Below are 64,839 nucleotides of genomic sequence, written 5' to 3'. Positions count from 1 at the left end.
TATTTAATTACAGCAAATTGTTTATCTCACGACACTTTTAAACTCGAAAAATAGAACTATACAAGTTAAAAATCAAACTCAAAGTATAAATATTCGCACATAAAATTGCTCCTCCAACATTAATTATCCTCGTCTTTAATTTTGGGGGGGGGAATTCAAACGCCATTCTTCAGCAGGTGCCGCTATCTGGGTAGACCTCCCACCATCATTTCAAAGATGTAACCTTTAGCTTCCTGCATGACGTAAATTCCACTTCGAAAAAATGTTGCACCTCCTACTGTAAGCAGCGCATACAACGACCCGTGTACTTGTTCATATCGTTTTTCCTTTATTAAAACGGAATTGGCAATACCGTTCTTAATTTCCACGTGGTACCATCAAAATAGACGCGGGGGCGCTAGGATGAACCATAACCATAGCGACTGTTAAAAGTGTAATTTTATTTTCTCATTAGCTGGTTATAAGTGCATGCTTTTCTGATTGTTTTAAATACAGCGGGGAGGCATCAACACATGCGGCAATACTATTCAAAAAAGCAATTGATACAACTGCCAACAGTTTGTGCCTTGTCACAGGTCATGGATATTAAATTTCTCGAGAGAATTGGTTGCAAGTGAATTTTCCAACCCAGATCACGAGTGAGTGAGACTGTAGATGCTGGAATCTTGGCCCAAAGGGTCCCGAGCCGAAGCATCGTCTGGCCAGTTTGAAGAAACATAGAAGAATAGAAAAATGGGTGCGGGAGTAGGCCATTCGGCCCTTCGAGCTAGCACCACCATTCAATATGATCATCTAAAATCAGTACCCCGTTCCTGCTTTTTCCCCATATCCCTTGATTCCTTTAGCCCTAAAAGCTAAATCTAATGACCCTGTCCCACTTAGGAAACCTGAACAGAAACCTCTGGAGACTTTGCGCCCCACCCAAGGTTTTCCTGCGGTTCCCGGAGGTTGCAGGTGGTTGCCGAAGGTTGCAGGTAGTGGCAGCAGGTAGGGAGACTGACAAAAACCTCCGGGAGCCTCCGGGAACCGCACGGAAACCTTGGGTGGGGCGCAAAGTCTCCAGAGGTATCCGTTCAGGTTTCCTAAGTGAGACAGGGGCATTTAAACTCTCTCTTGAAAAGAAGGGATCCCGACACGAAAAGTCGCCGATCCATGTTCTCCAGAGGTGCTGCCAGACCTGCTGAGCTGCTCCGGCGCTTTGTGTCTTTTCTACCCCGAACCGAAAGATCATCTTCCAATGGTCGATTCAGCGTGTTTCGCTGCACAGATGCTACCTGGCCTTCTATCTGGGATGAATCTAGAACCAGAGGTCATAGCCTCAGAATTACATGACGTTCCTCTAGGAAGGAGATGAGGAGGAATTTCTTTAGTCAGAGGCTGGTGAATCTGTGGAATTCATTGCCACAGAAGGCTGTGGAGGCCAAGTCAATGGATATTTTTAAGGCAGAAATAGATTCTTGATTAGTAAGGGTGTCAGGGGTTATGGGGAGAAGGCAGGAAAATGGGGTTGAGAGGGAAAGGTAGATCAGCCATGATTGAGTGGAGGGGTAGATTCGATGGGCCGAATGGCCTAATTCTGCTCCTATCACATGAACTTTGTTCTAGCAGCCTGTTAGTGAGTTGGAACCACAGCTTGCTGTTCCTGTAGTTCAGGGTGCTCATACATCCATCCCCCGATGGCCAAGTTGAATGAGGACAATGATACACTGTAAGGTTGATTTGCTTGTGCAGTGAGTCCTGGTAATGACACACCCTGATTAGATTTATTGTGTATTATGACTAAAATATAGTTTTGGGGGGTGGGGTAGGAGGAGAGGGGAAAAGAATAAATACCATCTATGATAATCAAATTGTCATAAAACATTTTTTTTAAAGTAAAAATTGAGAATTAATTGTTCTTACCATTGGGTTGTAAACTGCCAAAGGGCAATATGAGGTGCTGTTTCTCCTGTTTGTGTGTGGCCTCACTCTGGCAATGGTGGAGGCCCAGGACAGAAAGGTCAGTATAGGAATGGGAAGGGGAGCCAATTCCCAGTCAGAGCAGCTTAAAGAAGATGGAAGGTAGACACAAAATGCTGGAGTAACTCAGCAGGACAGGCAGCATCTCTGGAGAGAAGGAAAGGGTGACGTTTCGAGTCGAGACCCTTCTTCAAACTGATGCCAGGGGACTGGGCGGGATAAAGATAGAATGTAATCGGAGACAGTAAGACTGGTGGGAGAACTGGGAAGGAGGAGGAGGTAGGGAAGGAAAGCAAGGGCTATTTGAAGTTAGAGAAGTCAATGTTCATACCGCTAGGGTGTAAGCTACCCAAGCAAAATATGAGGTGCTGTTCCTCCAATTTGCGCTGGGCCTTACTCTGACAATGGAGGAGGCCCAGGTCAGATTGGGAATGGGAGGGGGAGTTGAAGTGCTGAGCAACCGGGAGATCAGGTAGGTTAAGGCGGACTGAGCGGAGGTGTTCAGCGAAACGATTGACGAGCCTGCGCTTGGTCTCACCGATGTACAGAAGTTGACACCTGGAACAGCGGATACAGTAGATGAGGTTGGAGGAGGTGCAAGTGAACCTCTGCCTCACCTGGAAAGACTGTTTGGGTCCTTGTATGGAGTCAGCTAAAGGGACAGGTGTTGCATCTCCTGCAGTTGCAGGGGAAAGTACCTGGGGAGGGGGTGGTTTGGGTGGAAAGGGACGAGTTAACTAGCGAGTTGCTGAGGGAGCAGTCTCTGCAGAAACGAGAAAGGTGTGGAGATGGGAAGATGTGGCCAGTAGTGGGATCACGATGGAGGCAGCGAAAGTGTTGGAGGATTATATGTTGTATGCGATGGCTGATGGGGTGGAAGGTGAGGACAAGGGGGACTCTGTCCTTGTTGCAAATAGGGGGAGGGGGAGCAAGAACAAAGCTGCGGGATATTGAGGAGACCCTAGTGAGAGCCTCATCTATAACGGGGAAACCCCGTTTCCTAAAGAATGAGGACATCTCCGATGCTCTGGTATGGAAAAACCTCATCCTGGGCACAGATGCGGCGTAGACGGAGGAATTGGGAGAAGGGGATAGAGTCCTTACAGGAAGCAGGGTGGGAAGAAGTGTAGTCTAGATAGCTATGGGAGTCAGGAGGTTTGTAGTAGATGTCGGTCAATAATCTGTCTCCTGTGATGGAGACGGTGAGATCTAGAAACGGTAGGGAGATGTCGGAGATGGTCCAAGTGAATTTGAGTGCAGGATAAAGATTGATGGTGAAGTTGATGAAGTCAGTGATTTCTGCATGGGTGCAGGAAGTAGCACCGATGCATTCGTCAATGTAGCAGTGGTAGAGTTTGGGGATAGGGTCAATGTACACCTGGACGTACCCTACAAAGATGCAGGCATAGCTGGGACCCATGCGAGTGCCCATAGCTATGCCTTTGATTTGGAGGATGTGGGAGGAGTCAAATGAGAAGTTTTGAAGGTAAGGACCAGCTCTGCTAGGTGGAGGAGAGTGTTAGTAGATGGTAATTGGCTGGTTCTGAGGTCGAGGAAGAAACGGAGGGCTTTAAAACTTTCCTGGTGGGGGATGGAGGTGTAGAATGACTAGACATCCATAGTAAAGATGAGGGAGTGGGGTCCTGGAAAACGGAAGTCATTGAAGAGATGAAGAGCGTGTGAGGTGTCTTGGACACAGGTAGGGAGGGATTGGACAAGAGAGGATAGGATGGAGTCGAGGTGTGTGGAAATTAATTTAGTGGGACATGAACAAGCAGAAGCAATGGGTCTGCCAAGACAGATCTGTTTGTGGATTTTGGGGGAGAAGATAAAATCGGGCCGTGCAGGGCTGGGGAACAATAGGGTTGTTGGCTTTAGAGGGCAGAGAGCTGGAAGTGATGAAATCGGTAATGGTGTTTGAGACTAAGGCCTGGTGCTCATCTGTGGGGTCATGGTCCAAAGATAAGTAGGAGGAGGTGTCTGATGTTAACTAAAGCCCCACAGCACTTAAATGAATGGCATCAAAAGTGTATGTACGACTGATAAAAAAACAATTACTACAAGTGGAGCAACAAAGGAAACTAGTCCTGCCATTCATCGGAATGAACCTTTATACCTATGTTGGACTTCTGATATTAGTATTAAGGGAGCTTATTTGTATGTCAAGGTGTCTGTAGGTTGTGTGATTGGGAGATGGGCTGTATAGGGTGACAACTGGTAGTGTGCTGCCTCCTTGCTCCAGCAGCTAGGTATTACCCTGACCTCAGGTGCTGTCTGCGTGGAGTTTGCACTCCCCGTGCAACCGCGTGGGTTTCCTCCAGTTTGATCTAATTTCCCACTTCATCCCAAAGATGCGCATGTCGGTAGGTTAATTGGCCACTGTAAATCTCCCCTAGTATGTAGATCAATGGCCGAAACCTTGGCGAGGAGAGGAGATAGTTGAATGGAATGTGGAGAGAATAACATAGGTTCAGAAGGATGAGAGTAAACATGACTATGTTTCAGTGGGTCGAAGGGCCTTTTCCACCCTGTCACCTTCTATGACCTAGTTAGCCTATAAGAGAGTGAAGAGTGTTTTATTGTCATATGTCCCGGACGGGACAATGAAATTCTAACTTGTCAAGTCAAGTCAAGTTTTATTCACATCAAGTGCAAGTGAAATGAATTTGCCAGCAGCAGTACAATAAAAAAAAGAACACATAATACACAATAAAAATTTACACAAACATTCACCACAGCATTCAACACTGGGCACAACAGTCACAAAAATTGGCCAGTCCTCCTCCATTTCCCCCCGTGGTCGGGACCTTTAACCCTGCTGCAGCTCAACAGAATATGTGAATATGTAAACATTGTATATAATATGGGGGGGGAAATGAAAAAGTTAAATAAATAACAAATATAGGACAAATAACATTTAATAATAGTCTTTTGCAGTTCAGAGCTCAGAGCTTATTCGTTGTGTTTAATAGCCTGATGGCTGTGTGGAAGAAGCTGTTCGTGAACCTGGACCTTACAGCTTTCAGGCTCCTGCACCTTCTTCCCGATGGCAATGGTGAGATGAGCGGGATGGTGTGGGTCTTTGATGATTTTGGCTGTCTTTTTGAGGCAGCGACCACGATAGATCCCTTCGACGGTGGGGAGGTCAAAGCCGGTGATGGACTGGGCAGTGGTCACAACTTTTTGTAGCATTTTTTAGTATGGCTGTATGGTAATTCACATATCACTGTATCTTAATTGGTACACGTGACAATAAAAGACCTTTGAAACCTTTGAAAGGTCTGATGAAAGATTTGAGTATAAGAGCAGGGTGGTTCTACTGCAGTTGTACAGGGTCTTGGTGAGACCACACCTGGAGTATTGTGTATAGTTTTGGTCTCCTAATCTGAGGAAAGACATTCGTGCCATAGAGAAGGTTCACCAGACTGATTCCTGGGATGTCAGGACATTCATATGAAGAAAGACTGGATAGACTCGGCTTGTACTCGCTAGAATTTAGAAGATTGAGGGGGGATCTTATAGAAACATACTTAAGGGGTTGGACAGGCTGGATGCAGGAAGATTATTCCTGATGTTGGGGAAGTCCAGAACAAGGGGTCACAGTTTAAGGATAAGGGGGGAATCTTTTAGGACCGAGATGAGAAAATCATTTTTTCTCTGGTAAATCTGTGGAATTCTCTGCCACAGAAGGTAGTTGAGGCCAGTTCATTGGCTATTTTTAAGGGGGAGTTAAATGTGGCCCTTGTGGCTAAAGGGATCAGGGGGTATGGAGAGAAGGCAGGGTACAGGATACTGAGTTGGATGATCAGCCATGATCATATTGAATGGTGGTGCAGGCTCGAAGGGCCGAATGGCCTACTCCTGCACCTATTTTCTATGTTTCTAAGTTTCTATGAAACATTTTGGAATTTCCTGAGAATATATTTTATGCAAACTGGTTTCACTTGGTCTTTCTTAAAAACGGAATGAAAAGTGTGGGAATTGACGTACCAACTAGAGTAGACCCGATTACATCACTTCCCATTCAAGAAGATAGTGGTGTGGGAGGGAAATTCTCTCCCTTCCTAGGCCACTTAAATTATAATTGAAAAAAGTGGGAACAGGGGCATTGTTACACATTTGGGGTCAGTCATTTAAAACCCAGGAGTATAGGAATTTCTTCTCGCAGGAGATGTTGAACCTGTTTGTACCCTGGGAAAAAAGCTCCAGTCTTGCATCGTCTAGAGTGATAGAGCACAAAAACAGGCCATGTGGAAAGGAACTGCAGATGCTGGTTTATAGCGAAGATAGACACAAAGTGCTGGAATAACAGGCAGCAGTCAGGCAGCATCTCTGGAGAAAAAGGATGGGTGATGTTACTGATCGGGACCCTTCTTCAGACGCGAAACAGGCTCTTCGGTCCAACTTGCTGTGCCAACCAAATTGCCCACTGAACCCAGTCCGCTTTGCCTACATTTGGCCCATATCACATTGATCGGTGGAGGTATCTAAAGAGGAGGTTTTTGAAAGACCAGGAAATGGAGGACTAAGTGGAACTGTGCAGAAGAGATGAGACTCAGACAGATGAGATCCAATAGTCTGCGGAATTCTTTGCCTCAGAGGGCAGTGGAGGCAGGTTCTCTGGATGCTTTCTAGAGAGAGCTAGATAGGGCTCTTAAAAATAGCAGAGTCAGGGTATATGGGGAGAAGGCAGGAACGGGGTACTGATTGGGGATGATCAGCCATGATCACATTGAATGGCGGTGCTGGCTCGAATGGCCGAATGGCCTACTCCTGCACCTATTGTCTATTGTCTATTGAGAAATGATCATGTTGATTGGGAAAGTAGGTTTGGGGTCTAGCTAATTCCTTGTTTTCCTGTTCATCAATCCGAAACATTCCAAGTACCTATAGCCGGGGAACAGGTGAATTGAGGGAAGAGGGATCTTTGTTTTATATGTCACAATAATCATTGGAGTGTGTGTGTGTGTGTACGTGTGTGTGTCTGCAGGTGTGAGTGTGTCTGTATGTGTGTGCGCGTGCGTATGTAGGCACTTGGGAATATTGTGCAAGGTGCAGTTCAACTCGTGAAAATCTATAAATAGCAGTGTGGGGAAAGTGAGTTAACGACTGCAAATGCTGGAAACACACGGGTCAGGCAGCATCTGTGGAAGAGAGTCCACACGAAGATAGACACAAAAAGCTGGAGTAACTCAGCGGGACAGGCAGCATATCTGGAGAGAAGGAATGGGCGACGTTTCGGGTCGAGACCCTTCTTCAGACCCTTGTTCTGACTTCTTCAGGGTGATGTTTTGGGTTGAAACGTCACCTATCGATGTTCGCCTGATCTGCTGTTACTCCAGCACTTGGTGTTCTTTTCTGTACCAACAAGCATCTGCAGTTCCTTGTTTCTATCAAATGGCACATTTGACTTGTTCACAGTAATCTAATCATTATAAATCATCGTTCTTAACTTTAAAGTTTTGTGCTTATTGAAGACCCAGGTAACTGATAGTTAACGGAAAGGAAATTTGACCCGGGCAACACAAAACTATGGGGACATAATTACCCATTCATTCAAATCACAGCCTTCTTTCAGTGCACTTCAGGATTAATTTATTCAGAGCATTTCCTCTTCGCTCTCAACCGACTTGTCCATTATATCCCTGGCGTATCTCCAGAGATGCTGCCTGACCTTCCGAGTTACTCCAGCACTTTCTGCGGCATTTTTATTTGAGACGGGTCATTGTTGATGGCGACGCGGAGATTTATTTTAAAGTCGTTTCCCGGACACGGCTCTGAGTGAAATCTCAATTCTGCTTTTGCAAGCTCTGTGAATAAGCGCACTCGTGACCGAGTTCCCCTTTGAAAGGGTCACGGGCTATTTTGATCGCAGGGAGGGGGAGTTTGAAGTTTGTTTTAGGTGGTTTCGCTTGACGGCAAGACCAAGACTAACCAGCGAGCGGCGGCGGCGACGGGACGTCCCGTTTGGGAATAGAAGGAGCAGCGAGCACTCACTCCGACGCCTCCCTCCACAAACGCTGCCTGGCCCGCTGAGTTTCCCCAGCATTTAGCGGTGTACTGTCCGGTGCCCACGCCTGGCTGCCTGGCTGCCCTTTATTCGGCAGAGGTGCAGGAAATTCCACGGGGGCGTGTATCGCAGTCTGGGCGCAGCGAGGAGGTTGGGCCAGTCTGATTTATCAACCAGATCTCAAAGGGACTTTAGACTTTTCCCGAGCTGGGCAGGAGCGCGGCAGCAGCCCGGCGGCATCGGCATGTTTGAGAAGATCGCCGAGGCGGCGAGTCGTAGCCGCTTCCTGGTCGCCAGCAGTCCGGTCGCCACCGTGGTCCCGGGGCGAGATACGCCGAAGTTCTCGAGAGTCCCAGAGGGAGATACGCTGAAGGTCCTGGTGGAGGGGACAGACGCGACGACGGATCTGGGCGCAGATACGGCGAAGGTCCAGAGGGCAGATACGCAGACCGTGCCAGGGACAGATACGCCGAGAATCCTGAGCGAAGTTACGCCGGTGCCGGGCACGGATACGCCGAAGGTTGCGGGGCCAGATGCGCCGAGAGTCGTGGAGGGAGACACGGCGAGAGCCCTGAGCGCAGTTACGCCGAAGGTCCTGTGGACAGATACGCCGATGGCAGCGGCTTGCGACGGGCCGTTGTGGCGGAGCAGAGGTAACAGCAGCAACAACAGCAACAGCGGCAACAACAGTAACAGCAGCGGCAGCAACAGTAACAGCAGCAGCGGCCGTCGCCAGCCCCCGAGCCAAGGGCAGGTGCTGGACGGCATGAACCGCCTGTCACACCTGCTGGGCCGCTTCCTGCAGGCGACCGACACCAGGACGCTGCGCCAGGCCGAGGGGAGACGGGGGCCGGCGGCTCGCCCGAGTTTGCGGCTGGAGAGGCGAGACTCGGGCGCAAGTACCGCGGTGCGGGCCCGGGGCAGGAGGACACTCGGGCCGGGCGAGAGGGAAGGGGAGGGGTTGGAGAGGGAGAGGGTGAGGGAGAGGGAGAGGGAGAGGGTGGGGGTGGGGGAGAGGGTGGGCGGTGGAGATGGGGAGGAGGTGGGCGAGGGGGCAGGGGAGAGGGAGAGGTTGGGGGAGGGGGAAAGGGAGAGTGTGGGCGAGGGGGCAGGGGAGAGGGAGAGGGAGAGTGTAGGTGAGGGGGCAGGGCAGAGGGAGAGTGTAGGTGAGGGTGTAGGGGAGAGGGGACGAGAGTGCGAGGGTTTGGCGGAACACGAGTGGGGGCTGGCGGCGGCGGGGGGTGAGGTGGGTCGGATGGCCGTGCTGCTGGAGCGGGATCCCGGGCTGTTGAACCGGCGGGACCCGGTGAGCGGGCTGACAGCGACTCACTGGCTGGCGAAGCGGGGCGATGTGGAGGCGCTGCTGGAGCTGCGGCGCCTGGCGGGGAGAGCCGGCTTGAGGCTGGACGTGGACTTGCGGGCGGGCGGGGCGGGTTACACGCCCCTACACCTGGCCGCCATGCAGGGCCACCACATGGTGATCAAGCTGCTGGTCGGCGCCTACAACGCTAACGTGGACGCCCGCGACTACGCCGGCAGGAAAGCCTGGCAGTACCTGGGCAGCGGGACTCCCGGGAAACTGCGAGAGCTGGCGGGAGGGCAGGAAGAGGAGTGCCCGCCCCGGACTGAAGCCCGACCCCAGCGGGCGGAGCAAGCCCACGGGCCGCAGAAAAAAACCCAGTCCTTTGCAATCGCCTCTGTGCAGATATTCTTCCAACTCAACTACTGGCGCAAGTGGAGGTCGCAGCGCAGCGCAGACTGAGAGCCAGCGGCGGCTGCTAACACACAAACACTGGCATTGCTATAGCGCCAGACACGTCCCTGGCTATGGGACGTCCCAAAGCACTTTGGCACTTGTTGTGTCGTGTTGTAGTGGAGGCCCCGGGGCAGTCAATGTACTACCAGCAATACCCCACAAACAACGTGTGTAGTAGGAAGGAACTGCCGATGCCATTTGCACCGAAGATAGACAAAAAATGTCAGATTTGTTGAGACCGTTCCTCTCTCCAGTGATGCTGCCTGCCCCGCTGAGTTGCTCCACTATTCTGTCTACCCATAAACAACACGAACATTTTCGTTTGATGCTGACACTTAACTTATTGTTTATTCTTCTAAATTGTGGGCAAAAGCGCTCAACGTTTTTTTCTCGAGAGTTTGGTGTTTTCAAATTCAAATTGTAATTCTAGTTTCCATTTACCAAATGGTAAATGTATTCATAGGAGCTTTTTTTAAACACTAAGAATCTTTGCACAATGAGATGCCTTGTCCATTATTGACGTCTCTACATTTTCCATTAATAATTTTGGGAATCGCACCTTCGTTTTTTACGTGAAATTGATAATTGGTGAATGTGTAACAAATCACTGAACAGGTCAGGGCGATTATTTCGCCTTGTCTTTATTATCTGTTGGGTTTTTTAATCTGTTTAAATGTCACTTTTATACCATAAATCTGTACTTTGCATTTTTTCCCCCAAGTGGGATATTACTGTGTAAAAACCACCCGGGTCGTTAATCTTGTTTTGGGGATTAAATTGTAATTACAAAGATCATCATTAACAATAGTGATAATAAAAATAACTGTAAAGTTAGAGATTTTTTGTGAAATGCTTTATTTAAGGCAGGTTGCAAACTGAGTGCTTGTCAACTTAGTGGTTCGGGCAGCATCTCTGCGGAACATGGATTGGTGACGTTTTGGGTCGGGACCTTTCTTCAGATCTTTCTGCAAACTTGAATGTGTGTTAGTGGGGTCATTTATAACATAGATCTCGCGGGGCAATGTGTAAAGAAGTGTTATCGACACACTGTGACTTTACTTCTTTATTACATTCATACTGTGGCATTACAGAGAGCACTAGCTGTACGTGGTCTGTCACGGAAACGAGAGAGCGATATGTGGGTGGGGAGGTTGTAAATATACTTGTGATATGGGGAGTGGTTAGTAGTGATGAGGTGACTATATTAAGGGACACATGCATATGTCATCTACATCCTTCCCCTTGGAAACGAAAGACAAACAAAGTAGTGACAGGGCGACCACGTCTCATGCGCTGACAATCAAATGAGTAGGAATGGTTAAGCAAAATCGCCATAGCGGACAGGCGGCTTGACAACACGTCCCGACCGCCATCTCCCCTCCCTGCAGGAACAAGAGGAGGCAGTAGGGCGACAGGTGCAGGCGGCTGCACTGGAACATGTGAGCCGGGCGGGGTCGGAGAAGACAAGGGCATGAGGGGATACGGGACTCGCAGTGGACTGCGCTCGGGCAGGTGAGGGAGGGTGAACCGGAGGAGGAGCGGACGGATAGAGCTGTGAGGGTAGAGACCGTGGCATGCGAGGAGCGATGGGCCGAGCATCGCCTGGAGGCTGACATTTCAGCGGGGGAGCAAAAGGATCTGCTGATGGTGGTCGCGGCTCGTTGACAAGCCGCAGATGTTGGCGGGACCGGCGGTAGATGGTTCCTGCATGGTCGACGAGATAGGACCGAGGCGACCCAGCAGTGGCGACTACGGTAGCGAGCCGGGAGTGACCGGTGGGGGTCTGCATGCGGACAACTTGACCGTGACATGTGACCCTTAATATAGTTACCTCATCACTTCTAACCACTCCCCATATCACAAGTATATGTCATCTACACAATGTAGAAAGACATTCTTGCCATAGAGGGAGTACAGAGAAGGTTCACCAGACTGATTCCTGGGATGGCAGGACTTTCATATGAAGAAAGACTGGATAGACTCGGCTTGTACACGCTGGAATTCAGAAGATTGAGGGGGGATCTTATAGAAACTTACAAAATTCTTAAGGGGTTGGACAGGCTAGATGCAGGAAGATTATTCCAGATGTTGGGGAAGTCCAGAACTGGGGCGTCACAGTTTAAGGATAAGAGGGAGGTCTTTTAGGACCGAGATGAGAAAATCATTTTTGACACAGAGAGTGGTGAATCTGTGGAATTCTCTGCCACAGAAGGTAGTTGAGGGCAGTTCATTGGCTATATTTAAGAGGGAGTTAGATGTGGCCCTTGTGGCTAAAGGGATCAGGGGGTAGGGAGAGAAGGCAGGGATGGGATACTGAGTTGGATGATCAGCCATGATCATATCGAATGGCGGTGCAGGCTCGAAGGGCCGAATGGCCTACTCCTGCACCTATTTTCTATGTTTCTATGAACTAGTGTGAATGGGTAATCAATGATCGGCATGGACTTTGTGGGATGACGGACCCGCTTCCACGCTGTATCTTTCAATCAATCCATTTATTTGCTATATTTACAATAATACTTACAATATTGTTGTATTTTCAGAATTCTATGTATTGTGGGGGGGAAATGTAGTTTTGCCTGTATTTCAAATATGGACTATATTTAGAAACAAATTTAAAAGTTTCGTTTTTAGTTTTGAGATACAGCGCGGAAACAGGCCACTCGGCCCTCCGAGTCCGCACCGACCAGCGATCCCCGCACATTAACATCAGTCCACAGACTAGGGACAATTTACACTTACACCAAATATTCAAACCAAGCCAATTAACCCTACAAACCTGTGCGTCATTGGAGTGTGGGAGGAAACCGAAGATCTCGGAGAAAACCCACGCGGTCACGGGGAGAACATATCCGGAATCCGGATCGAACCCATGTCTCTGGGTCGGGTCGGGTTCAGGCTGAAGAAGGGGTTCGACCCGCAACATCACTCATCCCTTCTCTCCAGAGATGCTGTCTGTCCCGCAGAGTTACTCCAGGATTTTATGTCTATCTGCTGGTTTAACTTGTTTAATAGAGGATGCGTTCATACATTATTAACCAGTTGTTGCTCCATTTACATGTTGAAAGGTCTGCTTTGTATTAAATTCCATCTTCCGTTTTAAATTCTAGATCGACCAGTTCTGTTCCATTCTTCACAAGATAGTCTGGAGTGTGAATAATACACGTCCCTGTGTCTCAATGATTCAACAAAAATTCATAAACATAGTGCAATGTATTTGATGGTTCACCAGATATCAAGTGTCAAAATATGATAGACACTAATTGCATGAATCATCTTTGTATGAGAGCATGCAGTGGGTTCATTTTACCATCTATATATCAGTTGCCATTCATGCTGAAAATGTTGTGTTACACAAATACTTCATTCAAATATAGGATGTGGACATCGTTGGCATTGACTGTAAATTTCGTGGTGCCCTTGAGAATGTATGTGGTGGAGAGTCACAGACATATTTGAAGCGTGGCAGTGAAGTTGGATCGAGAGCTTGTTTTTAAAAATCGTGTTCCATGAAGGATGATGGATTATAGAATTGCAATTCAAGATAAGGACTAGGGAAATGTGTAGGTGGTGATGTTATCAAAGAGGTTAAAAATTGGTGGGAAATGTTATTGAAGAATGCTATAAATATGAAAATAATTCAGTCAGTCTATTTACGTTGCAGCTACTCCTGTGAGATTCCAGTCACACTTAATTCTACCTTAAATTCACATTCTTGTGCTTGTGCTTCTCTACAGAGCTCTGTGCACTGTGCAGTACATTTGGCCAATGGTAACAACATTAACTGATTTGTAGCAGTGAGAATCCTTAATCTATAAAGATTTAAACTGAGGTTATATTAACATAATAATAATAATAATAATAATAATAATAATAATAATAATAATAATAATAATAATAATAATAATAATAATAATAATAATAATAATAATAATAATAATAAATACTTTATTGATCCCCTCAGGGAAATTCAAATGTCCAGAAGCCCCCAACCAACAAACCCACAGATTCAAAACGAACGCAGACAGAAAATACATAGAATACAATGTGGACACTACCTGAGAGCAATAAATACTTAAAAAGACCAATAATTAACAATTAAAAATTAGAAATTGCAAAATGCATCCCCCTACAGCCTAGCGGTCCGAATTATAAAATCTAATGGCTGCAGGGGTGAAGGATCTCCTGAACCGCTCCGTTCTACAGGGCAGGGAGAGGAGCCGGTTGTTGTTCCGAGTGCTCTTTTGACTCTCCAGAATTACATGGAGGGGATGCCCGGGGTTTTTCAGGATGACCTGCACCTTGTGCCTCATACGCTTCTCAAGCACATCCATCCCAGAGTCTACTCTCCCCTCCAGCACTGAGCTAGCTCGTTTAACCAGTTTGACCAGCTTCTTGTTGTTTTTTGCACTAATGCTGTTGCCCCAGCAGACAACAGCGTAGAAAATAACACTTGCAACCACAGTGTTGTAAAACATGTGCAGCATATCCTTACACACATTGAAAGATTTGAGCCTTCTGAGGAAAAAGAGTCTGCTCTGGCCTTTTTTGTAGAGGGAGTCAGAGTTGACAGACCAGTCCAGTTTGTTATCAAGGTGCACTCCAAGGTATTTATATGTCTGCACCACCTCAATGTCAGCCCCTGCAGCGTTGACTGGCTGAAGGGGGAGCTTGGACCTGCCAAAGTTAACCACCATCTCTTTAGTCTTAGTTGTGTTCAGGATGAGACAGTTCTCTTCACTCCAGGCACAAAAGGCACTGGTCAAGTTCCTGTATTCCTCCTCAAGGTTTGATATTGCACTGGAAGTGGACACGTTGTGGGAGGGAACTAAGTTAGTGTGATCACCGATCATCCCTCTGTACCAGGGACTCTAAATTGTATTCACAAATATAGCAGTGGGCAAAGGAAATAGTTTTGCATCAGAGCCAGATTTGGAATGTCAATACAGCCTTTAGCGATATCTGTAGTTTGAACCCACACTTAGTTTAGATTGTCCAACACAATAGGACTGAGCTGACTGCAATATTGGTCCTCTGTTAACATTTAAGATGTGTTGACTTTTTTGGCTTGTTCATCGTGTAACTAAATATGTAGGAAGGGACTGCAGATGCTGATTTAAACCAAAGATAGACACAAAATGCTGGAGCAACTCAGCGGGACAGGCAACATCTCTGGAGAGAAGGAATGGGCGACGTTTTGGGTCGAGACCCTTCTTCAGGCTGATGTCATAGATAAAGAGTAAGATGTGAAAACACGACTAAGAGAATGGAGACAAAAATGCTGGAAAAACTCAGCGGGTGCAACAGCATCTATAGTCCCATAGATGTTGTTGCACCCGTTGAGTTTCTCCAGCAATTTTGTATACCTTCGATTTTCCAAGCATCTGCAGTTCCTTCTTAAAGAAAGGGAATGGAGATCAAGTAACATGTAGAATAGATCATTGTTGGCTGGGAGAAGGTAACAACAAAGCAAACAAAGATAAAATGTAGTCAGAGACAGTAAGACTGGTCGGAGAAATGTGAAGTGGGAGGGATGGAGAGAGAGGGAAAGCAAGAGTTACTTGAAGTTAGAGAAGTCAATGTTCATACCGTTGGGGTGTAAGCTACCCAAGTGAAATATGAGGTGCTGTTCCACCAATTTGTACTGGGCCTTGCTCTCAATGGAGGAGGCCTAGGACAGAAAGGTCAGTGTTGGAATGGGAGGGGGAGTTAAAGTGTTTAGCAACCATGAGGTCAGATAGGTTTAGGTGGACTGAGCGAAGGTGTTCAGCGAAACGATCGCCGAGCCTGATATATAGGAGTTCACACCTGGAACAGCGGATACAGTAGATGAGGTTGGAGGAGATGCAAGTGAACCTCTGCCTCATCTGAAAAGACTGTTGGGGTCCTTGGATGGATTCAGGGGGGGGGGGGGGAAGGGGGGGTATAGGGACAGGTATTGCATCTCCTGCGGTTGCAGGGGAAAGTACCTGGGGAGGTGGTGGTTTGGGTGGGAAGGGACCAGTTGGCCAGGGAGTTGCGGAGGGAACGGTCTCTGCAGAAAGCAGAAAGTGGTGGAGATGGGAAGATGTGGCTAGTGGTGGGATCCCGTTGGAGGTGGCAAAAATGTTGGAGGATTATGTGCTGTATGCGACGGCTGATGGGGTGGAAGGTGAGGACTAGGGGGACTCTGTCCCTGTGGCGAAAATGTCACCAATTCCTTTTCTCCAGAGATGCTGCCTAACCCGTTGAGTTACCCCAGCATTGTGTGTCTATCTTCAGTGTAAACCCGCACCTGTAGTTCCTTCCTACACAATCCTATTGTGATGGCAGGGATGATTCAAACAAGCATTGGTCCACACTACAAATATTATTTAAACGTGTTAATATATCACATCTGGCACTTCACGTACTTCTGGTGATCCAGTTTCTACCTCTGTCTGGGGTGGCGAATTTCAAGGATTTGTCACCTCCTGAAAGGAGAGAGGTTACATGACTGGGCAAAGGATCTGGCAACTAGAGTATATGGTGCTAAACTGTGAAAGTGTCCATTTTGCCAGGAAGAACAAGAAAGCATATTATTTAAATGGGGAGAGACTTTGGAACTGTGAGACTCGGAGGGACCCAGGTGTTATCGAGCATGATTCACAACTATGGGAAGATGAATTATTATTGATATTGTTTGGGAAATGCTTACAATAGGAAGGAGGTTGTGTTTCAGTTATACGTATTAATGTGACCAGGAAAGAAGGATGTTAATTTGTTGGCAGCAATTCAGAGCAGGGATGGTAGCGTAATGTATGAAATGCGTGAGTTGTCTTGCACACAAAAGGTTGGACAGTCTAGGCTTGGCTTCACTGGATTTTAGAAGTGTGAGAGGGGACTGGATTGGAACAAATAATATCTTGAGGGAGCTTTTCAGGGTGGATGTGGCATAAGCAGGAACTAAGGGGTTGGGGTTGATTTATGAAAAAAATGTCATTTTTTGATACAAGGTAGCATTTTCCACTCAAGTGGATCATGAGCTTGCAGCCCTTTGCCTCAAGGATTGGTGGAAACAGGTTTTGGATATTTTTAAGCTCGAAATAGAAAAATTCATAAGCAAGGGTGTGAATGGTTACCGAATAATTGGGAATGCAAAATTGAGGTTGAAAACAAATTAGGCATGATCTTACCTAATGGCAAAGCAGGTTCATTTCTGCTTCTCATTCGTATGTTTATGTGGAATAAACAGGTCCCTCTGATGTTTGTAGATTGTGATCAGTGGAGCACTGCAGGAAAGTGGCATTGGTCCAAACAACTGGCCATCTATGTCGATCTACATTCCAGGGGACCAAAGATGTAACGTTACTAAGTTTCCTGATGCCACAAAACTAAGTGGGAATGTGAGTGGTGGAGAGGATGTGATAAAACTTCAACGGGATACAGTCAAGTTAAATGAATGGGTGACAATGTGAAAAATGTGACGGTATCCGCGTTGGTAGAAAAGGCTCCTGCTGCATACTTTGTAAATGGTGAGAGATTAGGAAATACTGAAGTTCAGGAAGTGTCCTTGTACAATGTTCTCTGTAAGGCTGCACCTGAATTATTGTGCACATATTTGGTGTTCTTGTACAGGGTGAAAGTCTGCGTTCTGGTGTTCTGTAGTCTGGTAACACACGTGGTCAGGCATGTTTTGGATCTGGCATCACTAGTCTGCAGAGCAGCCACAAGGGTGGCTCGATTGGCATTTTTGTATTCAGTTTTTTTTTCCACATCAACAAAATTTGAGATTCAGACTTTAGATACAGCGAGGAAACAGGCTCTTCGGTCCACTGAGTCTGCGCCGACCTGTGATCACCCGTAATCTAGCACTATCCTACGCACTAGGATCAAGTCACAATTTTGCCAAAGCCAAATTAACCTACAAACCTGTACGTCTTTGGTGTGTGGGAGGAAACTGGAAACCAACGCGGTCACAGGGAGAATGTACAAACTCCATATAGAAAGCACCTGTAGTCAGGATCGAATCCGGGTTTCTGGCGCTGTGAGGCAGCAACTCTACTGCTGCGTCTTGTGCCACGTCAAATGCAGAATAAAATGTCACTGTTTGAATTTGTATGAAATGAAAACACAAAATACAGAGAACTCAATTAGTTCACCAAGGACTAATTGGGGCAAGGGGCTGGTTCACAGCAGAAGGCCACTGGAGGGATTTGTTTTGGAAACTGATAAGGCATTTTCTTTTATTGATACTTGTTGCAGTGGCCGGCTCTCAGTAGGGAGTCGCTTATGGGGGGCAGAGTGAACTGACAACCCTCGGCAAATGTTTATGTGTGGTTAGGTTCTCATGGCAACTTCTTTGGTCCAGCTCAGTCTGATTTCAGGGGTGCCAGATCAGAGAGTTTGCCCGTACTTGCCTTCGAGCAAGTGCAGTGAAGACACATCAGATTTCTTCCAATTAGGAAGATCTGTCATGAGCAGATACCTTGGCTTCCATTTGCCAGAAAAAATAAATATACAAAATATTGAAGAGGTGCAATGAAAAACTTTGTTTTGCCGACTATCCTTTCAAATCACTTAACATTAAACAATCAAGCTCGACTCAAGTACAATAGATAGGGAAAATGGGATGAAAAAGAGTGCAGAATATAATTATCAGCATTGTAGCGCACCAGTTCCAGAGACAAAGTCCAAAGACTGCAATGGGACAGAGGTGAATCAGACAGTACCTTAGCTTATAGAAGGATCTTTCAGACGCCCTGATAACTGAAGGGAAGAAGAGTTAATGAGAAGACTAAATCAGCCTTGAACCTCAAATGGTTTAGCAGACTTAGTGGACCATGAGGGTTAACTTTGCACCAGCTCCCAAGTCATCTCTTACATTCACTTAAGAGGAAATTCTGCATGAACTTTCTTTAGGAAGAAATGTGTCTTCATTTCGCCTTTAGATCTTTCCTCAAATGTTCTAAATCAATGATGCAGGAAGTAGCTACTTCCATTCTATTTTGTACATAAGCCCTTTCATCTTCCCCGTCTTGCTTCAGGAAGAAACCTAGTTTCTCAAATCCTTCCACAAAACTAAACTCCCTCATTTTCGGTCATCCCAGTAAATCTGAGGCTTGTTCTGTGATTTGTTATGGATTGGGAACAATAAGCAATTTTTAAATTGCTTTGATGAATATTTTTCCATCAGAAAATATCTGCCACATAGGACATGAGAGAGAAAGACCACATGAACAGTATTGATCACCAGCAAGGGAGCCCTGTGTGCTGTCTGTGCAGTGTTTGTATGTTCTCCCTGTGGCCGCTTGGGTTTCATCCCACATCCCACAGACGAGTAGATTAGTAAGGGCGGCACAGTGCGATCCAGACTTCAGGTACTGCCTGTGTGGCGTGTGCATGTTCTCCTTATAACCGCATGGGTTTGCTCCGAATGCTCTGGTTTCATCCCACGTCCCAAAGACGCACGTGTTCTTTGGCTATGTGGCCTCTGCAAATTACCCATCGTATGTAGCGAGTGGATGTGAAAATGGGATATCAAACTAATATGGACGCGTGATGAATGGGCGGCATGGACTTGGTGGGTCGGAGGGCCAGTTTCATGTTGTATCTCTAACAACAGATATATGTAATTACAATAATATCAATGATATAATTGATATATTTTCCTTTGTGGATGATTAAACAGTCCACTAGTTTGCTTTAGGGTCATGGCTGCACCACTCCACAATCTGCAAGTAATGCCATTTCCTCCAAGTACAGTCAGTTTCAAATGGACAACCTTAAACCCTTCAGATGAATGCATAGTTGTACAGCAAACATTATTGTTATTTCAAATCATTTCGTGGCTTTGTCTCGTCACGTTGGAGGTGATTAAAGATTGCTTGCATTTCGGGAAGTATGGTTTTGATTTCAAGAACCACAACATCTGCAATATGTCAAACATAGCACCAGGAAGTGTGTTGTGGCTTGTACATTCTGGTACTTTTAAAAACAAGCCCGTGACAGGAACAGGAGGTCACTGGCATAATCACAGGTGTTTAGGGGCAGGACACAGGTAGGTAGAGTTGCTGCCTTACAGCAACGGACACCCAGGTTTGATCCTGACTAAATGTGCTGTCTGTACTAAGTTTGTACGTTCTCCCTGTGACCGCGTGGGCGTTCTCTTGGATCTCCAGTTTCCTCCCACACTCCAAAGACATACAGGTTGGTAAGTTAAGTGTCTTCGGTAAAATTTTAAGTTGCCCCTAGTGTGCGGATAGTGTTAGTGTAGGGGAATCACTGGCTCAGTGGGCCGAAGGGCCTATTTCCTAAAGTCTAAAGTCCTGTATCGTTAAAATCAAAATAAACAATTATAGTCAACCACACTGGTTGGTCTACGACCTTTTGGAAGGACATTAGGTGGGATTTTAAATGACTTTAAATTGTTGCACAGTCAATAACGGGTCTTTTTCAGAACGGCAGGCAGTGACTAGTGGGGTGCCACAAGGCTCGGTGCAGGGACCCCAGTTATTTACAATGTATATTAACGATTTACGCGAGGGAATTAAATGTGACACCTCCAAGTTTGCGGATGACACAAAGCTGGGTGGCAGTGTGAGTTGCGACAAGGATGTTATGAGGCTGCAGGGTGACTTGGATAGGTTGGGTGAGTGGGCAGATGCATGGCAGATACAGTATAATGTGGATATATGTGAGGCTATCCATTTTGGTGGCAAGAACGGGAAGGCAGATTATTATCTGAATGGTGACAGATTAGGAAAAGGGGAGTTTCAACGAGACCTGGGTGTGCTTGTACATCAGTCACTGAAAGTAAACAGGTAGTGAATAACGCTAATGACATGTTGGCCTTCGTTGCTAGAGGATTTGAGTTTAGGAGCAAAGAGGTCCTACAACAGTTGTACAGGGCCTTAGTGAGACCACCAGGAGTATTGTGTGCAATTTGTCTCCTAACTTGAGGAAGGGCATTATTGCTATTGAGGGAGTGCAGCGTAGATTCACCAGGTTAATTCCCGGGATGGCAGGACTGACATATGATGAAAGAATGGGTCGACTGGGCTTGTATTCACTGGAATTTAGAAGGATGAGAGAGGATCTTATAGAAACATATAAAATTCTTGAAGGATTGGACAGGCTGGATGCAGGAAACATGTTCCCGATGTTGCGGGAGTACAGAACCAGAAGTCAGTTTAAGAATAAGGGGTAGACCATTTAGGACTGAGATGAGAAAAAAACTTCTTCACCCAGAGAGTTGTGAATCTGTGGAGTTCTCTGGGTTAATTCACTGGATGTTTTCGAGAGGCCAATTCACTGGATGTTTGCAAGAGAGAGATTTAGCTCTTAGGGCTAAAGGAATCAAGGGACATGGGGAAAAAGCAGGAACGAGGTACCGATTTTAGATGATCAGCCATGATCATATTGAATGGCTCAAAGGGCCGAATGGCCTACTCATGCACCTATTTTTCAATGTTTCTAATATCAATATAACTGAACGGGACAGGCAGCATATCTGTAGAGAAGGAATCGGTGACGTTTTGGGTCGAGACTCTCCTTCAGACTAATGTCAGGGCGATACAGAGGTAAAATGTAGTCGGAGACAGGAAGACTGGTGGGAGAACTGGAAAGGGGGAGGGGGTGGAAAGAGAGAGGGAAAGTAAGGGCTACTTGAAGTTAGAGAAGTCAGAGTGAGGCCCAGAGCAAATTGGAGGAACAGCACCTCATATTTCACTTGGGTAGTTTTCTTTTTAAATTCCATATTCATTTAACCATGGAACTTCAAAGTTACCAAGGTTAAATTCAAATTCCGTTGATCAGACATCTGGATACTGATCCCATAATTCCATAACAACCACTATGTTCCCAAACTTCCCTGCCCAGTGTGATCTATTATATTCATGTATATTGTTGATGTGTTTATTACTATGGAGTATACACATGATGATGTAAATGAACAGGTCAGTTATAATGTTCCATTTAAGATTTTAACGTCAAGCTGGAGATCAGAAAGATTCTGATATTAAACCGTTAGTATTCATAGTGTCATCGTCATACAGCAGGGAAACATGTCCTTTGGCCCAACTTGCCTATGTTAACGAGATACTGCATCTACGCTAGTCCTACATACCCACTTTTGAGCCAGCACCGCCATTCAATGTGATCATGGCTGATCATCCACATTCAGTAACCTGTTCCTGACTTCTCTTCATATCCCTTGATGCCACTAGCCCCAAGAGCTCTATCTAACTTTCTTTTGAATGCATCTAGTGAATCGGCCTCCACTGCCTTCTGAGGCAGAGAATTCCACAAATTCACAACTTCCTGGGTGAAAAAGGAAATCTACACCCAAAAGACAAAACATCACTTTGATCATAGGTAGACAAAAGTGCTGGAGAAACTCAGCGGGTAACCCCGCTGAGTTTCCCCAGCACTTTTGTCTACCTTCAATTTTCCAGCATCTGCAGTTCCTTCTTAAACACTTTGATCATATGTATTTTGTATAAAATTACTTTTACTAATAATATTAAGTATTTACATTTGATTTTTTTTGGCTTGGTTGCTTTTTTATTTCTTAGAATTGACTGCTGAGAGTATTGGCAGATGAACACAATGGTTGTGGACCGCTAAAAGGTTGAAGCCACGCCTTCTGTCAGGCACTTATGTCCTTAACCAAACTAGCTCAGCACAAAACCTATTCCTGTTTCAAAGTCAGTGTAGCCAATTAATAGATCAAGCTGTGCCAAAACAAACAGTGGTAGTTGTACAAAAGCAGTTGTGAAGCCTACTGAATCAGCTAGAAGAATGTTGCTGGGTTACTAACCCGCAGAAATTCACCCTCTACAGTCAGAGGGTGGTGAATCTGTGGCATTCAATGCCGCAGATAGCTGTGGAGGTCAAGTCCATGGATATTTTTAACGTGGAGATTGACAGATTCTTGATTAGTACGGGTGTCACGGGTTGTGGGGAGAAGAATGGGTTTGAGAGGGAAAGATAGATTAATCATGATTGAATGGCAGAGTAGACTTGATGAGCCAAATGGACTATTTTGCTCCAATAACTTGAGAATGCAGCCCTATGCCTTGAATTTGAAATCTTATGCAGCAAAACTGTTTGAGTTTTATTGGGACTGGGATGTCAGGACTTTCATATGAAGAAAGACTGGATAGTACTCACTAGAATTTAGAAGATTGAGGGGGGATCTTATAGAAACGTACAAAATTCTTAAGGGGTTGGACAGGCTAGATGCAGGAAGATTGTTCCTGATGTTGGGGAAGTCCAGAACAAGGGGTCACAGTTTAAGGATAAGGGGGAAATCTTTTAGGACCGAGATGAGGAAAACATTTTTCACAGAGAGTGGTGAATCTCTGGAATTCTCTGCCACAGAAGGTAGTTGAGGCCAGTTCATTGGCTATATTTAAGAGGGAGTTAGATGTGGCCCTTGTGGCTAAAGGGATCAGGGGGTATGGAGAGAAGACAGGTACAGGATACTGAGTTGGATGATCAGCCATGATCATATTGAATGGCGGTGCAGGCTCGAAGGGCTGAATGGCCTACTCCTGCACCTATTTTCTACGTTTCTATTAAGTATACCCACAGTTCTATTAGTTTGACCACTGGGCAGAAATTCTAGAGCTGGCAGACAGCCTCTGTGCTGAGATGATCACAACCAGTGCACCGTGCACTTTTTCACTTGAGAGCTGTTCTCACCAGACAAAAAGGCAGTATAAGATGGTGCAATGGGTTCTTTATTGTCATGTGTCACAGGTACAGTGAAATCCAATTTTTGCATACCGCTCAGCAAGACTATCCCATGCATAAGCACAATCACCCCCGGCCAGTTCAGAATGTAAAGGACAGCCCACTGAGTCTGTGTGAAGGAGGTGGCATTTTACAGTCCAAACTGCAGCCGTTGCCTTCATTTCGGTTGTCTCATGAACCGTCGTCCCTCTCCACCCCGGCAATCTTCAGCCCTTCAACACAAAATCCAAGTTAGTGCAAGAGGTGGTCTGTAAGGATTAGAATTATGCAGGATTAGAATTATGCAAGACAGTTGAAGAACCTGATGGTTGTAGGGAATTAGCTGTTCCTGAACGCGGTGGTCTTGGATATCAGGCTTCTGTACGTCTTGCCCGACAAAAATACACCACAGTTATTTTTGCATGGTAAGCCCTCAATAACATGGGGAAAATCTGGACGTCTCGGATGTCAAACTGAGATTCTTCCATGCAACTGGAGAGACCATATTATTGTACGGGTGTGAGGCATGGACTCTCACTCGAGCACTGTCCAAGTCTCTCGATGGTACCTACACCCAAATGCTCAGAAAAGTTCAAAATGTCAGTTGGAGGGACTACACCACCAGCGCCCAGCTCTATGGGGAGAATCCACCTCTGACCGAGAAGGTCAGGTGGAGAAGGAAGAGGCTCGCTGGTCACTGCCACCGCCACCCAGAAATGGCAGCAAACAAGGTTGTGCTGTGGGAACCACCCATGGAAGACGTGACTCGGGACGGCCAATGCTGAAGACATTGATGGAAGACAAAATAGGAGCTTGCCAGCTGCATGGACAGAGATGTGGTGCGTCCAGCACCGTGCCCGTGGAAACCAGCACCACTGCGTCGCTAATTTTTCAACAATGATTATGATATTTATCAGTGCAATTTTTTCCCCAAAACACCAATGTCCATCATCTCCATATTATACATCATCCTGACTTGGGAAAATATCACCATTCACACATTGTCGTCGGATCAATATCCTGGAATTTCCTCATCAATAGTTGGATATGGGTTATGTGCAGGTAGATAAGTGATGTTCTTGGCATCATGTTTGGTACAGACATTGGGGGCTGAAGGGCCTGATCTTGTTCTATGTACTAACAATGCTGCAAGAGTAACTGTACTGGGACTGAAAAATTCAGGGAAATAGCTACCCACAAATTCCTCAAGAAGAATTAGCAATGGACGATAAATGCATTGCTGACAAGATGAACACATTCAAAGATTTAGACCAGAGATAGAGAGGAAACAGGCCCTTTGGCCCACCGAGTCCGCACCGACCAGCGACTCCCATACACTAGCCTTATCCTGCACATTGGGGACAATTTTACCAAGCTATGTTTCACCTTCAATTTGCATCAAGAGTATATTTGTATGGAGGAGTTGGATTTTAGTAAAGGTCATTATTTTCTATTTTTTACTTGACTTTCCTCCTCATTTCCTGCATCAGGAGCGGGTTTTAGTTTAGTTTAGATTATAAATACAATGCGGAAACAAGCCCTTCCGCCCTTCGGTACCGACTAACAATCCTCACACACTAATACTATCCTGCACACACTAGGGACAATTTACAATGACAATTATACCGAGCCAGTTAATCTACAAACCTGTACATCTTTGGAGTGTGGGAGGAAACCGGAGATTCCAGAGAAAATCCTGCGCAGGTCACAGGGAGAACATGCAAACTCTGTTCAGACAGCACCCAGTCAGGATTGAGCTTGGGCCCTTAGGCTGTAAGGCAGTAACTCTACCACTGCACCATTGTGCTGCCCACCAATGGGGTTAAAGGGTATTCAAGTCATTTGATTAGGGAAAAGACTTAATACCCTAAGGAACAGAGAACTCTAAATGACCCTGGTCTAACATCTACACGAGTCCAATTCACTTCTGGAAATAAACAGATTATGCGTATAGAAGGCAGCTGGTTACAATAATCGCAGGTTAAATGAATGACTGATGAACTTGGGGAATTTCTAGCCATCATGATAGAGCCTAGCACACTTGCTTTAGTTCTCAATAATTTTCACTTGAACCTGGCATATGAAGCAATGGGTTAACCAACCAAGATCGGCTGCCACACACCAATGAACATGAAAGATGTGCCAAGTACAATTAAAGATTGAAGATAGACACAAAAAGCTGGAGTAACTCAGCGGGACAGGCAGCGACTCTGGAGAGAAGGAATGGGTGACGTTTTGGGTCGAGACCCTTCTTCAGACTGAACTGAACTCTCGTCAGTGAGAGTACCTGTGATTGTCTGAAGAAGGGTCTCGACCCGAAACGTCACCCATTGCTTCTCTCCAGAGTCGCTGCCTGTCCCCGCTGTTACTCCAGCTTTGTGTTTATCTTCAATTTCAGAGTTAAATAAAAAACACAGAGTGCTGGAGGAACTCAGCGGGCTAGGCAGCAGCTGTGGAGGGAATTAGGAGTTGTTTCGGGCCAGGGTTCTTCTTCAGTAGGAAGGAACTGCAGATGCAGTTGTCTTTGCAAAACGCCAAATGATTCCGGAAATGCCGGGGGGAGAGGGAGAGGGGGTGATACAGGGTGAGAAAGTGAGGGAGGGAGAGAGAGAGGGGACAGAGAGAGAGCGAGCGAGAAAGATTCCAGCCTATTAACCCCAAGCACCGCGGTAGATCAACGCTTACAAAAATAATCCAGATCTTGAAATTTAAAATACTAATAGTTTTAATCTGCTATAATTTTTAGAGGTACAGTATGACTTTTTATATCCTTGTATTTTTTAAACAGCAAGATCAAGTCATTTTCACCAGGTTATTACTTTTCCATTGGCGAGTGGAATATTAATGAAACAGGAAGTCGGGCTGATCTCAGTTGTTCCCACCCGCTCGCAGCACCTCGGCCGGTACAGCGGTGACTCGTTGTACGATTATCTATGGTAATTTGTTTTTTTAAATCCGCATTTAACAATGCAAAATCGTATATCAGTATTCTTATCGCATTTCCGTACGAGATACGGAAAATCCGTACTACTTGGCAGCTCTGGTGATGGCTTGGCAACACATTTGGCTTCTATGGGTTTTGAGAAAGCAAGTGTGGAGGAACTATTTCTGCTGGCAAATAGCTGGGAACCAAGAGATGACAGATTTTAAAATAAATGTATTTGCATAGTGGAACTTTACACTAGTTCTGTGTGTGCATGTAGAAAATGTATCTGCATGTAGGACTAAACCACAGTAGAAACAGACTCCCTAGTCAGTTTAAGGAGGCATGCAATGGGATGAGGACTAATTTAAAAGGCTATACGTATAAAGATGGTACATGAAGAGGGCTTTCAAAGACCTGCTACAGGAATAAAAGTTCAAATGCTGTGTTCTTTGCTGCAAGATTGTATAATTATTACACCAGTTTAAAAAAACATTAAACTGGTGACCTTTGGTTAAATTAAGACTGTACACACCTTGTCATGAGTATTTATTGATCGCAAGTGTTCAACACCATTGAAAAATACAAACATTGCACAAGAAACAAAAAGGAAATAATACATTGCCTTGAGAATTAACAAAGTAAAAGTTTCAACTTTCTCTTGGGGTTCTTACAACTGCTCTGATCCTGGAATGTACAAACAGCTTTGCAACATTTGATCTGAAGAAAAGCAAACCAAAAATGTATGTTGATGCAGATTTAGCATTGGTTTTAGTTTTCACCAATTCCGCCGATCCTGAAGATGAGAACATCGACAAGATGTTAAACTTGGAATGACGGAACTGGCAATATTACAAATCAAGGATCAAGAACAGGCTCCATATTTTCTTGCTTATTTTACCACACATGATCCAAAACTATGTGCACTCTTAGTAAATGACCAACATGCTCACGAGATTAGTCACTGTACAGGTTTCTATTTCCGTTTTCTGTAAGGCATTCTGCTCCCCAAGAAAACAACTCAGCATCAACTGTTCTTCCATCGTATGGATCAGATTGCCATTCAACTGTTTAAAAAGCATGCGCACTCACACACCAACAAGTTTCTTCATACAAAACAGACTCCTGGCTACCAAGTAACTGGCGCCCTCTATTGGCTAAACAGGGAGCAATGTTATAGGGACTTCAAGGCACAAGGAAGGGAGGGGGGGGGGGGGAATTGAGCTAAGAGCAGACATATCACTTCATACTCGTTCCTTAATGAATCACATTTCCAACTAGCGTCAGATATGATCTTCATGTTATATGATCTTGTGTTCTTCATGAAGTAAAACTCGAGTCAAATGCACTGGTGCAGCATAGCAATAGGAAAGAACAATTAGATTTTAAGCAAAAAACAAATCACTAGAAACAGTATTAGATCGAGAACTGAAGCAATACATCAGTCAGTTCAATGCAAACTGCAACTGATATGTTTTCCTGTTCTAGGCTTAGACACATTTAATGCTAAAAATGCAGCACCTATGACAAGTATGAAAGAACAATTATTTGTTTTTACTCACTTGGGCCTTTTTATTGATCTTTCTACCACGGAATGCAAGACCACTAAGAATTTGGTCTCTCATGCTCTAACCTGCAATGCCGAACTAAATTTATATTAACATAGCCCAGGTAAGTTATTTGCATCTTCCAGTATAATTCTGCTATAGCTAACAGAACACACCCTTTTGACTTGCCTCTTGCCTACCCTGAAGTAAATAATGGGTTATCATTGGTATCATTAGCTTGTGTCAAAGCTGTTGGCTAGTACATTTTCAGAGCTACTAGCATCTGTCTAGTAAGCACAACATTTAATTTACATCCCAGTTAATCTCCAACAGTTACAATCTTGCACGTCGATGCTCTGCCACAACTGCGATGATAAAATAAACCTTCATTCTTAACATTGGGAATTGACCGGCTTCAAACATTTTATCTGACAAGCAAACTGCACCATTCTCATTCTCCAAGCTCATCACCAATAAGGACACTTTTGGACTTCCCCCACACGCTTGTCATACTGCGATTGCGCGATCACTGAACGAACAGCAGGCTTTTCATTCCTCGCTCTCCTTTTCGGCAATGTTTCCAGAAGCCTCGGATTCCTTCTTCTCCTCGCTGTCCTCGCCTGATTTCACGCTGCTCTCGCTAGACTTTGGGAACGCCACCAGCCGGCTGCGGCTCCGTGCGCCCGGTTGGTACAGCTGCATCGTGGGCCTGTCCTGCAGACAACATGAAAACACATTGACCACTTCCTTTTTTACAGCTGCTGTCTGACTTGAATGTTTTCACCATTATCCCCGATATGCACTAGGGATGTGGCCTGGACAAGTGGGCTGGCTAGGCTGGGACACGAGGCTGGATAGGGTGGGACTACTTTCCCTGGAGTGAAAGAGGACAGGGGGTGTCCATAGAGATGTGTAAATCAAAAGAGGGAAAAGATAAAGGCGAATGGTCAGTCTTTACCCCCAGGTAAGTCTAAAACCAGAGGTACACAGAGTTCTGGAGTAACACCGCAAGTCACAGAACAAGGATCAGTGATGTTTAGGGTCAGGCCTTTCTTCAGGTCTAAACCAAAGAGTATAGATTTGGAGCAAGGGGAAAAACGATTTAAAGGGTATCCGATGGTGATGGACATATAGACCAAGCTGCCAGAGAAAGTTTTAGAGAGAGGTACAATTACAATGTTTAAATGACATTTGGACAGGTGGGCATGGAAGGAATGGTTTTGAGGGATGTGGGACAAAAATAGTCATAGGGCCAAGCTCAACAGAAAACTTAATCAGTATGGACAAGTAGAGCCAAAGGGCTTGTATCCACACGTTATAACAGCATTGTAGATTTTTCTAAGAATTACTTGCAGTTAGTTTATAAATTGTTCACTATGTACATAACTTTGCAAAACAATAAACAATGTATTTTTCTTTAACATGGCTCAAAGTTATTTAAATTAATTTCCTCCAAAAATGCTGGTAGTGTATTAATAATTGGGAACAGCAACAGGACCCTCTGGGCCCAGACTAAATTTAAATGCATTACAGGGCAGCGGGAAGCTGGTTTGCCGAGTTAGTTAAATAGCAGCAATTTAATAATAACTGGATGGCTCAAGGTTAAAACCACACAATAATCCATTAAAAAATGCCATTAAATACATTAGAAAACAATCCATGTATTCAATGTAAGTAGATTGTTAGCTATGATAGTTTTATATAACGTTTTTTTTTTAAATTGTGTTTATTGATGGTTTAGTGCATTTAGAGATACAGCATGGAAACATGCAAAATCAATGAAATCTCAGAAGTTGAGAAATAAATGAAGAACAAGAGGTTAATAAAATATAACCTAATAAGAACAAAGGAAAAGTTTAAATATGAGAATGTGATTAAATAGGAGGCAAGAAAAATGTTTACTTTCTTTAAAAGTGGAAAAACTACCAGGACCAGATAAAATGCATCCCTGGCTGTCAGATCTTTCCACCATTTCCCAGCTACAGTTATGATGCCAAAGGATGGTGTGGTAACTAAATTAAAAATGGGGTTAGGGTTGGAGAGTGGGATTGATCAAACTATTGGAGGCAAGGAATCAAACTATTGCGGTAAAATTATAAAATGACATTTTGAAGGACAGTTCAAATAATTATTCAGAAAGACAGATCAACGGGTATCAATGTAGATTTGTCAAAGGATCGTCACAATTGACTAAATTGATGTAACAAGGCTGACTTGAAGATTACACATTTAATCTTGTTTAATTAGATTTTGGCAAAGTACTTGTCCAAGTGTCACATTGCAAGCAGATCAGAAACGTAAAATTCATGGGATCCAAGTAAAAAGAACAGCAAGTTAAATCCAAAACTATCTCAGAGGTATAAAGCAGAGTTGAATTAGTTGATGGTGTTTTAGTGAAAACAAAACTATTTGCAGTGGCATTCTACAAGGTGCCAGGAATTCAGTCCGGTGAAGTGCTAATGAATAGATTTGGTAGAGCAATCAAGACAAGGTAGGATACCAAGAAACAGAAGGACCCAGGGGTGCAAAGCACGTGGATGAGGTGGCATATGGGATACTTTCCTTTATTTGTTTATATATGGAATATAACAGCAGGAAGGTCTTTCTGGGACTGTATGAAAAGTTAGTTGGCTGTAGCGAGAGTAATACAAACAAGTACTGCCAGAAGGATGCTACATCAGCAGATGAGGCCGAGGATATTTATAAAGATGTTACAAGGGATGTTGAAGTTCAGCTTTGCCTATGCTACAGTTGATTTCTTTAGAATAAAAACCCCAATGAGATATAGTTGAAAAGTACAAAACTATGAAACTTACATAGGATGTGTCAAGAACCCATTTCCCTTGGTAGGGAAGTCTATAACTTGGAGTACAGTTCTAAAGTAATCAGGAACAGGGTTGGAGGAAATAAAATTCAGAGTGATTGGGGTTGGAAGGCTGGCACAGTGGTGCAACGGTAGAGTTACTGCCTTATAACGCCAGAGACCCGGCTTCCATCCTGACTACGGGTTCTGTCTGTAGTTTGTATGTTCTCCCAGTGGCAACGCAAGTTTTCTCCAGATGCTGCGGTTTCCTCCTACACTCCAAAGACATACACGCTTGTAGTTTAATTGGCCTCGGTAAATTGTAAATTGTCCCTAGTGTGTAGGGTAATGCTAGTGCAAGGGGTGATCGCTGGTCGGCACAGACTCAGTGGGCCGAGGGGCCTGTTTCCACATTATATCTCTAAAGTCTAAAGGAAGGTGCTCCCTGACAAGGTGATAAGCGCCTGGATGATCATTGGGGTCTCATAACCAAAAGACAAGCGGGATTAATCAACCGCCCTTTGTCAGGCAGCATGGACGTAGGGCAACAGCTTCCTTTTATGCCAGCAATTCACTTGTTCATAAATTTGCAATCTTTGTTTACAGTACAAGTAGTGTCTCTTTTGACTGTTTATAAGTGAAGCAATCGTGTACCTTATTTCTAATTCGTTCTTTTTTTAATGCACTTTCATCCTTCTTATCTTCTCTTCCCCTTTCCAATTTGTCGTAACTAGGTGCAATCTCCAAGCTTTCCTTTCTACGAGTTTTTTCATTTGATTGATCTTTTTCCTTCTTAATCTCTTCATCTTTTTTTCTGAAAGGCCTGTCAACCTCACACCGCTCCCTCGGCTTCCGTCGCTCTTCCTCTTGCCGTTTCTGCCGCTCTTTCTCCTTCAGCCTTCTTTCGCGCTCCCTTTCCTCTTTCTCCCGGTAATCTCTTCCACCATCGTCTTCAAATCTGTTAGGTCCACACAAAGTTAAACTCATTTAAGGCTCCAGAACAGAAACGCCTAATTAGGAGGACATTTAGTTTGCTTCAAAAAGGCAGCCAGCAAAGACCAACAAAACTCTGGCCACACTCTCATTTCACCCATGCCATTGGAAAGGTTTAGGAAACCATGACCGCCAGGTTCAAGAAAAGCCTCTTCCCAACTCTAAAAAGCACTACCTAAACTACAGTGTCTTCCATGATGTTTGGGACAAAGACCCACGATTTATTTTTTTGCCTCTGTACTCCACATTTGTAATAGAAAAAAAATCACATGTTGTTAGATTTTATTAAAGGCCATTTTTATACATTTTGGTTTCACCATGTAGAAATTACAGCTGTGTTGGTACATAATCCCTCTATTTCAGGGCACCATAATGTTTGGGCTTCACAGGAGTTTGTAATTGCTCCAGTGTTTAATAGCCTTATTGAAGGTATAAGAGAGCTCTCAGGACCTAGTCTTTCCATCAGCGTTGGAAACTTTTATTGCTGTTTATCAACATGAGGACCAAAGTTGTGCCAATGAAGCCATTATGAGACTGAGAATTAAAAAAACTGTTAGAGACATCGGCCAAACCTTAGGCCTACCAAAATCAACTGCTTGGAACATAATTATGAAGAAAGAGAGCACTGGTGAGCTTACTGTTTAAGAAAGAACTGCAGATGCTGGAAAATTCAACGGTAGGCAAAAATGCTGGAGAAACTCAGCGGGTGAGGTAGCATCTATGGAGCGAAGGTATAGGTGACGTTTCGGATCGAGACCCTTCTTCAGACTAATGTTGGGGAGGGGGGGGGGACGCCGGAAAAAATAAAGGAAGTAGGCTGTGGGAGAGCTGGGAAGGGGAGGAGAAAGCAAGGACTACCTGAAATTGGAGAAGTCAATGTTCATACCGCTGGGGTGTAAACTGCCCAAGCGAAATATGATGTGTTGCTCCTCCAATTCGCAGTGGGCCTCACTCTGGCCATGGAGGAGGCCCAGTACTGAAAGATCGGATTTGGAATGTGAGGGGGAGTTGAAGTGCTGAGCCACTGGGAGATCAGGTTGGTTAGTGCAAATTGAGCAGAGGTGTTGGGCGATGCGATCCCCAAACCTACGTTTGGTATCACCGATGTAGAGCAGCTGACACCTAGAACAGCACCTCATATTTCGCTTGGGCAGTTTACACCCCAGCAGTATGAACATTGACTTCTCCAATTCCAGGTAGTCCTTGCTTTTTCCCTCCCCTTCCCAGCTCTACTGTCACTGCCTCTTCCTTCCTTCCTTCCTTCTTCCCCCCCCCCCCCAACCTCCACATCAGCCTGGAGGGTCTCGACCCGAAACATCACCTATTCCTTCTCTCCACAGATGCTGCCTCACCCGCTGAGTTTCTCCAGCATTTTTGTCTACCTGGTGAGCTTACTAATTGCAAAGGGACTGGCAGGCCAAGGAAGACATCCACAGCTGATGACAGAATTCTCTCTATAATAAAGAAAAATCCCCAACCCCCTGTCCAACTGATCAGAAACACTATTCAGGAATCAGGCGTGGATTTGTCAATGACCACTGTCCGGAGAGGACTTCATGATTATAAATACCGAGGCTACACTGCAAGATGCAAACCACCGCAAAAATAGGATGGCCAGGTTACAGTTTGCCAGTTAGAGCAACCACAGTTCTGGAAAAAGATGGACAGATGAGACGAAGATTAACTTATATTAGAGTGAAGGCAATAGCAAAGTATGGAGGAGAGAAGGAACTGCCCAAGATCCAAAGCATAGCACCTCATCTGTGAAACAAGGTGGTGGGGGTGTTATGGCCTGGGCATGTATGGCCGCTGAAGGTACTGGCTCACTTATCTTCATTGATGATACATCTGCTGATGGTAATAGCATTATGAATTCTGAAGTGTATAGACACATCCAATCTGCTCAAGTTCAAACAAATGCCTCAAAACTCATTGGCTGGCAGTTCATTGACAATGATCCCAAACATACTGCTAAAGCAACAAATGAGTTTTTCAAAGCTAAAAAATAGTAAATTCTCGAGTGGCCAAGTCAATCACCCGATCTGAACCCAATTGAGCATGCCTTTTATATGCTGAAGAGAAAACTGAAGAGGATTAGCCCCCAAAACAAACATAAGCTAAAGTTGGCTGCAATACAGGCCTGGCAGAGCATCATCAGAGAAGTTCAAGCAGTCATTGCATGCAAAGGATATGCAACAAAATACTAAACATAACTACTTTCATTTATGACATTGCTGTGCCCCAAACATTATGGTGCCCTGAAATGGGGGACGGGGACGGGGGGGGGGGGGGGGGGGGGGGGGGGACGGACACACTATGTATAAACACAGCAGTAATTTCTTCATGGTGCAAATGTAAACCAAATGGCCTTTATTAAAATCTGACAATATGCATTTTAACCACATATATTTTGTCCTATTACAAATCTCAAATTGTGGAGTACAGAGGCAAATAAATAAATCATGGGTCTGTCCCAAACATTATGGAGGGCACTGTATCTTCTTCTTCTTGCGTATGGCGTGCACAGCCTAAAGTTGTCGGACAACTTGTTCTATTTGATCTTATTTGATTGTGCACGCCGGGTTGATTGCATTTGTCGAAATAGCGCGGATCACGTGAAGGTTGCAATCTCCCACCCCGAGGGCACTGTATGAACTATGGAAAGTCTATGGTTGCACTCAGGACTTCAGGCTTGTTTGTATTAGTATTAGGGTTATTAATTTATTGAATTTGTTTATTAGGTTATGTATGAGTATTGTGTTTACAGGACTGTTATGATGCTGCAAGTAAGGATTTTGTTGTTCCAATTTCAGGACAATTAAACACTCTTGATTCTTGTCTCGACTCGTGATGCAAAGTGGAGGTGGCCGATAAAGGTGTACATTGTTATCAGTTTTCTGTTGCCCTGCAAGGATGGTATACAGCCTCAGCAAAGATTTTAACAACAGAGTTCCATGCCAGAAAATCAGTGCATCTGAAAGGCTACCAATCATTGTACATGTCTAAACAATCTAGAACCAGGGGACTGAGTCAACTGCAATACTATCGGCTAGAGACAAAGGCCAGATCAGGTAGAAACAAATTACCTTTTAGCAAATGATAGTAACGAACCAGATGGGTTTTGACAAATAGGGTAACTTGGTTAGAGACCCCAGTTTTGTATTGGAATTTTGGAATTCTGATTAAACCACATGTAAATTCTGCCAGATTTCTTGGTTGCTAATTATTTTACCTGCCCGTCCCATACTGATCTTCGTCTTTAGCCGCCTCCATTACCAGAATGAAGTCACCCACAAGCTGGAGGGACAGCACCTCATATTCCGCTTGGGAAGCTTACAACCCAATGGTATGAACACAGCATTCTTTAACCATGTAATAAACACCCCTCTTTCTTTCCCATGCCCGCCACTTCTCTCCCATCTCCCCTCGTCATCCCACCTCCTTCCCTTCCTTCATACACTCCCCTCCCCAAGTCCCACAACCAATCCCATTCCACCCACATCCCTCCCTTGGCTTTACATGCCACTCTTCTTATCTGGCACCCTTTTGCCTTCTTTTCAGCTCCAGCCTTTGTCACTTACGCCACCCGTTTCACTAAACCCCTTCATCTGTATCCTCCTATCACTTGCTGGGTTTTGTCCTGCCTCCAGCTCTCTTTTTCCAGCTCCCCCCCCCCCCCCCCCCCCCCCCCATCCATCTCCAATCAGTCTGAAGAAAGGTCCCAATATGACTCATTGCCTATCCATTCTCTGGCCGGGTGCTGCTTGACCCACCAAATTACTCCAGCAATGTGTTTTGCCAGATTAACAGATTCTCAAAGTGCACAGGAAAGTTCCCTCCAGCTCTTTCAAAGCATTTATTTGGGCTACTGTGAATCCAAATGTAGGCGTATCCTTTGTTTTGATTTCTCTGTGGTCTAATGGTGTTACTCTCACCCGATCCGGAAACCATGGGTTAAAGGCGCACTGAAGATTTTTTTTTTCCCATTAAAAGCCGAAGTACTGCTGCATCATTTATATGCGTCGGTAAACGCAAACAATTAAGTGACACTATTTTGATCATTTATTCACTGGGGTAAAGGTGAGAGCAATTTCTAAATATCTGGCCCCTTTTCCCTGCCCTACTGTAGCGATCCCACCATGGACAGTTCCATCAATAGTCACGTTAAATATGTACATACATTACTCCACCATGCAGTCTGTTACATCTTCAGAGAAGCGAGATACAAAACTTTGTCCCAATATTTCAGTAAACAAATACAGACCCATCATTGATTTTCCAAGGTCTTGATGGATTACCCGTTTAGCCGGACCAACAGAAGACACGGTCGTGGCTCACATGTGCCGTCTATGGGAACAGTCCTGCCGGCTCCAACTAGAGCCCTGGTCGTAGGATGCAAATTCAACCCGCCGATCAGTGCGGAAGTCCCGATGAGATAGAGATCGGCCGCCTCATTTACAGCGGAGCAACAGTTGCTGGAAAATTGGTGGTGGACCTGCACTTTCAAAGCAGGGATAGAAGTCCTTCTTCTCAAGCAATTCCTAATAAAGCTGGTTTGGGCTGCTAGTTACTATAGGTCAGATCATGCAACCCAAAGCAAATAGCTCTCTTTGGTCCCATTGGTGACTCAATGGCCTCAATTACAACTGAGCTAGAAGGCTGTGAAGTAATGTTACACTCAAAATAAGGCCGCTTTTCATTTGTCTCATCAGCCAGGAACTAATGATGAACACATTTATATATCAAGGTTTCATCTTCAAAAAAGGTCTAGGGAATGTCATAGGTTAGACTGAATGAAAGACTAAATGATATTCGTTGAAGGTTGACACAGAACAGCAATCAAACTTTTACAGAAAAGCTCATAGTACATAGTTCAAGGTAGCACAAACTCAGAAAGTACATAGAGACCAAAGACTGCAGATGCTGGAATCTTGAGCAAAATACAAAGTGCTAGAAGAAAGCAGGCTACGTTTAGTTTAGAGATACAGTGTGGCAACAGGCTCTTCGGCCCACCAAGTCTGCACTGACCAGAGATCCCCGTACTCTCGCACTATCCTATATAGTAGGGACACTTTAAAAAAAAATTCTGAAGTCAATTACCCAACAAACCAGCATAGTTAGAGTTTGGGAGGAAACCCGAGCACCAAGAAAAAAAAAAACATGTGTCGCAGGGAGAACGTACAAATTCCGTGCAGACAGCAACCATAGTCAGGATTGAACCAGGGTCTCTGGTGCTGTAAGCCGACAACTCTACCGCTGCAGCACCATGGAGGGAATGGAGGCAACATTTTGGGTAGGGACTCCAATGCTGCCCAACCCACCAAGTTCCTCCAGCACTTTGTGTCATGCTCAGAAAATAGTTCAGATTTGTTCCTCCATGTTTGCCCACTATCTGTAAACTACTCAGCACTAATTTATAATCACAGGCAAAAGATTGCACATGTTTAACATGACAACAGGATTCAATTAATTTGCTTTATTCCCACATACTTCTTTCCTTTATCTTCCTTGATTGAACTCTCCAGGCGTTTTCCTTGGCCAGTGAAAGGCCTGTCCTCTTTAACCCTCTCTCTTTCCAGTTTCTTTATTTTGTCCTTCGTTTTTTCCATGCCAGCATCATCTCCTTTTTCTGGCTTCTTCAGGAGCTACAAATCCATTGAGATATATTCCTGTTAGATATTTTGAAATTAATATTACACTTGTAGGAATTATGATGGTATTCTGTACCTTAATCTTTGGTTCATCCTTTGATCGATCCTTATCTTTATCAAATCCTTTCTCTACCATCATCTTCTTTTGCTTCTCTGCTTCTCTTCTTTTTCGCCTCTCATCCTCCCTCCATTTTCTTCTTTCTTCTTCTCGGAGCCTCCTCTTTTCCAGCTCTCGTCTCCTCCTTTCTTCTCTTTTTTCCTCTCTTATTCTCTGGTAAGGGATAAGAGCAGCAAATTAAGAACATATTTAGAAAAAACACAAAACAGATTTTTCAAAAATTAAAGAAAGGTGCAAGTCTTTACCTGCTTAGTTTTTACATAGTCCAGAAGAGGAGTTGTTTTCTTAGCTGTTAATTAAGGAAAGGTATCCATTTACATTAGTACAAAAACATCTGATTTCTATAAAATTGCAATGTAAAACCTGTACATTGACACGACATTGGGGCCAAATTACTGCTAAGATCACAACTGCAACTGGTCACGAGTCGAGAGCATCATTGTAAATACTCCAAGATGCACAAAAAGCTGCCATCTCCACTGCTGTTCATGAGTGTTATGTCTAGTTCAATGAAACATTGAGGAAACAGGCCCTTTGGGCCACAAAGTCCACATTGACCTAGTCACCCATACATTAGTTCTATGTTATCTTAGTTTTGCATCCCACACACTAGAGGGAATTTACAGAAGACAATTAACCTACAAACCTGCACGTCTTTGGAATGTGGGAGGAAACCAGAACATCGGGAGTAAACCCATGCGGGTCACAGGGAGAACGTGCAAACTCTGTACAGACAGCACCCATAGTCAGGATCGAACCTGGATCTCTGACCCTGTAAGGCAGCAACTCTTTGCCACAGTGCCAGCGTATATTTCTTAAGCACAATGAGGACGAGCTTAGAGAGGGTTGGGTGCTGATGATAGACTGCGGCATGTAATCCTTTTACAATCATTCATTGCATTTAGGAAGAGCATATGTGTTTGATGTGCGCTTCTCCAAAAATGATAACATTTAAACCCTTACATCCCTGCGGAGTGGGACTACTGTGGAATAAATAAGTTTATTACCACAATACATCTATCATATGTAATACATCTGGGTGTGGTGGTGGCAGAGTGTTTAAATTACTTGGATTAGAAAACCAGAGGCTCGCACCAACCACCATATGTGTAGTTTCAAATCCTGCTATGGCAGCTATTATTTAAATTTGGATAATAATCTGGATACTAAAGATACTAAAAGCATCCCAAATTTTTTGAACATTACAGTACGGGAAAAGCCCCTTGTGCCCACAATGTCCGTGTCAAACATGTTGGGAAATTAAACACTGCCTGCACCTGGTCCATATTCCCTGCAAATCCGCATGCCTATCTAAAAGCTCCTTAAATGCCACTATTCAAAAGTTATAGGGGCAGCATTAGGCAATTCGGCCCTAAGCCACTGTTGCACCTTCCTCCACCACCATCCCTTGCAACAGGCTCCCGGAACACACCACTCTAACTAAAAAAAATCTGCTCACTCATCTCCTTCAAATTTTGCTCTTATTCCTTAAACCCTGGCATTTTACATTTCAACTCTTGTAAATTTATACGCTTCTATCAGCACTCCCCTCCGCCTCCAACAATTTGCAATAATTCACAGAAGTAACATTTCTGCAACTCTTTTTTAGTATATGACCAAGAAAACATAATTTGGAAACATTTTTGAAACAGTCTCATTTACCTGCCAGCTCTTTTGTTTTAGCTTCAATTTCCTCTAGAAGCGTTTCAGGATTGTTGGAATTTTTCTCATCATCCGTGTTATTATAACTCTCCAAAAACTTTTTATATTCGGGATCTAGGAAATGGATACACGTAAATGCGTAAACTTTAATAAATTCCAAAACCTACTCAACCAAGAATCAATACGGAAAGACATTCAATTAACTTCTTCCCTTTCAAATAAAATTATCTGCCCAATCTCCCTTATCAAAAACAACAGAAACTTTTATTTAGGTCATAAGCTTCAGCTGTTTGGACAATAGGATCATTCAAAACAGTCTGGGAATCATACGCTGAATTTAAATCCCTGAAGCCATAGGTGGTCTCAGTTCTTATCCAAATCCCCACCTGAAACCAAATTTATTGCAAATCAGTTACAAAAAGTAGCCAGATGAGTGTTTAGACAATATGCCCTCCTTCACCTAACGGCAGTACTACGGGATCAACCACAGAATGTTGCCCGTTCTACCCTAATCTCTAAAGCATGGTGCTAAAATACATAATTGAAGTTGCCTGGCTGAAAGAAAACAGAAATAAACTAATTAATAACTGCATGGTAAAATGTCACTAAGTTCCAGGGTTAGAACCAGAAAACCGCACTTGCCACCTAGATAGTTTGCTTCAAAGGTAGATTAAAGAGCAACAAATACATAATTTGCCAAATTGAAAGAACACAAAGATTACCCAAATTAAAATTGCAGATGGTGGAAATCTGAAGTAAAAGGTTGGAATAATTAAAGGGCCAAGTTACATCTCTGGAGAAAGACAGAATTAACATGTCTATGCTTCTTAATCTGTTGAAAATATGTCATGGTTTCATCAGAAATAAACAGCATAGATCTGGAACATTTCTTATCTCTTCCCCCCCCCCCCCTTCTCCTTCATACTTCCCCCGACTTCACAGCTTCCATCTATATCTCACACCACGTGTCTTTTCATCTTTGGTCTTTGCCCAATCATCTGTTAAGAATACCGCCCCCCCCCCCCCTTCCCCAAACCTGTGTCCATCACTTGCCAGGCTTGGTCCTTCTCCCCCTCCCCCCCCCCCCCCCTTGCGATGGATTGAAAGCACAAGCATTATTTGCAATTTTTCTTTAAACCACAAACCGCTTGATAAAACACCTTCCCACTCAGAACCCCCAAAGCCCATCTTCTAGCTGGCAAGGAAACACATGCATTTCTACAGAGCCTTTTAGAATTACTTTCAGCACTCTGGAAACAGTTACATTTTTGACATGTATTCACTTCTATAATGCAATAAATGGAGTAGCTTCATCCACACATCACTATTAAACTGCTGTTTTTGCTCAGATAATCAGTTTTAGACTATATTTGGTGTAATCTGGGTAGTTTAGTTTTAGCTTAATTTGGAAATGCAGCACGTAAATAGGCCCTTCAGCGCACTCCAACCATTGATTACCCATTCACACTAGCTATATGTACTTCCACGTTCTCATTCACTCCCTACATACTAGGGAGAATTCTGAATCAGCAATTGTAGTCACAAAATATTTGATTGGGTTAAAACCAGATGGGTTTAGCATTAATGTCCTCACTTGTCATGGGCTGCTTTAAATTTCAGACCTACACATGGGTGGTCGACTCTTAATTGCTGTCATTATAAAGGGCAACAAGGATGGTCAATAAATGTTGGTCTAGCTAGCAAAGCCCACAGTTTGCAAATTATTGTATCGTTTGGCAATGTGAAGAAATATCAGCTAAGACAGTAGCGGCTGTTCACATTGGCTCCAAGTAACACCTTGAGACTGCCAGCGACAGCAGACGAGTCTATTCTAAAGATTTTACTTCAGTACTGCAATGGAGCTTCATGTAGTATATCAACTTATAACTGGAGTGGGTACAACAGGAATAACCAAGGCTGATTTACACTCAACCACAGCGCTGCAGTAACTCAGTGGATTAGGCAGCACCTCTGGACATGGATAGGCAACTTCAGATAAGAATTCTTCATAGTCTGAAGAAGGACCCCACTCCAAAGCATCGCCAATCCAAGTCCTCCAGAGATGCTGCCTGACCCGCTGAGTTACTGCAGCAGAGTTCTGTGCAAGATTACAGCATATACAGTTCTTGTATCTCTACAATTTACACCTTATACATCTACCAGAAAGCTGTAAATGCCCAAACAAAACAGAAGACGACAAAATTTGTTTATAATATTGACACTATAGAAATAAAGCAGGTGTTCCATACCATCACTAAAGTGCAAACTGTCTGTATTTTCTTCAATAGTTCCTGCTTTTGCATCTTTTTTCTTGCTTTTCTTTTTTGGAATTTTCTGAAATGGAGCAAATTCTACAATAGCAGGGTATTCCTGACCTATTGGCAGGAAAAAGAAAACACATGTAAGATAACTGTAAAAGGTTCAACTATTAAGATATTCAATTTAATATTACATTTTCAGCAAATAATAAATTGAATATGGGTGAAGCATAACAATTAGGATGGAACTGGAACAACTTGTTCAGAAATCAATTTTTGATTTAGATCAAACAAACATTCTTGACAACTAAAATATAAGCATAGCTTAATTTGGAATATTTTGAATTGTTCCCTATTCAAAGCCAGGAAGTATATCAAAAGATTATTATATTTAAAATTTCCCCATGTTTATTTCCAAAAGACCAATTATTTCAATGAAATACAACTTTTCTTAAGGGAGTCTTACAAAGAGAAGCTTTCCAAAGTGAAATAATTATTTCAAAAGCACATTATTATATGATTACACCTAAGAAGGGAGAGGTAAAAATGATATTTACCATATTAATATTGAAAGAGAAATAACCATTCAATAATTTTGAGAATGCACAATGGCAAATGATTTAATGGGTGCTTTCCACAAAAGCTTTTCACTGTGACAATACATGACAATAAACTAAACTGAAACTGGATGCAAATTGCAGAAAACAAATGAGGCGTTTTCAAGAATAGTTAAAAGAACTGTACCTTTGCTATCAATGAAAACATAGCCATCAAATTGATCCCTGAAGAGAACAATATCTTCTTGGTTTTTGAAATTGATGTATGCTCTAGAAAATATGTGAGGAAACAAACTGTAGAGGGAAAAGAGACAAATTTAATGCAAGAAATAATTTGAAACGGTGAATTAGTTCCGAATTGTTTTTGCAGCTTTAACAGTTAATATCTTAATCTGAGTGAGTTCGATTTTTACTCATCCAAAATTGCTAATAATACAAAGCCAAAGAACAGTGTGGGTTTGCGAGGAAGGGACACAGAGGCATCATGAGGTTATAGATAAATTAAGTGAACTAAGTGGGATATATGGTGGGGAGGAAGTAAATCATGCATTTCTTCAAAAAGGCTGGAGTATTATTTTAAATTACAAGTGAATGAAAAGTGCTGATGTTTAGAGGGCTCTGGGCATTCTTGTACACAAATCACAGAAAGCAAGCAATTATGACGACAACTGATACGTTGGCCTTTATTGCAAGAGGATGTGTGTGCAAGTGTAGTGATTCCCTGCTCCAATTATATAGGGCCTGATAGGAACACATCTGCAGTGTTGTGCATTCGTCACCCTACCCAAATATATACCTACAATAGAGGAACAGCAGCACAGCGGCTTCCTCATGGCGCCAGAGACCCGGGTTCGATCTTGACTATGTGTGTTGCCAGTGTGGAGTTTGTACATTCTCCTTGAGATATCATGGGTTTTCTCCGGGTGCTCCGGTTTCCTCCCACATTCCAAAGACATGCATGCTTGCAGATTATTTGGCCTCTGTAAATTACCCCTAGTGCGTAGGATGCAAAAGGGGGAGAACATGGAACTAGTGTGCGGGTGATCAATGGTCGCATGGACTTGGTGGACCAAGGGCCTGCTTCCACACTATCTCTAAACTAGACTAAAAGTACAGTAAAGGTTCATGAGTGATTTCTGGAGGGGGGCTGTAAATTTGAAGTATGGCGAGATATGAAGCAGATTCGGCCTGTAGAGTTGGGAAGAATGCGAGATGATCTCAGTGAAATATATAAAATTTTAATTAGGCTCGACATGGTAGCCGATGTTTTCCCATGTCTAGAACCAGATGTCAGTGTCTCGAAACAAGGTATTGGCCAATCAGAACAGGCAAGATATTTCTTCACTCACAATGCAGTGAATCTGTGAAAATCCATACCAAGGCTGTGGAGACTCAGTCACCAAGTATATCCACAGCAAATCAATTGAATTTTAGATATTAAGATGATCAAAGGTTATGGGAATTAGTGCAGGAAAGTGGTGCATGAATTTATTGATTGATACAGAAGACATTGGGCCAATCAGCCTACTCTTACTTCTTTCATCTTATGTTACAAAGTCATTCATCAACATTTACGACTTCAACAATCTGTACGGCAGAAACATCTCTCTCCTTGTAGCCAGTCTAATTTTAATTTTCATAATTCAGAAATACGTCGTCAGGCTTATTGTCATATGTACAAGCACAATTCAGCTCTGACTCAAGCAGAAATAAGCATTTCAAGATTAAACATAAAAGGCAGTGTTATTCAGATTGCTACTTTGCCATCTAAAAAAAATAGCTGGAATTTCCAAAAAGGGCCAGTCAAATGATTCATATTACACTCCATCGAATAAGTATTTGCATTAACCCCAATCATGGAGACAATCAAAAAGACAACCCTGTAATGGATATTCATAAACCAAGTTGATTATTGTCAAAGTTCTGTATTTCTGTTCAAAGCACTATCCTAATTTAGAAATGCGTGTGCTGTCCACTGAAAGCATAGAAAATAGCGATCACTATTGGTCGGTACGTGATTCAATTATCAGCATGTTTTACTTTCAGATATATTTACATATGATTGCAGTTGGGATCAGTCTGAGATGGATACAGGAATCTGAAATATTTCATTCTAGTTAAATGCAGATTGAACATCAAACTCAGGGTTCGATGACCCCTAAGCTGCTCTGCAGTCCGCCAGGCTTACAATTAATGCAAATTTTAACTGTTCCGTTGCATAGTTAAATTCTCAATGTCTCAAGATTTTACCACAGGTCGTCAGGAAGGAAAAAAAAACTGCAGGTGCTAAAAGTCTAAAATAAGAAAAGGAAATATGGAAGATGCTCAGTAGGTCAGGATAGATGTATGGAAATTGAGAGAGAGTTAGTTGAATGAAAGGCGAGCATTTCTAGTTCTTATCACTCTAGCTGATGAAGCCTGTCAACATATAATATTTTAATGAAAAATAAAGAGCAATGCCAGTGCTAAGGCAGTCTATTTTTTGTAAAGTTTGATACAATTCTGCTATACCAAATACTCACCTTGAATTAGTAGAAAAAAACTCAAAGTAATCATGCTCAGGTAATGGGGAAAGTTGTTCCTCCAATTGGTCTTTCGTCAAACTAGGAGGTAGACGGCGGATCACCACCTAAATAAAGTAAAGAATTAAAATCAGTTATTAACTCACATTAATGTTTGTTAGAACAATTTATAATAGGTTTAAATTGTGGAATAGGCCACAAATCAGATATCCATTGTGCCGATCAATTTTTAAGCAACGGTATCTGTCGATCACAAAACCAAGCATTCCAACTGCGGATTTTACAACGGATGATCTGAAGGCCTTGCTTCAATAGGGGATAGTCAGTGGATCACTCAAATACAATTCTTTGGTGACAGAAAAGTTATTCAGAGTTACCAGTTAAAAATGTAACAACTCCCTTAAAAATTATGTTTTTAGTTTAAACATCAAATACTAACAATATTGTGAGATTACTATAGGTCAGATCTAAAGCAGGTAGATTTCATGATGACAACAAGTAAAGATTAATTCAATTTTAGGAGGCTCTTGTTGACATACAAAATATGTTTCACGTATTAATGAGTTAAAATGAATCCAGGCTTCCTGAAATCAGAGTGTAGAAACAAGGAACTGCAGATAATGGTTAATACACAGAAGGACACAATGTGCTGGAGTAACTCAGCAGGTCAGGTTTAGGCAGCATCTCTGGAGAATGTGGATCTGGAGAACACATATCAGTGTTCAGCATATCATATCACATATCAGCAGCATAACTTCAGTGTTGATAATAGTTTTAATTAACAAAGCTCAATGTGCAATTAATGAATAGTGGGACACAGTGCCACAAAATAAGACACTTACATTTTACTGCATGGGATAAATTCCCAGCCATATAATTATACAATTCAGTGTAACCATGGCTAACAGATGGCTACAAGAGCATAGGGAGCAGTGCAGGTCCCCAGCTGTTCACAAGATATGTCAATGACATATTTAAATTTGCAGATGGCACAAAGCTGGGGTGTTTGGGGAAGGGATAAATGAGTTGAGTGGAGGATGCAAAGAGATTCCAAACTGATTTAGCCAAGTTGGGCAGGTGGACAAATGCATGGCAGGTACAGGTACAGTATAACAGAGGACATCCAGTTTTGTTCAAGAAACAGAAAGACAATTTTTCTGATAAGTGATGTTGGGAAAATGGAAGATTTCATGAGAACAGGATGTCCTCATATACCAGTCGCTAAGAACAAGTATAGTGATAGACACAAAAAGCTGGAGTAATTCAGCGGGACAAACAGCATCTCTGGAGAAAAGGAATGGGTGACGTTTCAGGTCGAGATGCGGTGAACAGTTAGGGTGGCAAATAGGGAGCTAAATTTCATTGTAAGAGGATTGAGTAGAAGAGGAAGAATGTTTTGCTGCATCTGTACAAGAATTGGTGAGACTTAATCTGCAGATGTACATGCATTTTAGGTCGTCTCATCTGGGGGAGCAACAAATCTTTATATGACTGATTTCTCAGATGGCGGTGCTTAACTGGGTAAGTTAGATGTATATTCACTGGAGTGGAGAATAAAAGATAGAGGTTCTCACAGACCTAAAATTTCCAATAGACACGATAGGGAGAACAAGGGGACACAACCTCAGGATAGAGGGTATGCCAAAAGAATCAAGATTAGGAGAATTGTTTTCACTCAAAGATGTGAATCAGTGGAATTCTGCATCCAGGAGTGAAAATCAAGTTATTAAATACAAACTTGATGGAGATAAATATATTTCTTAACACAAAGAGATCAAGAGATATGGTAAGAAAGCAGAATACTGAAGTGGAAGTTTAGTCTTGATCATGTTGAATGGCAGAGCAGCATAAAGTGCTGAAAGGCCTCATCCTGCCCCAGTTATTTACAATATATATTAACGATTTAGATGAGGGAATTAAATGTGACATCTCCATGTTTGCAGATGACAAAGCTGGGTGGCAGTGTGAGCTGCAATGAAGATGCTTTGAGGCTGCAGGGTGACTTGGATAGGTTGGGCGAGTGGGCAGATGCAGTATAATGATGCTGTCAGATTAGGAAAAAGGGAGGTGCAACGAGACCTCGGTGTGCTTATACATCAGTTACTTAAAGTTAGCATGCAGGTACAGCAGGCACTGAAGAAAGCCATTGGCCTTCATTGTTGAGGATTTGAGTTCAGGGGCAAAAGCTCCTACTGCAGTTGTACAGGGCCTTGGTGAAATCACACCTGGAGTACTGTGTGCAATTTTAGTCTTCTAATTTGCAGAAGGACATTCTTGCTATTGAGGGAGTGCAGCATAGGTTCATCAGGTTAATTCCCAGGATGGTGGGACTGGCATATGTTGAAAGAATGGATCAACTGGGCTGGCATTCACTGGAATTTGGAAGGATGAGATGGGATCTTATAGAAACATAAAATTCTTAAAGGACTGAAGAGGTTAGATGCAGTAAAAATGTTTTCAATGCTGGGGGAGACCAGAACCAGGGGGTCACAGTTTAAGAATAAGGGGTAGGCCATTTAGGACTGAGATGAGGAAAAACGTCTTCACCCACAGAGTTGTGAATCGGTGGAATTATCTGCCACAGAAGGCAGTGGAGGGCAATTTAGCTCTTTGATCAGCCATGACTGTCTAAAATCAGACCCCTCCCCACCCTGTCCAGTCTGAAGAAGGGTTTCGGCCCGAAACGTTACCTATCTCCTTCGCTCCATAGCTGCTGCTGCACCCGCTGAGTTTCTCCAGCATTTTTGTGTACCTATGCGTGTGTGGGTGGAGGGTGCCCGTGAAAGTACCCCTCGGCAGTTGAATGTACTTTGCAACCTGAACCCGTCTGTTGCACCGAGGCCTGTTGCTTCACAAACCTTGGTCAAAGCCTCTCTCTTTTCCTTCTTCTCGGTTCTCTCTGCCCGCTCCTCGTACTTGACCTCGGCTTTCTTCTCCCTAGGTTTGGTGTTCTCCTTATCCTCCTTCATGTTGAGTGGCGGCGACGCTACCTGCCGCAGGCCTCTGCCCGACTCTGAGCCCGCGGGGCTGGGCCTCCCGCACGTCGCTCAGCGCTGCCCGCTGCTCTGACGGTGGGCCCGGGGGCGGGACACGGACCACCTGGACAAAGGGCCGTGAGGTTACACCTGGAGCTCCGAGACAACGTTGAGGAAGGAAACCCGCGGTGAGATGATGGCGCTCGCACCAAGGAGCAACTTTCTGTCCGCTTCTAGCAGCTCTGTCGCTTCTATCACTGCGCATGGGCAGCGGGCCGTCTCTGGGAGGCTCCCTACTGCGCATGCTCCGAATGGGCGGCCGTTGGGTGCGCTCGCGCGACCACTACACCGAGCCTGCGCATGCTCAGTGTAGTGGGACCGTGACTGCTGGTGGCGTCCGCGCATGCTCAGAGTAGGGACGGCCGCGGGCCAGGGCGCCCGCGCATGCTCAGTGTGTGGAGGGCGAGTGGGACGAGGGCAGGTCGCGGCGCCGGCGCATGCTCAGTGTGTAGGTGAGCTGGTCCGGCCGCGGAGCTCGAGCAGCGATGTGGTACGAGATCCTCCCCGGCCTCAGCCTCATGGCCGTGTGCCTGACCATCCCCGGCTTTGCCACCCTCTACATCCATAGGTGGACGAACGGCGGCAAGGTGAGTGTGGTCGTGGCAGTGTGTGGGCTCACTGACCCCGCTGCAATAGTGTTGTGCCTCTGGCCCTTTATTCAACACCTGTCGTCTGCCTCTGATGATCCACCTTGGAGGCGATGGCGGGCCGCTGCAACTCTGTGTGGTGAGGTGGTCCCCAACAGTCTCGGAATATGGGCAGTTTAACTATGATAGACCGAGGTTAAGTTTCCAATAGAGATATTGTGCGACTGGGAGTGGAGGCTGCACATTTTCCCACGTAACTGCTGCCCTTGCCTTTCATGGATGGAGAGGTCAAGGATGGAGCTTGGTGAATAACTGCAAATAAGGGTGCAGAAGAGTTTTACTACAATGCTGCCTGGATTAGAGGGTATTAGCTACAGGAAGAGATCAATTTACCACACTGTCCGGTGGATGCAAGTGTACCTTTACTGGAAGGGGCAGCTGGTTCTGAGGCAGAAGGTCAGTGCTGCAAAAAAGGAGATACCGCGCTTTACCATTTATATCTAGCGCTCCCGGTTCGTGGATCAAATTTAACTTTATATAAATACACTTTTAAGTTATTGGCTGCAATCTTTCTTTGCCGAAGCTATTATAATGTATGGCAGATGCAGTATAATGTGGATAAATGTAACGTTATCCGCTTTGGTGGCAAGAGCAGGAAGACAGATTATCATCTGAATGGTGTCAAGTTGGGAAAAGGGGAAGTACAACGAGACCTGGGTGAGCTTGTACATCAGTCACTGAAAGTAAGCATGCAGGTTCAACAGGCAGTGAAGAAAGCTAATGGCATGTTGGCCTTCATAACGAGTGGAGTTGAGTATAGGAGCAAATAGGTCTTTCTGCAGTTGTACAGGGCCCTGGTGAGACCACACCTGGAGTATTGTGTGCATTTTTGGTGTCCTAATTTGAGGAAGGACATTCTTGCTATTGAGGGAGTGCAGTGTAGGTTCATGAGGTTAATTCCCAGGATAGCAGGACTGTCATAATATGAAAGAATGGAGTGACTGGGCTTGGAATTTAGAAGGATGAGAGGGAATCTTATAGAAACATATAATATTATTGTACACACTAGATGCAGGAGACATGTTCCCGATGTTGGGGGAGTCCAGAAGCAGGGGGCACAGTTTAAGAATAAGGGGTAGACCATTTAGAACTGAGGTGAGGAAAAACGTTTTCACTCAGAGAGTTGTGAATTTGTGGAATTCTCTGCCTCAGAAGGCAGTGGTGGCCGATTCACTGGATGCATTTAAAAGAGAGTTAGATATAACTCTTAGGGTTAGCGGAATCAAGGGATATGGGGAGAAGGCAGGAACGGGGAACTGATTGTCAATGATCAGCCATGATCACATTGAATGGCTGGCTCGAAGGACAGAATGGCCTACTCCTGCACCTATTGTCTGTGTATCTATGTGTGTATCAATGCAAAGCAAAAGGCAGTCAAGGAGAAAATATCAAGATGACATTGATTTCTTAAGAAGGTATCATTACTAACGATGTAAAAAGGTTGTCAAATAATACAACATTATGCCGTCAAAGCAAAGAGATAACACAAACTCAAGGAGAATGAATAAAATAGATTAGATATATGTATCTTGCATGAATAAAGCAATAAAGACTTGAATTGTTATGGACTAGGTTTTCTTCAGGCTGTGTGCATTCATGTGTTGAGTTAAGAGGATGACTACGATAAAACAAACTGTTAAATGAGTGAGTAAGGAAATAATTAGGAGGACTGAATATTGATGGGTGAACTGGATGTATTTTCTCTGGCCAATCCATCTTTCTTGCATCAGCTTCTGAAGAGCAATCCATCTGGGCTCAGCTCTTGCCTAGAAGTTAGTTGGTTTTCCTTCTTGAAAGCTATTTATCGATAGCTTTCAAGAAGTCCACCACCACCCCCCCCTCCCCCGCACCCTCCTCTATCTTTCAGTCCGAAGAAGGGTTCTGACTCAAAATGTCACATTCCTTTTCTCCAGAGATACTGCCTGACCCGCTGAGTTACTCCAGCATTTTGTGTCTGTCTTCAGTGTACGCTTTGGTATTTCCTTCCTACTACATAAAATGAAGCTTGGTTAACATTAGTTTTCATGAATAACACATTGCTACTCCCTTTCTCTCTGTGGTAAAACATTAGCACAATATCTTTCCATGAGTAAACTGGGATTGGGAATGTCACACTTGGTTAGTCTTGAATTAAATCCTTAGAATGAGTGCTATATGAAGTGCAACTTTTATTTTATTTTTTAAATCATAAGAAATAGGATTTAATGCACATGATTCCCTGAGCAAGTTTCATCATTCAGAAGTACCATGGTTTATTTTCCTACCTGACCCCCCAATTCCTTTCCAAAAAATAGTAGTTGTCCATTTTGTATATACTAATGACTGGATGTCCACAGCCCTCTGGGTTAGAGTAATTTTTCCTCAATTGCATGCTGATTGGCTGGTCTCTTATTGGGTCATTTTTGACCCCCCAAATATAAAACTACTGGTTACTATTATTTGAGAAATAAAAGCCTTTTAAATCAGGGAAAGACAATATGCTGGAGTAACTCAGCAGGTCAAGCAACATCGCTGGAGAACATGGATATGTGATGTTTCAGCAAGGAATCATTCTTCAGACTTTAATAAATTTGATAAATTTGTATTGTGATTGCCGGAGAGTGGGAAAGAAAGATGGTTAAGAGAGGCAAAGTGGTCGCTGAGTCTATGCGATGTAACACCATTTCCCTTTACCTTCTCCATCCAGGAACCCCAGCCAGTCCTTCCAGGTGAAACAGAGCTTCACATGTACCTCCTCTAGCCTCATCTACTACATCTGGTGTTCTCCTACATAAGCGCAACCAAACGTAGACTCGGCGACTGCTTTGCCGAACACTTACACTCAGTCTGCTAAAGCATACTGGATCTCCTGGTTGCTAATCCCATTTCCATACTGACCTTCCTGTCCCGTGCCTCTTCTATTGTCAGTCTGTAGGAACAGCACCTCATATTTCGCATGGGTAGCTTACAACCCAATTATATGAATATTTAATTCTCCAATTATAGATAATGACCCCACGGACAGCCCCCTTCCCCTCCCCTTTTCCCCCACAAGAACCCTCTCCCTTTCTTCCCCCCCACTCTCCTCCCTTGAACTCTGGCTGAACTTGAACTGGTTTCTCCCCCTCCCCCCCCCCACCACATCAAATTTGCAACTTTTCTATCCCCGACTTTAAAACCTTGCCTATGTTCATCTATGACTGGCCATACCTTGTCCTGCCCCCCTCTTTTCCAGCTCCCCCCCTCCTTCTTTTCCCCCATCCCCATGCCATTGGGCTGAAGAAGGGTCCTAACCTGTTGAGTTCCTCCAGCACTTTGTGTCTTTCTTTGATATAAACCAGCATCTGCAGTTCCTTGTGAACGCCTTTTAAATCAGATTTACCAAAGCATAAATGTATACCATGAAAACTAAACGTTGCTTTTTAAGAAAACCAGATGCTGTTAATAGATTTCAATGATTGTTCATACTCAGGAAAAACGGACTGCACGTTTACCTTATCACTGGAGTCTGTTGGAAAGAGACAGGAGAGTGTCTGACTGCAAAACCTACTTCAAATCAAAGGTAAATTCTTAAAGTGAATACTGAAATATTTTATTTTGATCTCTGGTTGGGTCCACTTAACGTTAATCTTGCAATGCAATTAAAAAGTAAAGAGCAGCAAGTTAATATAGATGTAAGATTTCAATTTAAATTTATTTATTGTGATTATGTAAAGTGAATATCCTGTTTTCTTTCATTTTAACAGGGATTAGAAAACATCGACTGATGGGCTTTTCTTCTTGAACATCCAGTTTGTGACCATAAAGGAGAAGCATTACTAAAACATGAAATGTAATCCATGTTTCATAATGTAAATTACATAGTTTAACATAAAATGGAAGATACAATTTCCTTGTATGTAGCTTGTGTTGTCTATTACAGATAAATTTGGGAAGGCAATAGAAAGTAGGGAGAAATAAATTAGTGAGTTTGAAGCCAGGAAATGCTGATTCTGGGCTATCAATATAGTCATTGAAAAGGTTTCTGTGTTGTATCTCTCTCGTACCTATCTTGTCCTTTTTAATTATTTTGGAGCTTGTAAATTCTATTGGCACATAGCCAAATAAAATTAAACAGCACAATAAGAGTAAGCACAGGGTAGTGAACCCCTGTATGGAGAAATTTCAGCAATAAATTTCAAACCATGTAATGATATCAACAATTCCATTATGCAATGACTGTAATCCTCATTTGTATGATCATGGTTTAGTAAACCAATGAAACTAGTTTGTCCTCTTGCTGGTATCTATATTGATGTCTTCAGAAGTTGTTAAATATGTTGAAGAGTTTTGAGAGAAAGTTCTGCTTGGATGCTAGTTTTTGAACTGGGTAAAGTAGTAAGATGTTGAAATGAAAGAAGGCATCCTGGCCATTGTTTTGATCAGGTATTCTGCAGGTGTAAATAGGGAAGTAAACAAGCCTCTGGAAAGGAGTAGAGAGAGATGCTTCATATGGACTGTGACTATTGTTGTGTTCCAGTACAGTATTCAAGTATAAATACGGCACTTACACTCTACAAGCACTGCTTGTTAGTCGGTCTTAAATGGAATGCTGGACGCTTCTCTTCAAAGCAGATGCAAGACTTTTCCAGTATTCTATTTATACAGTAGTTGCAGATATCCTTCCTGCCATTAATTAATATCCTTGGGTTTTTTTTAACTTGCCCATGCACATAGGGCAAACAACCAGACAGATTTATCAGGCCACCGATGAGCTACAAAGGCATGCTTTGTAGCCTGTACTGCAGCTTTGTTTCTATTTATATGATTATAGGTTCGGTGTTTAGCCGTGGCCTCCAAGTAATGCCCTGGGCAGTTTCCCTGGTAACGCAGCTTGCGCTTTAATTGTGTGTGCATAATTCCTTCATCTATTCCCACGTGTGATTATTGAACAAGGTCAAACATGCCAAAGATGGTTTCTCATTTCTAGTCAAGGTTGCACAGGAATTATCTATAATTCCATATTTAAATCCTAAATAAGAATTGGTAAGATGAAAAGTCATCTACCTCTTCATGGGAGAACAAACAAGTGAAGTAGGAGTGGACCATTTTGTGCCATTCAATTATATGGACAGTACTATTGTAAATCTATCTTCCTGGCTGAACCCTGTATGCCTTGAATTCCTTAGTATTCATGTACTGGTTACTTTCAGTCTTCAATAAACTCAAAAACTGAGCATGCACTGCACTTTGGGTTTAGAATTCCAAAAGTTGACACCCCTCAGAATAAAGGGGCTTCGCATCTCAGTCTTGTAGCCAGCCCTCACCCTTGGATTCTGCTCCTATGGAATATTCAACAAAACACAGTGCTGGAGGAACTCAGCAGGTCAGGCAGCATCTGTGGAGGGAATGGACAGACAAGATTTCTGGGTTATGACCCTTCTTCAGACTTACATGCAAGATCATCTACAAGTTGATGCACAATCCGCAGACCAGTAGGTGAGCACAATGGTTTTGTGAAAGGAAAATAAATCGGACACGAAAGATAAAATACCATGTCAAATCAGCAAGGCATATTTTTATTATTTCTTAAATTGTATCACTTTTCCATTATTACAGTAAACCATTAGGGCACATCTTCTCATGAATCCTATAGTGTTGCATTTGTTTTATTTCTGCATGCCATTAACTGTTGGATCCAATAACTAGGAAGGAAAATAAGAACAGTGCAGCAATGATGCCAATTGTAGAGAAGAACTTCACCCCACAGCATGTGATTCCTGGAGCTGGAAAAGAATGATATAATTAATATTTTCAAAATTTACGTTGTTGGTTATGAGATTCAGCATGTCCACCAATGTGTCAATAACATACCAAAGAGTATTTTATTGTCATATGTCCCGGATGGGACAATGAAAGTCTTACTTGCTGTAGCACAACAGAATACGTAAACATAGTACATAATGGGGGAAGAGAAAAAAAAGAAAAAGTTCAATAAATAACAAATATAGGGCAATAATAATATTGTCTTTTGCAGCTCAGGGCTTATTCATTGTTGTGTTTAATAGCCTGATGGCTGTAGAGAAGAAGCTGTTCCTGAACCTAGATGTTACAATTTTAAGGCTCCTGTACCTTCTTCCTGATGAGAATGGTGAGATGAGTGTGTGGCCAGAATGGTGTGGGTCCTTGATGATTTTGGCTGCCTTTTTGAGGCATCGACTACGATATGTACTGTAGGCCATTGGACAGATTTCCTGATGGATGTGCATATTCTGTAAGGAACACTGCGCAAAGTTGCCTCTGGTAGCCAGTTTAATTGGATTATAGTTTAATATTTTAATTCATAAAAATAAGTCAAATTTTGTCCAAAATCTATATACTATTAAAACTTGTTTGTCTGACTGTCTGTGATCTCAAGGAGCTATGCCAAAACGGTAATAATAATAATAATGTCTTTATTTATATAGCACATTTTTAGTCAACTTGCATTGACCCCAAAGTGCTTCACACAATTACTTCCATACAGACAGGCAAAGGTGGGTGAAGTGTCTTGCCCAAGGACACACACAGGCAAAGGTGGGTGAAGTGTCTTGCCCAAGGACACAACGACAGTATGCACTCCAAGCGGGATTCGAACCAGCTACCTTCCGGTTGCCAGCCGAACACTTAGCCCATTGTGCCATCTGTCGTACACAATAGTGCGAAAAATTTTGCAGAACCTTACTCGGCTTTTTCCCGTCATCGGTCTAATCAAGTTTCCTTCAGATTTGATGTTATATTTCACATTATTGATATTTCAAGCTTTAAAAAAACAACTTGAACAAGATTTTTACTGTTAAAATCCTTGCTGCACCAACTTTCAACAGGCATTCGATACAAAGTTGCAATACAGGAACACTGCTTCCACCAAGCTTTCACCTGAATGGGATATCACAGTCCTCCACCTGACATTGCAACAATCTTCGATATCATACAACACTACTCCAGCTATTGGCAGCAAAGATCATGCAGCTCCTCTATGATCTTTGATTGGCAGGACAGGAGGGGGAGGGTGAATTGGTATTGCAATTAGGGAAGTGCAATTGCAATTTTTTTTTAATCCAGTGTTGGGGGAGGCAGGGGAGTGCTGGAATCTTGCGTTCGGCAACGTGTTGAGTTGGGGGACCACGCCTCCAATGGGGGTTACGAGTTAGTGGTGCAATATTGCGTTGAGGAACGGGTTGGGTTGGGGGACCAGGCCTCCTCCCGTGTGACAGGGACCGAACGGGTCCCAGTTGCTCTAGTATATTAAATTTGTATAGTGTCTTTAATACCAATAGTGAGATTGGTGCAACACTATGATTTAGTTTTTGGTCCTGCTCCAGCCAGAGTGAGGGAAGCTTGAGGTAGTGAAATCAGCTCAGATCAGGTGCGAATCTTTGTGTTGGAAGGAAAGTCCTGTCTCACCGAAGGTTGGTCTTAGTTCCACCAAGTAGGAGAACCTAGATCGAAGAGCTTTATACTCCCCAATAATTTATTTTTGCCTCCAACAAGAAGCCATGGCAAATAGATTGGATACTATAGCTCTCAGTTGATAAAAAACATGCATATTAATTACTCAATTAGAAATTAATTTAAAAAAAAACCACAATGTCCCCAAATAATCCTAATGATACTATTTTAAAACATTCAAAGTTGCATTATTGCTTACCTTTAGTTAAAGGATGTGATTGTACATTAAGCCAATAGATTTGAAAGGATTGTGCTACAGTTGCGCTGCAATGGGACATAGAATGCAGTAAGTAATTTTAATATCAAAAGCTATTGATTTATAAGAGACTTGTAAACGCACTCCCCACCATCTTGTTTTACTTGCTCCACCTGCCACTGAAGGCCTATCTATGAAACTAAGGACAGCTAAAACTATTCAATTGAAAAACCAACTGTGAATGATCAGCTAGCATAGGAGCATAATCTAAGGATAGGTTTTGCCACTTAAGACTGAGATGCGAAGCTCCTTTATTCTGAGGGTTGTCGTTCTTTAGAATTCTAAACACAGAGAGCTGTGCTTGCTCAGTTTTTGAGTTTATTCGACCGGGAGTGATTAATGCTTAAATACGAAGGAATTCAAGGCATGTTTGGTTCAGCCACGAATATAGATTACAACCCAGCGGTATGAATATTGACTTCTCTAATTTCAAGTTTCACAGAAACTTGCTTTCCCTCTCTCCCCATCCCCCCCCCTTCCTAGTTCTCTGACCAGTCTAACTGTTCCCCTGATTACATTTTATCTATGTATGCTTTGTTGTCACCTTCTTATAGCTAACAAGGATCTATTCTACATTTACCTTGAACTGCATCACCTTTGATATCTCGTTTTCATACCCTACTCTTCCTTATCTCTGTCTCTCCCTCCTCGACTCTCAGTCTGAAGAAGGATTTCGACCTGAAATGTCACCCATTCTTTCCATCCAGAGATGCTGCCGCTCCCGCTGAGTTACTCCAGTGTTTTGTGTCTACAATATAGATTTAATGAAGAACTGGCCATATAATTAACAGGCAATGCAGCATAAGGCTTTAAATAGCCCACTCTTACTTAATTTCTTTGTTCTCCTAACTAGAGTACATAAAGAGGTAGGTTCTGTGACACAGCATGAATACATCCAGTCATGCATAACTAAACCTGATTAATGAGGGTAGTGCCAAATTTTAACCAGTGTTCAAAGGAAACGATTCCCTTTCAACCCCGTTCTCCTGTCTTTGCTTCATAACCCCCGACACTCATAGTACATTTGAATTTAAAAAAAATACAACCAACAAATAATTGTTATTGAATGACCAGTTTTAAATGAGTGATTTTGGAAGGCTGTAATCATTAGATTTTACTGGGCGGCACAATTACACACCTGGTGGAGCTGCTGTCTCACAGAGCCAGTGACCCGGCTTTGATCCTGACCTTGACTGCTGTCTGTGTGGAGTTTGCACATTTTTTCTGTGACCACGTAGGTTTCCTCTGGGTGATCAAACTTCCTTCCACATCCCAAACATGTGTGGGTTTGTAGGTTAATTGGCCTCTAGTGTGTAGGGAGTGGATGCCACTAGTGTGTAGAGAGTAGGTGCAAAATTGGGATAAAATTGGCAGACTGTTGTGAACGGGGGATAAATGGTCGGCGTAGGCCGAAAGACTTGTTTCCACGCTGTATCTCTAAAACTAAGCTAGTAATGGTCACTTTTTTTTATTTTGATATTTTTCTTGTATATTCACATTTATAGGTTCTTTTTTTATTTATTTATTTATTTTAAAATTTTTAAAATTTTTTAAAAATTTTTTTTATAGGTTCTAGGAGCAGGATTAGAACATCTTTCTGATCAAGTCTACTCAATTTAATCATGGGTGATCTATCTTTCCCTCTCAACCCCGTTCTCCTGTCTTTGCCTCATAACCCCTGACACCCTTACTAATCAAGAATCTGTCAATCTCCACCTTAAAAATATCCATTGACTTGGCCTCCACAGCTGTTTGTGGCAATGAATTCCACGGATTCACCACCCTCTGACTAACCAAATTCCTTCTTGCCTCCTTTCTAAATGTATGTCCTTTTCTTCTGAGCCTATGACCTCTGGTCCTAGACTCTCCCACTAGTGGAAACATCTTCTCCATAGTCACTCGATTCAGGCCTTTGACTATTCAGTAAGTTTTGATGAAGCCGTTCCTCATTTCTAAATTCCAGCGAGTACAGGCCCAGTGCCTTCAAACACTCATCGTATGTTAACCCAATCATTCCAGGGATAATTCCTGTAAACCTTCTGTGGACCATCTACAGAGCCAGCACATCCTTCTTCAGAGATGGGACCCAAAACTGCTCACAACACTCCAAATGCGGTATGACCAGCGCCTTATAGAGCCTCTGCATTACATCCCTGTTTTTGTATTCTAGCCCTCTCAAAATAAATGCTAGCATTGCATTTGCCTTCCTCACTATCGATTCGACTCACAAATTAACTTTTTGGGAGTCCTGCACCTGCACCTACGATTTCTGAATTCTCTCCCCATTTAGAAAATAGTCTGTACCTTTATTCCTTCTACTAGAAATACATGACTCCTGTATTCCATTTGCTACTTCTCAGCCCACTCTCCCAACCTGTCCAAGTCCTTCTGCAGAGTCCCTGCTTTCCACTCTACATGCCCCCTCCACCTATCTTCGTATCATCTGCAAACATGGCCACAAAGTCTTCAATTCCCTCATCCAATTCATTGATATACACCGTGAAGAGTGGCGACCCCTGCACTGACTCCTATGGAATATTCCCACCCCTTTTTGTTAAAATGGTTTCACATCTTTGTCAGAATGTCCTCCATTGGCTAATTGGTTGTGGTAGCAAGCGCAAAATTCATTTCATTTGATATGGACCCAAAGAAAAACTACGTCTCTGTCAGGTTTGCTGCTGCTGCTGCAACGTAAGTTTGTTACTAAACATGAAATAAGAATGCTCAGCACCAACAAGCAGTAATGGAGTTGAAGACTGATATTTAACCAGAGACATTTTCTGCATTGTTTTTCGGACTATTGTCACACGTAATACATACACAAATTTAACAGCAGTGGGACAGGCAGAGTCAGGAGGGACCCATGCAAAGGTGACGGAATTGTTCCGGGGCGATGTGTCCAGATGGGTAACGGCAGACCTTGCGATTCCAAAGCACTGAATTAAAAAAAGAGATATCAAATGCTGGAATAGATTTGTGGATGACAAATTAAAAATTGTATGAACTGAACAGTTTTGAGTTTGTCGTTTCAGACTCTACCTGCAGTAGCTGGGTGTTTTCAGGTGGGATTTGCCATGTTCCTAGTGGAGTGCTGCTTCCATCTCTTCGGGCTACCAGCAAGAAACCATTGTATTGTGGCCCCAGTATTTGAACTGAAGTTAAGAGTCAAGAGTGTTTTATTGTCATATGGCCCAGATAGAACAATGAAAGTCTTACTTGCTGCAGCACAACAGAATATGTAAAGATAATACACTAAACAATATGATAAACGAGAGAGGAAAAAAAAGTTCAGTGTGTACACACACACACACACACACACACACACTCAAAAACAAACAATAGTAGTGCAATAATAATAACAGTTTATTGTAGTTCAGAGCTTAGTTAACCATATAACAATTACAGCACGGAAACAGGCCATCTAGGCCCTTCTAGTCCGTGCCGAACACTTATTCTCCCCTAGTCCCATCTACCTGCACTCAGACCATAACCCTCCATTCCTTTCCCGGCCATATAACTATCCAATTAATTTTTAAATAATAAAATCGAACCTGCCTCCGCCACCTCCACTGGATGCTAATTCCACACAGCTACCACTCTCTGAGTAAAGAAGTTGCCCCTCATGTTACCCCTAAACTTCTGTCCCTTAATTCTCAAGTCATGTCCTCTTGTTTGAATCTTCCCTATTCTCAATGGGAAAAGCTTATACACGTCAACTCTGTCTATCCCTCTCATCATTTTAAAGACCTCTATCAAGTCCCCCCCTTAACCTTCTGCGCTCCAAAGAATAAAGACCTACCTTGTTCAACCTTTCTCTGTAACTTAGTTGCTGAAACCTAAGCAACATTCTATTAAATCTCTGTACTCTCTCTATTTTGTTGACATCCTTCCTATAATTAGACGACCAAAATTGTACACCGTACTCCAGAATTGGCCTCACCAATGCCTTGTACAATTTTAACATTACATCCCAACTTCTATACTCAATGCTCTGATTTATAAAGGCCAGCACACCAAAAGCTTTCTTTACCACCCTATCTACATGAGATTCCACCTTCAGGGAACTGTACAGTTATTCCTAGATCCCCCTGTTCAACTGCATTCCTCAACTCACTACCATTTACCATGTACGTCCTATTTTGATTTGTCCTGCCAAGATGTAGCACCTTACACTTATCAGCATTAAATTCCATCTGCCATCTTTCAGCCCACTCATCCAAATGGCCTAAATCTCTGTAGACTTTGAAAATCCACTTCATTATCCACAGCACCACCTATCTTAGTATCATCTGCATACTTACTAATCCAATTTACCACACCATCATCCAGATCATTGATGTACATGACAAACAACAGTGGACCCAACACAGATCCCTGTGGCACCCCACTAGTCACCGGCCTCCAGCCTGACAAACAGTCATCCACCATTAGTCTCTGGCATCTCCCATTCAGCCACTGCTGAATCAATCTTACTACTTCACCATTAATACCCAAAAATTGAACCTTCTTAACCAACCTTCCATGAGGAACCTTGTCAAAGGCCTTACTGAAGTCCATATAGACAACATCCACTGCTTTACCCTCATCAATTTCCCGAGTAACCTCTTCAAAAAATTCAAGAAGATTAGTCAAACATGACCTTCCAGGCACAAATCCATGCTGACTGTTCCTAATCAGACCCTGTTTATCCAGATGCTTATATATATTATCTCTAGTATCCTTTCCTTTAATTTGCCCACCACTGATGTCAAACTAACAGGTCTATAATTGCTAGGTTTACTCTTAGAACCCTTTTTAAACAATGGAACAACATGCGCAGTACGCCAATCCTCCGGCACTATTCCCATTTCTAATGACAATTGAAATATTTCTGTCATAGCCCCTGCTATTTCTACACTAACTTCCCTCAATGTCCGAGGAAATATCCTGTCAGGACCTGGAGACTTATCCACTTTTATATTTTTCAAAAGTGTCAGTACTTCCTCTTCTTTGAATCTCATAGTTTCCATAGCTACTCTACTTGTTTCCCTTACCTCACATAATTCAATATCCTTCTCCTTGGTGAATACCGAAGAAAAGAAATTGTTCAATATCTCCCCCATCTCTTTTGGCTCTGCAGATAGCTGTCCACTCTGACTCTCTAATGGACCAATTTTATCCCTCGTTATCCTTTTGCTATTAATATAGCTGTAGAAACCCTTTGCATTTACTTTCACCTTACTTGCCAAAGCAACCTCATATCTTTTAGCTTTTTTAATTTCTTTCTTAAGATTCTTTTTACATTCTTTATACTCCTCAAGCACCTCATTTACTCCATGCTGCCTATAATTATTGTAGATCTCTCTCTTTTTCCAAACCAAGTGTCCAATTTCCCTTGAAAACCATGGCTCTTTCAAATTTTTACTATTTCCTTTCAACCGAACATTGACAGCTGTTAACAGCAATAGCAGGAGATTACACTTTCATAATTCAATAGAACTTTATAATATGTACATAATTGATATACAGAGCTGTGCATAAACCTGTGTCTTAACCGGTTTCCATATTTTTCTACCAATGGACAGATGCCATTTGGCCCATTGAGTTCACAGTAATCCCATATTTCTACTATTTGTACCAGCTATGCTTGGCTGAAGCAAGGTTTATTTTTGGACTGGAGGACTGTGATTAGTGGGGTGCCTCAGAGATCGGTGCTGGGCCCATGGCTATTTGTGGTTTATGTCAGCGATGTGAAGGAGAATATACAAGGGATGTCTTTCGATGACCTTGGTGATATTGTAGACAGCATAGATGGTTGTCAACAATTGCAGCAGGATCTTGATTAGCTGGACAAGTGACTTGAGGTATGGCTATTGGAGTTCAACCGCTTTGATGATGTCTAGTGGTGAAAATGTAAAGCATGTAAAATGAAAATACCTGCTGCCTTGTGGAGATAGAAACATAGAAAGCAGGTGCAGGAATAGGCCATTCGGCCCTTTGAGCCAGCACCGTCATTCAATATGATCATGGCTGAACATCCAGAATCGGTACCCTGTTCCTGTTTTTTCCCCATATCCCTTGATTCCGTTAGCCCTAAGAGCTCTATCCAACTCTCTCTTGAATACATCCAGTGAATTGACCTCCACTGCCCTGTGTGGCAGAGAATTCCACATATTCACAACTTTCTGGGTGAAAAGGTTTTTCCTCATCTCAGTCCAAAATGGCCTACCCCATTATCCTTAAACTGTGACCCCTGGTTCTGTACTCCACCAACACGGGGGTGGGGGGGGGGGGGGGGGAATCCTGCACCTAGCCTGTCCAATCCATTAATAATTGTGAAGAAGGGTTCCCTTAATAATTCTGAAGAAGGGTTTCGGCCCGAAACGTTGCCTATCTCCTTCGCTCCATAGATGCTGCTGCACCCGCTGAGTTTCTCCAGCATTTTTGTGTACCTTCGATTTTGCAGCATCTGCAGTTCCTTCCTAAACCCTTAATAATTGTATATGTTTCTATAAGATCCCTCTCATCCTTCTAAATTCCAGGGAATATAAACCCAGTCTATCCATTCATTCGTCATTTGTCAATCCCGCCATGGGGAATTTGGTGAACCTATGCTGCACTCCCGCAATAGCAAGAATGTCCTTCCTCAAATTAGGAGATGTAAAAAAATAAATCCATTGAAATATTGGACAGCAGGATCTATCCTTGATCAACATCATTAAAAATGCAAAATGTGGTTGTTGTCACATTACTTCCTGAGTGCACTTGTTGCTGCTCCTTTTCCTACATTACAACAGTCGTAACTTTGAAACCAGTTGTAAAGAAGTTTGGGATATTGTGAAATAGAGTGCAGTGCTACATATATGCATGTTTTCCTTGTTTAAAGGAAACAACAAAGATCTACAGTAAATCCTAGGAATGTGAACTGGAGGATTACGTCCCCTTCTCCACAACACTTCACCACTGCCGGGGGACATGGAGACGTGAGAAGAGGAGCACAATTCTTGTAATTTCTTTAAGAAGGAACTGCAGATGCTGGAAAATCGAAGGTACACAAAAATGCTGGAGAAACTCAGCGGGTGCAGCAGCATCTATGGAGCGAAGGAAATAGGCAACGTTTCGGGCCGAAACCCTTCCAAAGGAAATAGGCAATGTTTTGGCCCGAAATCCTTCCGAAGTAAATAGGCAACGTTTCAGGCCGAAACCCTTCCGAAGGAAATAGGCAACGTTTCGGGCCGAAACCCTTCCAAAGGAAATAGGCAACGTTTCAGGCCGAAACCCTTCCGAAGGAAATAGGCAGCGTTTCGGGCCGAAATCCTTGAAGGGTTTCGGCCCGAAACATTGCCTATTTCCTTCGCTCCATAGATGCTGCTGCACCCGCTGAAAGAAAGAAAATCGAATAAGTAATTGCAGGAAAAAAGCACAAAGAACATGAAATGTAACAAAGATAGACACAAAAAGCTGGAGTAACTCAGCGGGACAGGCATTGTCGCTAGAGAAAAGGAATAGGTCACATTTCGGGTCGAGACCCCTAGACCAAGTTTGAAGATGGGCCTCGACCCGAAATGTCACCCATTCCTTCTCTCCAGAGATGCTGCCTGTCCCGCTGAGTTACTCCAGCATTTTGTGTCTATGGTTTAAAACAGCATCTGCAGTTCCTTCCTACTCATGAAATGTTACAAATTGGATCACTAAAAACACAGGCATGAGCTTCAAATGGACTGATTATGTTTTTCTACACTGGACAGTAGGTCTAAAACTTGATGTAAATTATGGTTCACTGAGTTTCAATCATTGGAAAGCTTCCCAACATACATTATTTTAATTTAATGATGTACTTGTCCATGTATTGTAAATGCTCATTACACAAGTAATCTCAGTCTGAAGAAGGGTTTCGGCCCGAAACGTGGCCTATTTCCTTCGCTCCATTGATGCTGCCTCACCCGCTGAGTTTCTCCAGCATTTTTGTCTACCAGTAAACTATATTTGTCTTAACAGGTAAGGCATTAACTGTAGCACGAGGAGATGTCAGTGCAGAGTATTTTTAACTAGGCAGGGAGTATCTCCTGCGTTACACAGAAACTTACCTCGTACTGGCTTGCCGGGGTGAAAGACGCTTGCTTCGGGTTCGACAGTATAGGGGGCCGCGTTAGACTGTGGCACAACTCCAGCATGCCTGGGCATCATGCTTTCACACGCTGATAAGGGAGCACCGTTAGGGAAGCATCTGCTCAGGCTGGAAAATTTCAGAAACACAACGCAATACACGACAAAATCTCTGCAGACCATTTCTGATGCTCTCTGCCTGATGTTTCCATGAGCAAGACCAAGAACCATCTGTGAAATAGGCTGGCTACGTTTTTTAATTGGGTACAAAAAGCAGTATTTTGCTGACTCATTCATAGTAAAAAAAAAAAAATCTTTTTGAGTTTTCACCTCAATAGTTCCAAGCAGAGCTGCAATTATTTTCAGTCAGGTATTTCTTGAGTTACACCTGTGAAAACATTCTAATCGTTGGTTAGGTTTTCACAAAGGACCTTTTTTTCTAACAAACAGCTGTATTTGATGTCCTTTTATCATCCATGACATTACTTCAAAGGAGAGAGGAATTCCTGCTTGAGTACCTCGGAATGAAATGAATGGCGGCATTTACTAAAAAGGGAACCTCACGAGAGGGAGGTGGATTCATGTCATCGCTTTGCTTTCAATACTGACAAAGAAATGGAGATACTATTGCCTCTCATCTTTGTGCCAGAACATTGTGGGATCAAGTCCAACTAATGATACTCAAGCATTTAAGGACAGGCAGCTTCTTCAATACAGTACTGTATTTAATGCCATCAGAGGGCCAGCTCTCTGATGAGATACTAAATGAAGTTCTTCACTGCCTTCTCGATGGGTTTATAAGACCTTGTGCATTATTTTGAAGAGCGTGGGTTTGGTCCTGTGTCTTGACCAATATTTCTCCCTCGATGTCAGTGTAACAGTTTTGTTTTGTTATTTCTCATTTGTGGGAATC

At 43.2% G+C, this 64,839-nt stretch overlaps 3 protein-coding genes across 3 annotated transcripts; 1 reads left to right on the top strand and 2 right to left on the bottom strand.

Annotated features, from left to right (window-relative positions):
* Positions 1 to 26,875: 26,875 nt before the first annotated feature.
* On the bottom strand, positions 26,876 to 47,717 carry upf3b (UPF3B regulator of nonsense mediated mRNA decay). Its single transcript, XM_033030225.1, has 10 exons — positions 47,313 to 47,717; positions 44,455 to 44,561; positions 42,120 to 42,226; positions 41,367 to 41,492; positions 39,118 to 39,231; positions 37,701 to 37,744; positions 37,414 to 37,608; positions 37,177 to 37,331; positions 31,348 to 31,651; positions 26,876 to 28,604 (listed from the first exon to the last, which is right to left on the bottom strand). The coding sequence occupies exons 1-10, from the start codon at positions 47,421 to 47,423 to the stop codon at positions 28,440 to 28,442; spliced, it is 1,428 nt and encodes a 475-aa protein (XP_032886116.1). The 5' UTR covers positions 47,424 to 47,717; the 3' UTR covers positions 26,876 to 28,439.
* Positions 47,718 to 47,866: 149 nt separating this feature from the next.
* Positions 47,867 to 52,454, top strand: ndufa1 (NADH:ubiquinone oxidoreductase subunit A1). Its single transcript, XM_033030224.1, has 3 exons — positions 47,867 to 48,076; positions 51,588 to 51,677; positions 51,862 to 52,454. Exons 1-3 carry the CDS (start codon positions 47,975 to 47,977, stop codon positions 51,880 to 51,882), a joined length of 213 nt encoding a protein of 70 aa, XP_032886115.1. The 5' UTR covers positions 47,867 to 47,974; the 3' UTR covers positions 51,883 to 52,454.
* Positions 52,455 to 53,645: 1,191 nt separating this feature from the next.
* Positions 53,646 to 64,200, bottom strand: LOC116978926 (putative defense protein 1). The gene is made up of 5 exons (XM_033030223.1): positions 63,908 to 64,200; positions 58,881 to 58,993; positions 58,662 to 58,777; positions 55,785 to 55,849; positions 53,646 to 53,880 (listed from the first exon to the last, which is right to left on the bottom strand). The coding sequence occupies exons 1-5, from the start codon at positions 64,155 to 64,157 to the stop codon at positions 53,780 to 53,782; spliced, it is 645 nt and encodes a 214-aa protein (XP_032886114.1). The 5' UTR covers positions 64,158 to 64,200; the 3' UTR covers positions 53,646 to 53,779.
* Between the last annotated feature and the right edge of the window lie 639 nt (positions 64,201 to 64,839).

This window comes from Amblyraja radiata, chromosome 12 (genome assembly GCF_010909765.2).
Source record: "Amblyraja radiata isolate CabotCenter1 chromosome 12, sAmbRad1.1.pri, whole genome shotgun sequence".
Classification (NCBI taxonomy): Eukaryota; Metazoa; Chordata; class Chondrichthyes; order Rajiformes; family Rajidae; genus Amblyraja; species Amblyraja radiata.
Note: the sequence above shows the minus strand (reverse complement) of the source record. Positions and strands in the feature narration are given on the sequence as shown.

What these genes read in the sequence shown, in the direction of transcription:
- upf3b (XM_033030225.1), bottom strand. Translation starts at nt 47,423, where the DNA reads ATGAAGGAGGATAAGGAGAACACCAAACCTAGGGAGAAGAAAGCCGAG. An exon ending in TAAAACAAAAGAGCTGGCAG is followed by an intron (nt 37,745 to 39,117) that starts GTAAATGAGACT and finishes CTTAATTAACAG; the next exon opens with CTAAGAAAACAACTCCTCTT. An exon ending in AAGAACGAATTAGAAATAAG is followed by an intron (nt 28,605 to 31,347) that starts GTACACGATTGC and finishes TGTTGTCTGCAG; the next exon opens with GACAGGCCCACGATGCAGCT.
- ndufa1 (XM_033030224.1), top strand. Translation starts at nt 47,975, where the DNA reads ATGTGGTACGAGATCCTCCCCGGCCTCAGCCTCATGGCCGTGTGCCTG. An exon ending in GGTGGACGAACGGCGGCAAG is followed by an intron (nt 48,077 to 51,587) that starts GTGAGTGTGGTC and finishes GTTCATACTCAG; the next exon opens with GAAAAACGGACTGCACGTTT. An exon ending in AAACCTACTTCAAATCAAAG is followed by an intron (nt 51,678 to 51,861) that starts GTAAATTCTTAA and finishes TCATTTTAACAG; the next exon opens with GGATTAGAAAACATCGACTG.
- LOC116978926 (XM_033030223.1), bottom strand. Translation starts at nt 64,157, where the DNA reads ATGGTTCTTGGTCTTGCTCATGGAAACATCAGGCAGAGAGCATCAGAA. An exon ending in CCCACTGCTGTTAAATTTGT is followed by an intron (nt 55,850 to 58,661) that starts GTATGTATTACG and finishes GTCCCATTGCAG; the next exon opens with CGCAACTGTAGCACAATCCT. An exon ending in ATCACATCCTTTAACTAAAG is followed by an intron (nt 53,881 to 55,784) that starts GTAAGCAATAAT and finishes ATTCTTTTCCAG; the next exon opens with CTCCAGGAATCACATGCTGT.